The sequence below is a fragment of the Xyrauchen texanus genome, chromosome 47 (genome assembly GCF_025860055.1).
Source record: "Xyrauchen texanus isolate HMW12.3.18 chromosome 47, RBS_HiC_50CHRs, whole genome shotgun sequence".
NCBI classification, from domain to species: domain Eukaryota; kingdom Metazoa; phylum Chordata; class Actinopteri; order Cypriniformes; family Catostomidae; genus Xyrauchen; species Xyrauchen texanus.
In genome coordinates this window covers 5,250,947-5,323,035 of record NC_068322.1, presented here as the reverse complement: position 1 = coordinate 5,323,035, position 72,089 = coordinate 5,250,947, and the positions used below count along the sequence as shown (strand labels likewise).

Here is a 72,089-nt window from a genome sequence, read left to right as displayed (position 1 = left end):
TCCCTTTGAGTAAAGTCTATTTGTCTGCCAATGCTATGTGTGGCCCTTAAAAACCCATGCACATGCAGAAATGCACCTCCCACTACAGCACCCCCAACTTAAATCATCTTCCCACGGCCCTGGATATAATGTAGGTGTTTATGAGGGAAGAATCGTCACAACCAGCATTACTGGATTTCCGATTCGTGACATCAACCCGCTAGTTTTTAAGTTAGTAACAGCAATAACAGTATCATTTGTTCACGCGACTATCGAATTGTAAAAAGAAATGGCTGTGTGCAAAACAATGCCACGGTCAATAAACGAGGTGCAGTCGGTCCTCTCGTTAGCGATGAGCGAAACGAAAAAGTCTCTCAGGAAGTGACTCAGCTGTTGGCCGCACATGGCTGCCACCGGACCAACCAACAGTGTAAGGAAAAGTAAAAAAAACGTACGTGTCTACAGAACCATCAAGGAAAAGTGGAAGTGGTTCGGCCAAATGGACGCTATCTAAACCGGTGAACAATGGGAGGGAGAGTGCCCTGGACACAGCCATGATGGAGGATGGTATGTTAACTTTATACTCTGCTTGAAAGCTTCACTTTACTTAGTTGACCAGCTACTGGAAACTAAAACACTTGTGTAAATTCACCATGCAACAACTGCTTTATGCAGCAAATTGAGCTAGTAGCTAACAGCTAGAGGTTGTGTTATTGTTTTGGTCAGTTTGTGTCTTAATGATGTCACGGCAGTAGAGGCGGCGCAACTATGACGATCAGCCTAAAATCCTACCCACATTGAGGAGGCACTAAACTGCATTGGAAATGCAAGCTCAGAAAAATAAAGCGAGTAAGTTGAGGTGAGTCGAACCGTAACATGCAGTGGAAAAGTGCCATTAGTGTTAATACAGTAGCAGCTAGTGCTATTTTCACATATTTTTTTCTTTTGACTTCACAGTGAAACAAGACCTACACATTTCTTCAAGAGATTCTCCCATCTAGGTGAATGCATGGCTGAGCACATACATAAAAATGTTTACAGTGATTTCATGGATTTAGTATTGTGAAATGTGCTTTTGTCATCCTGTAGTACCTGTAATTGATTGGAAGATTTACTTATACATATTGACACAGCTCACCTATGGCTTGTGGCAGTGTATAATAATGTAGATTTTCACTTTCTTTCACTGTGAACTTTCTCGCATTAGCTTTGTTTAGGGGCTGAACTGCTCTACTGGATTTTCCTGTCATGCATACATTTTATACAGCCACATTAGTTATCAACCTGAATGCATTATTGACAACCGAGTGCTACATATCACAAAAATAACATGGCAGTGTTTTAGAGAATGCGTATCAATAGCAATTTCCATGTTAGTTGAATTACTCTGGTGATGATTTTGTGTGTGATGTTTTCAAGAGAAGCTTATCTGAGAGGACATCAGTTATGTAGCATCGGGTTTGTGTAAATTCAGTTTGAATGACAGCTTGTCGGACTGGTGTGATTACAGCGACGTGTTCACGAGCCACATCAGTGGTAATCCACTACTGCGAATTTGAATATCTATAAATGCACAATGTCCAGCTTCTAATGTTGATTTTTGACACTTATTTTAAATAAAATATCTACATAAATCCATACAGATGTTTAAATAAAAGGGCAAGATATGACTGAAATTGGCTTTATTTTTTTGTTTGACTAAGTGAATGTTTAAAACATCTTCATTGACCACATGCTTTTCTACATACAAATGAATACAGATGAAGAAAAAAAATGAAATACATTTTTCTCTGATGTGGAGGGCCTGAGGGCCAACTCAAACCTGGATGATGCCTACTTCAACAAGAGCAATGTTACTCAGAAGTTCCTGTCAAATTGATTCTGAGATATGAAACTGGGCACACGGCCTTACTGATGTATGGCAGCCATTTTGCTTTAGGGCTGTAGTACGCAGCAGGGTTTTTTAACATGAGTTTTTGAAATGGCTCGTGCAAGGAAATAAATCGGTTCTGATAGTGTTTGCCTTTGATCAAGTGCTTTAGTCATTTCTATTCGCTTCGTATCACCATATATAAAGTATTCATGTCTAGTTTCACATGATGAAAAGAGAAAAGTAATGAAAGTTGTATTTGGAGACTGCTCATGGGAGGTAAACCCCTCTGAGTTTGACGCAACTGCTGTTACGTTCAAACAGTCTTTTGGGAATTCACTAAGAATGAATTGCACACAGTGTCTGTGTTGTTTTAACACCCACTTTAGGTAACGTGGCAAACACACCAACATTTTTTTGTGTTGAACGCCATTTGTACGTTGCAATTCAGTGAAAATAGCACAATGTTAATTGCGGCTTGCAAAATGTGCAGAGATTTGTCAATAAGTATGTCTATAAAAAGCCCATATTTAAATAGAAAAGATAAATGTTTGTGCTTTCAAGAATGTGCCGGGTTCAATAAGAGTTAAGCTCAATCAACAGCATTTGTGGCATAATGTTGATTACCACGAAAATAAATTTTTACTCATTCCACTTTCTTTAAAAAAATAAAATAAAAAAATTGAGGTTACAGTGAGGCACTTACAATGAAAGTGAATGTGGCTAATTTTTAGAGGGTTTAAACTATTTAATTAAATTTGAATTTTTACCGTTGACATTACATCGTCATGGTAACTAAGTGTACAATTGGCTATAAATTTACACAGAAAAGGTTTGCAAGTGATTTCATTGTATGTTTTATAGAGTTTAACAAACCAAAACATTACTACATGATGTTCAGTGAGACTGCATTAATACTTGGACTACACATACTGGACAGAAATATATAGTTAAACATCTTAAAATGGAAAAAAAAAAGGAATGCAAACATTGTTTTTAGGCCTAGCATGTGGATTTACCTTCATTTCTGACTTCATTTCATTCGTTTTCTATTCCAGGAACACAAACCATTTAGTTCCTGCTAATATGGAATGAAACTTTAAAGGCTATTTCTCAGTCACAGGACTCATTCAATTATAATGTGAATGGTGATTTTCCATTGAATATAGCTTTAAGGCCAGAGCTTAAAAACTGACAAAAAAGGAAAATATAAGAAATCCTAGAAAAGGACCTTGAGGAACACCTGCAGGTCTGTATGAGTCTGTGAATTCAGTGTCATTGAGAAGTTCTCTGATGTCCAGCCCAATAACAGGAAGCTCGCTTACAAATGGGAAACAACCAATACAATGCTGTGCATTAAAGGAATGTTCCAGATTCAATACAAGTTAAGGAATATTCCGGTATTCAATACAAATGAAAGCTCAGTAGAAAGCATTTGTGACATAATCTTGATTAAAAATAAAATAATAATTTTGACTCATCCTTACTTTTCTTATAAAAATAAATAAATAAATAAATAAAGCACAAATGGAGGTTACATTGAGACATTTACATTTTTTGAGGGTTTAAAGGCAGAAATGTGAAGCTTATAATTTTATAAACCAAATACCATATTCTTCTGTTAAAACTCTTATATTTGTGTATTATTAGAGCTGTAAAAGTTGTTAAATGGACATTTTTAAAGTAATTTTTGGGGTATTAGGTTTAGGACATTAGGTCGTCATAGCAACAAAGTTGTAAAATTGGGATATTGCTCATGTCTTTGGCTATACTTTTGAAAAAGTGAATATTTTAACATAAAAAAATTATACCATTCACTTCCATTGTAAGTGCCTCACTGTAACCTTGATTTTTGCTTCTTAATTTTTTTAAAGGAGGAACAAGTCAAAATATTTTTTTTGTGATAATCAACAGTATGCCACAAATGTTGGCGATTGAGCTTTACCTGTATTGAACCCAGAACATTCCTTTAAAAGCTCATTACACAGTGCTATTTCAGTGCAATTAGCATCTCATAAAAAAACGGTTCTTTGAAACTTCTTTACACGTATGGAGGCATTTCTGAAGTGAAATGTCACCTGTGGCGCTAAAAGCAAATGAACAGTTTACAGATTACATTTTAATAGCTAATTCTCTAGCGAGATTTAAATCAACAAAACCGACCTCCCTACCCTAAACCTTAACCCTAATCCTAACCTATAATGTCATAAAAGCAAATACGAGATGGAGAATGCAATTGCTGAAGCAACCACGTCATTTTGTGGTGCTTCTATGAAGCTTTCGGCTCATGTGTAAACTTACATGCATTTCAGGACTCCTACACTGTTCCTTTGCATTCCAAGTGCTATACGAGCTTTAAACACATCAGCCATTATGATGCCATTGTATGCTCTGGCATTTGTTGTTGTTCACTTTGAGGACAATAAATGATCTATCTATCTTTTCATTCCAAGTGCTACACTCTATCAGTTACATCACAATTTGAAATCATCCAAAAAATCTTATAAATGTCGTTTATTATGTACTGTAACCCAAACGTTAAAATGCATCGCCTCATGCCGAGTTTACACTACACGATTTTAAGCCCGATTTTCGCTCGCCGACAGTTTTGTGGAGATCGCCGAAAAAAGCTCGAAATCATAGGCAAATCAAAGCACACTCCTGTGAGCGACGAACGCAATTTATGAATTATCAAAGACGCGATCTGAGAGAAGCGTTGCCGATGTCAGCGAGATATCTAGAATGTTAAATATCTGGACCTGTCTGCGATTCCAAATCGCACAATGTGAAATATGTTTTGACTGAATACAACTACAGTGTTGACCTACAGCCAATGAGAGAGCAAGAAACGTGGCACGGGAAGTTTCAATGGGAGGATGTACCTGCAACAGAACATCAACTAGCATGGCTGCAGTATCAAGAAAGTCTCATTGGACCAAAGAAATGGAGGAAAAGAGTGAAACATTGGCAGGAGCACCAGTGCCTATTTGATGATTCATCTGAACTGTACCACAACCGGGTGGAGAAAGAGAAGAGTTGGAGAGAAATTGCCAATTCTCTTGGACAGTCAGGTAAGCAAATGGGTAGATTTTAGAGTAGGAGGTACTTTTTCATATTGTAACCAATAAAATATATGATTCCTTGAGGCGATTAAAAACATACACATCATATTCTGCAATGCACAACGTATGATCATGCATTTGTTTTCATATCTCGTATCACTTCTCACGTGTACTCTGTTGTGAAATGTAATTTGGAGTCCAGACAGAGTCGTCGGGGATTCGTCAATAGTGAAATGTTTTGTAATATATTCACCCCTGTCGCTGATTTGTTGCGTAATTTGAAAAGGGCACGCCTTCCATGACAAGACAGACAGATAGAGAAAATTGTCAGATGCAGTGCCACACGCCGCTAGAGATCCAAGGTCTTGGTTGTTGATGTACAAGGATATGTTGCCAGGGAAGCAGAGTTGGGAGAGAAGATAGATGAAAGGTTCATCCCTACATGACGGCAAGTGCATGGGGAAGATAAGTGTAAGACACAAGACATTCTCACCCTGTAGAAACACACTGGGCAGGGAGAGAGACGGGATGCAGGAACATGCAGGTGTTGCCCCATTCATTAGCACCACATGAAACAACGTGCACTCTTTTGAAGGCTCATGGGATTGTAAGAAAAAGATCAATACAATACACTGCATTGTGGCGGCTTGTTTGTACAGACGCAGAGAAGATTATGAACTAACACAGGCAGAATGCAGGTCTAACACAGTGTTTAGCACCACCATCACCACCAAAACAAAAGTGCATTCACTATGCAAGAAATCATATTCTTAATCAGTATTTTTGTCTTGTTTTCTTGAAAAATATCTGAACATTATTAAAACAAGGTAATTTACTTGGGAAGCAAAACTATGCAAAAATATATATTGAATTTAAAGTGAAATTTTCTTACTCTATTGGCTAGCAAGTAATATATATATATATTTTTTTCTTTTAAGTGTAAAACTAAAAATTTAAAATGCCAATGGGGTAAGAAAAATATAATTCAAGATATATTCTCTGAAAACTAGTCTTGTTATCTTAAAACAATTTTGTTTCCCAAGAAAATTTACTTCCATCAGCAAGACTCGCAGACTTGAGTAAATTTAAGATGACATTTATTTGATGAATATAAAACAGAAAAGTAATGTCTCTCTTTGGCGTAGGCCCTTTCTGGCGGTCCGAAGTTGTACTCAGAATGTCATATCCTGCCGGAGATAGGAGGCAGGGGCAAGGAGCCTACCCCCGTGCAGGAAGGTACTCAACTGGTGGTGGTGGGGTGGTGGAGGTTGCTGTGTTAGCACACTGAAACAGCAATGTGATAGATTGTGAGCAGACTTATAAAGCAACGGCTTACATGTGATTGGCTGGGAATTACCCAGCTAACGGTGCAATGATGTACAGCTGCTAGTCTTCCCGCTAGAATTATGCTGTGCTTACATTTCCATTTAGATATGGAAAATAAGACAAAAATATGGCTTTTTTTATACAGCGCATAAACATTACGGATATTTATTTATTTTAAAGCATTCTAGCCCAAAGAATAAACAATATATTAACACAAGATCATTTACTTTAAATGCAAATTTGGAAAAGATCATTATTGTTTATAGTGAGTATATCTGGGATTTAAAGTAATTTTTTCTTACCCGATTGGCAAATAATAATATATTTTTTCTTGTTTTAAGCTTAAAACTCTCAAAACATTTTTGTTAGGTTTATCCTTATGAGAAAATAAATATTTAAGAAAAAATATATAGTTTAAGACACACATTCAGAAAACAAGTCTTATTATCTTACATAATTTTGCTTCCCTTGTTTTAACAATGTTTATATATTCTTACTAGAAAACTAGACAAAAATACTGATAAATTTAATTATTATATCTTATTATTTTGATTACTGCAGTGCATAAATGTGGATACAGAAGTTTTTTCCTTCAAATGTTTTTTAGCCCAGAGAGTAAAAGAAAAATGAATTTAAAATGGGTTTCTTTCCCTCGCACAAAGGATCATTTCCTTTTGAAACATTAGTTCATGTAGAGATGCATATTTATGTTTCGCTAAAGGGTTTTATCTGCACGTACCTGCTTACCCGACATGTGTGCACCCCCAAACAGTGTTGACCTATGCCCGCAGTTTCTACAACACCTCTCTATTGAATTAGACTTTGGGTCTTGGCCAAGACGAGGAGCAACAAAGACGCAAATCTTTAATTTATGAATTGCAAATAATTGATATATGCCAGCTGTGATGCTTTGAAAGCTCTTAGGAGTCCACCTTGAATTATTCTGTTTCTTGTTTGTAGGATTCTGTGTAAATAAACCTCAAAACCTTGATGGACTGGCATGTGTCTTTTTGTCTCTTCAAGTAAAAGACTTTTGTTGTTTGTTCCCCATTCTTTTCAGCAGTTTTCTTTTGTAATGAATGTACAGGCTTTTGACAGCAAATCTCTTTGGATAGCATAACTAGGTTTCAGATTTTGCTTTTGTGTCACTCTGGGCTCTTTCCAGGTGGGTTATTGTGGTATTGATCCTTCTAGGGTTTCACCGCGTTCATGCTGTATCCCAAAACCCGTTGATTTTTAAGACTGCTCTTGTAAGAATTGGTTGAATCTTATTGGATTTGTTGGTGGAGAAATCTCAAATCTTGGAACTGAAAATGGAGGGGGTGTTTAAGGCTCCAAGCTAGTATTTTGCCTTGTCTGTCAAAAGATCAATATTATGTTCACGGACGAAGACAGCTTTGTTTAGACGGAGAATTAATTTGCTGCTTTCAGAATGCTTCCCAAGATGCTTTCAAGGCCGAAGATTTTTGTTTGGTTTGTTTTGGTTTCAAAGTTTGGTACAAGCAGCGTAATTAGCCACTTTGTCTGATGTTTCCATATTGTTGGAGGCCTGTTTGTGAAGTTTCTTCTCTGCCTGTGGTCTATAAGAGCAATTGGGATTTATAAAAACAAGCTGCATCCTTCAAGCAAAGCCACCACATCAGTTTTAATTAGGGCCTCTACTCGTTTCCCCGGTTGAATAAATGAAGCTCTGTGTGGAAGCCAAGGGGTTACAACGTGCCGTTAAGGGACAACGTGCCGTTAAGGGAAGCAGTGATTTGGAGAGTTCTCTATTGACTCGAAATCTCAGATTTTCTCAGATTTTATTGTTCAGGTTGATTTAAAGTTGCACTCAGTAATAGTATAGAAGAGAAGTAATTTTTTTTTATGATTAAAATGATGTACACACTAGAAATCTCTAGTCATATCAGTCAAAAAACTACATGTGGACGCATATGCATGAGAGCCATGTCCATTCAAACATTACTCGCTTTATCTCAATAGAGCAGAACATCCAGGTTCCCTAAGTAGAAATCCCATTATTTTCTTCATTGGCAAAGTGATTCTTAATATAGATTCTGTATCTTAGAAACTTACTACTGTAAGCTCCAAAGTTGTTAACCGATGGTATATGCTTCTATTGCAGCAATCAGTCCATGTTATTTTAACTTTTTTTTGTGTGAATTATGTTTTAGTCAAATGTCTGGCTACACGAGACTAACCTTACCTTTACTTTAACCATAACCCTAATGTTTGTTTTCACAACATTTCCCAAAGTTTTAAAGTGTGTTATGGTGACTGAAGCAAATGCCAAAGGTTCAAAATGTACATAATGGAGGCAATGTGCAATATACTGTAGGTCTATAATACAAATACATTGCAGAGTGGCCATATGTTTAATTGATGCAGTAAAAATGTGCATAAAATTTGTTATTGCACCTTTAAAAGCTGTTCCCAACAAATCTGTATGGCCCAGAGTGTTCAGTTTGTGGCCCATGGCTTCATTTGGTCTCCTGAAGGACCCCAGTGCTTCTGAGATGGCCTGACAGTCATGTGGAGCCCACCCAGAATCAATACCACAAAGGTAATTTGCTATTCCAGTCATCGCCAGCTTCATTCCCACTGAACTGTATTTGATGCATACCAAAGATGCACACAATGACCGCTCTCCTCTGTCATTATGTGAGTGAGATGGAGCATTTACTCATCAGAGGATAATGTGATTTAGTTATCTGTCGACTTGAACTCCAGTTTAAGAAGCAGGGAATAAACACGCTGTTTATGTGTGTATAAGATAATGCCATTGCTGATTCCAGGAGACTGGTGTCAATACAGAACAAAAATGGGCGATTCCCAATCAGTGGGTGTTTTGACAATTTTTCCAACGCATTTTTGTCACGACCCCCATTGAAGTTTGGGGGGGGGGGGACTAACAAGGAAATTATTATACATTTTGGTAACACTTAAAAATAAGGTTGTATCTGCTGAAATTAGTTTATTACATTAGTTAACCTGAATTAGAAATTAACACATTTTATTTCGGTTATCATCTTTTCCTTCCCCATCAAATTTGCACATTTATTTTACATGCAAGACTCAACACTATAGAAGGACAAGGAGAATAAAGTGCACACAAACTTTATTGGCTGTCACGTGTATCATCAATGTGACCAATTTAAATGTCCAAACATAAACAAGATTTGAGAACTAGACCAGTCTTCCATGAAAACTAGTCTTCCATGCCCCCTACTTGAAAACCATTGCTTTTATGGAACATAGCAGTTTGTTGTGTTGTTGAAAGTTTGATTACATGACAGTTCCCGCCTAAACTTCCTTGTCTCTTGCTGTTGCGAGCAGGTGTGTACAATCCTTGTTTCTCTAATTTACTCCGACGACTTCATTCAGGCGTTGAATGAAAAGTAAAGGCGACTGGGAAGCTGCAGGAAGGCGAGGCTCTCACCATCTGTGCGGGTGACCTGCCAAACACAGACTCATCATCATCATCATCATTCACAGAGCTACTGATAGCACCTGACCACTAATTTTTCCATCTGCCAGTGCTGGACTGGCCATGTTGTTGCACCATCTGATTCATAGCAGCCAATAGGCAGTGCAACAGTGAAATATAACATTGTCGCTTGACTTGTTTCATAGTATGATATGCTGCTGGCAGGTCAGCTTGCATCTAATAGTATACAGGTGAAACTCGAAAAATTAGAATATCGTGCAAAAGTTAATTAATTTCAGTAATTCAACTTAAAAGGTGAAACTAATATATTATATAGACTCATTACAAGCAAAGTAAGATATTTCAAGCCTTTATTTGATATAATTTTGATGATTATGGCTTACAGCTTATGAAAACCCCAAATTCAGAATCTCAGAAAATTAGAATATTACATGAAATCAATAAAAAAAAGGATTTTAAATACAGAAATGTCGGCCCTCTGAAAAGTATAATCATGCATATGTACTCAGTACTTGGTTTGGGCCCCTTTTGCATTAATTACTGCCTCAGTGCGGCGTGGCATGGATGCTATCAGCCTGTGGCACTGCTGAGGTGTTATGGAAGACCAAGATGCTTCAATAGCGGCCTTCAGCTCTTCTACATTGTTTGGTCTCATGTCTGTCATCTTTCTCTTGGCAATGCCCCATAGATTCTCTATGGGGTTCAGGTCAGGCGAGTTTGCTGGCCAATCAAGCACAGTAATACCATGGTCACTGAACCAGGTTTTGGTACTTTTGGCAGTGTGGGCAGGTGCCAAGTCCTGCTGGAAAATGAAGTCAGCATCTCCATAAAGCTTGTCTGCTGAAGGAAGCATGAAGTGCTCTACAATGTCCCGGTAGATGGCTGCGTTGACTCTGGACTTAATAAAGCACAGTGGACCAACACCAGCCGATGACATGGCTCCCCAAACCAACACAGACTGTGGAAACTTCACACTGGACTTCAAGCATCTTGGATTGTGTGCCTCTCCATTCTTCCTCCAGACTCTGGGACCTTGGTTTCCAAATGAGATGCAAAATTTGCTCTCATCAGAAAAGAGGACTTTGGACCACTGAGCAACAGACCAGTTCTTTTTTCTTTAGCCCAGGTAAGACGTTTGACATTTGAAGCCCATGTCCAGGACCCGTCTGTGTGTGGTGGCTCTTGATGCAGTAACTCCAGCCTCAGTCCACTCCTTGTGAAGCTCCCCACACATTTGAATGGCCTTTTCCTGACAATCCTCTCCAGGCTACGGTCATCCCTGCTACTTGTGCACCTTTTTCTTCCACACTTTTCCCTTCCACTTAACTTTCTATTAATGTGCTTTGATACAGCACTTTGAGAACCTCCAACTTCTTTTGCAATTACCTTTTGAGGCTTTCCCTCCTTGTGGAGGGTGTCAATGATGGTTTTCTGCACAACTGTCAGGTCAGCAGTCTTCCCCATGATTGTGAATTCAACTGAACCAGACTGAGAGACCATTTAAAGGCTCAGGAACCCTTTGCAGGTGTTTAGCTGATTAGAGTGTGACACTTTGAGCCTACAATACTGAACCTTTTCACAATATTCTAATTTTCTGAGATTCTGAATTTGGGGTTTTCATAAGCTGTAAGCCATAATCATCAAAATTATATCAAATAAAGGCTTGAAATATCTTACTTTGCTTGTAATGAATCTATATAATATATTAGTTTCACCTTTTAAGTTGAATTACTGAAATTAATGAACTTTTGCACGATATTCTAATTTTTCGAGTTTCATCTATATCTGTGTAGATATGCAATACTTAGTTAGGGTGGACAACATATTTCATTTGTAAAGAATGAAAATTTGGCTGTGATGGATAGAAGGACAGCCTGTTCAGTATATTAAAGGAATATTCCCGGTTCGATACAAGTTAAGCTTAATCGACAGCATTTGTGGCATAATGCTGATTACTATAAAAGGTTGCAGTGAATCACTTACACAAGAAGTGAAAGGGGCCAGCTTTTTGAGGTTTTAAAGGCAGAAATGTGAAGTGTATAATTGTATAAAAGCACTTACATTAAGCACTTACACCCCCTGTCAGCTTTTGTATTATTTGAGCATTAAAGATGTTTAAATTGTCGTTTTAGATTTAAAAAAAAATAAAAAATAAATAAATTTATGCATTTGGCAGACGCTTTTATCCAAAGCGACTTACAGTGCACTTACTACAGGGACAATCCCCCCGGAGCAACCTGGAGTTAAGTGCCTTGCTCAAGGACACAATGGTGTCTTTTAGGTTACAGCATTACGCTTTTTTTAGGTTACAGCATTACGTTGTCATGACAACGAAGTTGCAAAATTAGACATAACTTTACACACACACACACACACGGTTTTATCACCCTAAAATCACACATTGTGAACATACCTTTGAAACGTTTTAACGTATTTTAACGTTTACGGATTGGCCCCATTCACTTCCATTGAGTGCCTCGCTGTAACCCAGGTTTTATTGAGACAAGTCCAAATTAGTTTTGGTGGCACTATATTTTACAGTACTTTTCTGCATTTAAGTTCTATATAATTACAACAACTTAGGAACTGTACCAAGGAAATACTTGGTATTAACCCTAAACCTAACCCCAACCCTATCCTTAACAAGTTTAAGGGTTAGTTCACCCAAAAATGTAAATATTATATGATTTATGATTTATTTACCTATAAGCCATCCCAGTTGTGTATGACTTTCATTCTTCAGAAGAACTGAAGTGAAGATTTTTATAAGCACATTTCAACTGTTTTTGTCCATACAATGCAAGTAAACTTGTGCCATCAGGCTGCTGGCTGTTTGAAAATGGTGCGTTCCCACGAGAGTTCAGAAGCACGTGCTTTGTTTGCAACAGAGGAATAAACGTGCCAAGACTGTAAGATCATTTCAAACAGCAATCCAGCGCTGGCCGGAAGCAATGATTTAAAGTTAAAAGATTTTTAATTATCAATTTATTTCTTACCCAAACCTATCGATTTGCTTCAGAAGACTAATTGATCAACTGGAGTCGTCTGGATTACTTGTATGTTGCCTAAATATGCCTTTTAAACCACCAAACCCGTTTACTTGCGTTGCATAAAATTCTTAATATCGGTTCTGCTGAAGTAGGAAAGTCTAATACATTTGGGATAGCTTAAAGGTGAGTAAATCATAATAGAATATTAATTTTTGGGTGAACTAACCCTTTAGGTAAATGTAGTTACCTAATATTACTCAGTACATTCTTGGGTAAGAACACTGTAAGTATACTGTATAATAAAGTGCAACCTTATTTTTTTGGTAGTCAACATTATGCCTCAAATGCTGTGGATTGAGCTTAACTGTTATTAAACCTGTAATATTCCTTTAAGGGGTCTCATTCACTACAGATTGTCACTCTCTGGAATTGTATTTGGATACTTTCTAAAGATGTGCCTCAGAACATGCACAGCAAGATCTTCCAGTTAAGCCAAGTTTTACTTTCTTAGTTGAAACACAATAGACACCTCAACTAAAGGTGATCGGCTACATATTTCTGGAAAATGTATCTGTTAGAAATAAAAGTCTTCTAAACGATAGCAGTGCCTTTTTCTCCGTCGTTTATTGAGTCGTGAATCAAATCAATACAAAGCATCCAACGTTGGGAAGCAAAGTAAAGAATAGAAAAGCTCGCCCTTCTAAAGTCTTGCATTCAAGGATATAGTGCGAAACTAAGAGGGAGGTTTACAGTATTATCCAATGAGAACACGCATTACATCATACAGATATCACAGATAACGATTCCATATGACAAAGGCTCCTTTGAATCCTAAGGTCCTTCGGACCTCTGTCATACACATTCATACAATATACACAAACATACAGAAAGAAAGAAATAAGGAGAGGAGGGGGCTCTTACACTCCAAGTTAATATGAAACAGATGTTTGATAATGTTTTTTGAATGGAATGTCCCAACACAGCATTTTCTATCTTGGACAGACCTGAGATATACCTATTTCTGACAGTATCCCAGATCAATCAATAATACACATCGTCTTTATTACTCTGAAATAAGAACCATTGGACTCACTTTATATTAGGGTACTTAACTACAGGGTACTTAACCATTTTATACAGTGTACTTATTATGTACATACATGTTGTTACATTGCAATTACATTTAAAATACTTGCATTTAATTACATTTGTAGTTACACTTATAACTTTACCCCTAACCCAATCCTTACCATAAAACCTAACTCTAACCCATAATTCTGACCCTAACCCTATCCTTACTCCTAAACCTACCCTGTACCGCAACCTCAGTAGCAGCAAATGTGGGCATAGTCATTTCACAGTAAATGCGTAGACTTGTATGCATTTAATGTTAGTATATAGTAGTTAAGGCCACTTAATATAAAGTGTGACTGAAACATTTATTTACACCAAGATAAACAACAGTACAACCTATTGAATGGACTGTACTTCTATTCTTCTCAGCCTTGCTTTCTTTCATGTCATATTACAGATGGCGTCAATCCTGACTAGAGTACCTATATTAGTGCAGATAACACCCATTAAATGCTTTTATGGTAAGAGCTAAATATATGGATATTCATTAAAAGGAGCATGCACAGTTTCACCAGTATTTAGAAACTGAGTTGTTTTTGCGCAGGATTAAGTAATGGATAACTAACTTACTTACATGGTCCATGCTGGGATGTATAATTATCCAATATGGTTATTGAATACAGGGCTAATTTACCGTGACATGGTACATGAAATATGGCTCACTACCTTGTTCAATTCTATTTAAGTATGTAGTTGCTCAGGGCTGTTTTGATAAAGGCTAGCCTGTATGAATAATTCCCTTAGAGAAGAAAAATAACATACTGCTTGTTCAGAATAAGATTTAGATTGATTAACTGCCATTGCTGCAGAAGAGGGTTGATATTCTTTCAAAATCATTGTGTTCTGCACTGGGAAGATTATCACAGGGTCATAGGGTAGCGCTCTAAAAGGTTTACGCTCAAGTTCGTTTGGCTTCTGGGAAGCATCATTAAGTAAGCAAGGGCACAGGGGTGCAGAGTGCTGCAGTACGTCAGAGACCTCATCATCCTCTGGACGTTTAATTTTTGTAATTTGTCACTCTCTTCCCTCTCTTCTTCTGTTGAACAGACCAGCTTTGCTGGTGTATATTGTGTATGGGATGCTGGCTGGTGTACCAGGGTTCTTAACTAGCTTAACCAGCGAAATTTCCTTGGTCAACCAGCTTTACCAGAAAGACCTGCCTGGCATGATTTGGTCACTGGTAAAATGTCTGTTATAATGTATTTATATATTTCCTAGTTATATGTGGCTTTCAAAATGTTTAGTCTTATTTTTATTTATTTAGTTTTATCTAAAATACATTACTACCTTTAAATGGCCATACATTGAGAACTAGTTGTTGGCTTGACAAAGCCTTGTCTTAAAGTTGAAAAACGTCACTTATTTTTATGCTTATTTTCCCAGGATAATGGTGCAGTTACAGCATCTGCCAGAAGGGTATTTTGGTGGTAACAGAAAACGACAGTGAGGAAAAGATTATGAGGAAGAAAGAGAGGAAAATGTAGTTGTAATGTATGCCACTACACAAAGTGCTGCCAACAGAGAAGCCCCTTGTAATGTCTCACAGTCAATCATGTCTGTATTTGCCGTAATATTGCGATGATGAAGACAGTATTATGCGCTGCATGGTGCAGGAAAACATGAAAAGCTACAGTATGTTACACCTTCAACTGAAGTGTGAAAATGAAAATGTCTTCAAAAGTTGAAAATTATTGAATCTGATGGGCAGATCTGATGGGCAGGTCTGATAAAACGCTATTTATTTATTTTTACTGTTTCAGCATCTATTGCTAGTTCAAATGTTGCCTTTGCTGTTTCCACACACAGGCATAGTAATGGGTTCTAATTTGATCATCCAAAATGCCCTGCCGGCCTGTCTAAATCTCTACAGAAGAAGAGGCTACTGTGTAATTCTTTAATTTGAATGAACTGTAACTCTATTTAGACATGTGCATGTATGTACAGGATTTTCCATTGTAATCTGTGGTATTCATGGCATACACAAGGATCGGCAAGCATAGGCATGTGATCATTGGCTAGCGTGCCTTAAGAGCATTAATATTAAATGTATTTATTTCATTATGTGGTTTATTTCAGGAATGTTGAATTCTCTTGCATTTGCATGCCATTCTACTGTACCTCCTACAATTATCCATTCTCATTGTCACAAAGGCCATTTTATTTACTGTAGTTATAATCTGTATGGAAGCCAAGTGCTCCAGCTGAGCAATGTAGCATAGAAAAATTATATTTTGAAATGTTTAAAATTGCATTTCATGTCAAAAATTTGCTGACCCCTGGCACACACTAACAAAAAAATACCATGGTGTTTTGGATATAGTTTCATTTGAAAATGTTCCATGGTAGCACTGCAGTATTCTTTAAAGTTCCATTGGGTACTATGTAAATACAATCCTGTGCTCGTGAAGTCAAAATAATAGTACAAGAAATTGCAAGAGTACAAGTTGGCTCAAACTGCACATAAAGGTACTACGAAAAATGACATGATGATTTTTCCTAAGTTTAACCACTAACCCGAATCTGAACCACTTACCAACCCCTAAATCTAACCATGATTGTAATAGGAAGATAATGTTTGTTTATTACGGAATAAAGAAACATCAGGATTTGGTATGAGACGAGCAAATCATATTATATAGGTCATTGACATGTGTCATTTGTACTGTATCAATAAATATGTAACCAAATTTATTCACTGACTTTTTTTTTTTTAGGCTTTTGATTAACGCGTTAATTCAGAGCAAAACACATTATCTTTTATATAAAAGATAATGTGTTAAAAAAAATGGACACAATAAATCATATTCCCGGAAAGTAATAAGGAATATTTCTACCTTTGGAGCCATTCAAGATTTAAGTACTAACTGTTTTCTCAAGGGGGCAGTAAGTGAAACTCAAGCTGTTTAGGCAACACGCATCTTATACAGAGAACAAACCACACTTACCCACAGCACAAGATGTTAATGCGTTTTTGCCATTCAAACACCGCTTGATGGAGCAGATATCTGAGCATATCTATAATGCAGGGATCTCAAGACTTGTTTTTGTCTTGGCTTTCTCAGCACATATTTATATAGTGATTAATTTTGATTAATTAATCGGCATACCATGTAATTAATTCGATTAAATGTTTTAATAGATTCACAACCTTAGTTTCCTTTCTTAAAATAAAGGGTTGGATAGAAATGTTATATTGTGCTGATTTTAATATCTTTTTGTTGTTTGGGTAGTGTCTATGGGAATAAAAGTCAGACCTTCTCGTATGAGACAATTTATAGAATATCTTACAATTTTGCCATCTCCTACAAATTATTACAAGTTGTCATGAGACTATGTTGGTTAATACCATACAGAAATGTGGTATTTTTTTAGTTCCATGATATATAATTACCATCACTCTATGTTTTCTTCTCATGGGTGTTTTTGTGCAATTATCAACCCTCAGATGCAAGACAAATTTGTTCCAAATCTGACTTAAAACAATTTGTCATTCCATTATTGCTTATTTTTTATTTATGCTTATGCAACTTCATTTGTGTTTGTGAACTTGCTGTTGACATGTTGTTGGAGCGACAACAAAGCTAATTTTCCCTCACGGTCATCAATATTTCTGCATGGCTCTCATAAAGGCCCACAAAAATAAAGCACTGGCTTTGTTCTGCTGAGAAAGCAGTGTGTCTAGTGACTTCACTCCCGAATGCTGGGATTGGTTTTGAAGTCCCTCAGTACTCCACTGGCTTGCGGCTTGCTTCAGCGTCATGTTTCAAAGCCTGTGCATATTTGTGACTTGAACTTTAGTGGCAAGTCATACATCTAATGCTAGTCATTGCATCAGTAGCATAGAATGTTTCTGGGTAGAAAAGTAGAAAAAGTAGGGCATGTACTTTTAATATGTGGGGTTTTGTCAAATTTGGAGCTGTGACTTGTTTCAGCACTATGATTGTTAGTGTTGGGGAAGCTACTTTGAAACTTGAAGGGTTCAAAACTACAGTCATACAACATATCATATATAATTTCATCCGACCAGGATTTATCTGGCACAAAAAAACGAGTTTTTCTGAGTGAAAGAACTTAGAGTAACAGTATTAAACTAACTTTTAGTTAGTTACTTACAAAACACTTATGGGGTGGCTGTGGCTCAGGTGGTAGAGCGGGTTGTCCACTAAACGCAGGGTTGGTGGTTCGATTCCTTGCCCATACGACTCCACATGCCGAAAGGTCCTTGGGCAAGACACTGAACCCCAAAGTTGCTCTCAATGGCAGGCTAGGGACATATTACAGACCAGGCCAATGGGGCCAGTGCCCAGGGGCCCTTGACTACCAGGCAGCACTTGACTGCCCGAGGGTGCCCTGGGATTTAAGGCTGCGCAATCTAGTTTGGTCCCCCTTTTTGGGCATGAATAACGAACCCCCCCTCAACAACTTTTGGCCATGAACAACGTTTTGTGACTGTGAGTGTCAGAACAAAACGGATCCAAAATCAGCAATTTGTGACAATGTCTCCCTAGAGCGAAAGTCTTTGGTTTCAGAGACGGCCATATTCCTGATTGATTTCCCTCAGTAGCTGCATTGAAACACTTTCACGCACTCCAGTTGCCCAGCATGTCTCACTTTTATCCTGTTAACCCACGCTGAAGGTTGTGCAGAGACACGTCTTCTATCTCTGTGGCTAACTGTGAGATTGCTTATATTAAAACGCTTCTGCCAAGGCTAGAAGGCTACAGACTTGTAGTCAGCTCAGGTCTGATATTAATGATTGTGTTGGGTAAAGCCCAAGGATTCATGTCTCATGAGCTGGGTCTGCTCTGTATCTCACTAATGGCCTGAAAGAATTCAGAGAGATCTGGACAGATCTCGTTATCACCAATGTTCTTCCAAAGGAAAAGTGAAGGGAGACAACAGGCTTCTCTTTCAGTGTAATTGAGACTGGCAAATGGCAGCGAATACCCATTCCCGGAATAAAGCAAGTGTTATGATTGTAAACAAAAACAAAAAAATTATAATTAAAAAAATTTCATGAAACAAATTTCAAAATTCAGTAAGGAACACAAAATCAATAAATACAAACCAAATATGAAATTGTGTTTTGCATTAACCTACATTTAGTAACATTAAGATTTTTTACATTGTCATTCTTTTCAGGAAACATTTTCACAGCAGATTTTACCCCATGTCTAATTAATATAACACGTCCAGATGTTTTACTATTACTGTTAACATTGTTTTTAATGATGATTCTCAGTACTGTAACACAGTCCTTTTTTATTGTATTACTGGACAATAATTCATATTATAATTTATATTAAAATCAGCAAAACTGAAAGGCAGAACCAAAGGAGTACTACAGTGATGTATAAATACTTATATGCATTGCATAACTGTAATTACATTTATTTTATTTATTTTTTTGCATAACTGTCATGTAAATAATGTTGCAGTTACTATGTACACATTTTAATGACCATAAAATAAGGTTTAATTTTCTATATGCACAAAATGACTATTATTATAACTAATATAACTTATTAGTTTCTTCTGATTTTGTGGTAAATTGGACCAAGGCATTTCCTTGACAGGCTTCATGAGAAGTACCAGCTTGGCCGTGATTGGCTATTTTGTCTAATATCCAGTCTAATAGTCATTTGATTGTGAATGAGTTTTTTTTTTTTTGAGTATTCAGCAACTTTTCACCAGATAGCTCTGCTAACTACCAACAAGTGTCAAAGGAATTGCAAAACAATCTAAACAGATAATGAATGTGAAATGCAATTATCGTCAATATGAAATTGCAGTACATTTTTTGAAGTGATCTGCTGTAATTTGGAATATTAATTTTATCTGGGATGAATGGAAGCAGCTTGAAAGACAGTGAGAGAGAAGAGAAATGGAGAAATCAACAGAAAGGATAATGAACATCAAATTTTTTTTTTCTTTTCCGGAGCACAGGCAATTGTTATTGTGGTTCTCAAGGAAGCGTGTAATGAACTGAGGGAATATGGCATTTCTAATCTTCTTGGTGTGCCACAAGGAGTAGGACTGTATGGAAAGCATACATATTGTTGTATAATGTGGATTACCCCAAAAATATTTCAGATTCGACTCTCGTTTATATATATATATATATATATATATATATATACACACAGTTAGGCACTTACAATGCAATATTCTCACACTAATAAATACATGTAGAATGTTTACATCTTGTGGCTATGCTTTTGAAAAATGTGTAATTTAACATTTATTGACTAGCCCAATTCCCTTCCATTGTAAGTGCATTACTGTAATCACAATTTACTTAAAAAGTACTTAAAAATGATGCGGGGCCCCAATGCAACAAACTAGTAACAAGTTCAGTATCAGCCAGTAATGGTAAAAGGCTCTGTATTGCTGAAATTGTTGCCGCTGTTATACTCTGTTGGCCATTTTCATTGGTGTTGCCTGGCAACAATACCTTAAAATCTGCCCTATGCATCGTCAGTTTATAAAAAGGGATTATTGTGTATATTTGCTGTGTACAAATGATAAAATCACAGGGGCCCCATTTAAACTCTCTTATTGTCCAGTTACCTTTATGCAGTCCTAGACAGTATTGTCTTAAATTGTGCCCTCTCCATTTTGTTATGATCACTCCAAATGTTTGGAGGTTGGCTCTTTATAAAGGAACATACAAAAAAGGAAGCTGGCATAAATTGGAAAAGGGTTACAACCCTCTTTATGTAGGATCTGTTCTAGTGCACACATGCCAGCTGGACATGTACGGGATCTCTCTTATTGCCCGTCTCTTTGTGTGCACATGCACAGGTGTGAATAGCTCATTAGTCTATCAATTGATTGGGCTTTCTCAGCTGCCTTTGTGAAATTCTTTTTTGCAAAGACATGAGCTGAAAGACAAAGCTATGGATCAATGATCATGAAAGCAATGATCCATGTAGCAATCAGACTGCCAAGTGGCTAAAAGGTTCCCTTAGGAATCAGATGTTGTCCTCATTTTCAATTTATGGCACTTTTGCACTGCACATTACGGTTTGAATCAACTCTACTCGCTTTATTATTCTGAGCTTGCTTTTCCACTGCTGTTTAGTGCCGCCTCAACGTGGGTGGGATTATAGGCTGATCGTCACAGTTGCGCCGCCTCTACTGCCGCAACATCATCTTAAACGCGACACAAACAATAAACAATAACACAACCGCTAGCTGTTAGCTACTAGCTAATTGTGCTGCATAAAGCAGTTGTTGCATGGTGATTTTACACAAGTGTAACAGTTAAATTGGCCTGATTGTTTTAGAAGCAAGCTTCCAGTAGCTGGTCAACTAAATAAAGTGAAGCTTTCAAGCAGAATATAGAGTTAATGTAACAAAACGTACCATCCTCCATCGTGGACTCCAACAAAGCCGTGGCTAAGTCAAGTGCACTCTCCCTCCCATTGTTCGCTGGTCTAGATAGCGTCCATTTGGTCAAACCACTTCCACATTTCCTTGATGGTTCTGTAGTCACTTTTAAGTTGTTTTTTTTTTTTACTTTTCCCTACACTGTTGGTAGGTTCGGTGGTAGCCGTGTGCGGCCAACAGCTGAGACACTTCCTGAAAGACTTTTTCTTTTCATTCGTTTCTAATGAGAGGAACGTCTGCACCTCGTTTATTGACAACTGCTTGGTTTTGCGCACATTCATATCTTTTTGCAATTCGAAAGTCGCTATTGCTGTAGCTAACTTTAAAACTAGCGGGTTGATATCCCGTGTCGATAATCCAGTGACGCTAGTATTGACGATTCTCTCTGACCAGTCGGTGATCTGCAGGGTTTTGACATCACATTTAGTATCGGCTTGGCTCGCTGGACACCTCGACCGAGGTGGTACAAAAAAAAGTACCAGGTACTATCCACAGTGGAAAACCCACAAAAAGCGAGCATATTCGAGTTGTACCATGCAGTGGAAATGCCCTATTAGAGGTCTTCTCTTAATAATTTATTTATGTAAAATATGTTAAAGATTTTTATTTTAAAGATGTTTATTTATTATATTTATTAGAATACACCTTTTAAGTGATTTACATCCAGGAGTGCCTGCAGGTGTTTATCTGAGGTTATGCACAGCAACCTGCCGAAGTAAAGAAGTGTAGGCCTTCCCTTATTTTTGCAAAAAAACACCAAAAATTTAAATTCTGGTGACATTGAGAGAAGCATTTTTTTTTCTTGAGTATGTGTATAGCATTCATGTAACTATTGGCTGAAGTGTTTCTAAAAGACTTCAGACTAAACGAGTTCTTGTGCCAAACAAGCAAGATGTAGCCGACCGCTATACCTGAGCAGAACACAAGTGTCTTAAGACATGTTTTAAACACTGAAGTTATTTTGTGCTAAAGACACAGTGAATGCTGCACAGTAGTCAACAACATCCTAACACGTTCTGGGTGAACGGCTCCTTATTCACATGGCACAGCACTAGTGGGTTTTTCTCAAATTTAGCTCTAAAAAAAATAGACTTTTGTTTCAGTTCATCCATCGCTCTGTTTTCTGTATTGTTAATTATCCCCATGCTGTTTTTGGAGTGAGAAACCACTCCAAATCTTTCAGTGAATGAGCAGCCGGAAAACGAATCAGACTAAATCACAAATCGATTTAGACCACTGTGCAAATACGTTTCACTGAAAATAACCGATTCAATTGAGTGATCAATCATGACTCGGGCATAACTAGCTCTGAATTTTAACAGCCGACAGAAATATGGGACACATGATTGCTGAAATACACACAGAGAAAATGTTTCTCGGGTCAGTCGGAGCACTCATGGTGCGTACAGTCTACTGAAAAGAGCGTGCACACGAAGAGAGAACATATAGTGTTATAGGCCTTTTATTTTTGGTGGTGTTATTATTGCTTTTTGTTGCCACTGTTAGACAATTGTTGTGTGGTGATGTAAGCAGTTAGGGCTTTAATTTCGTGGGTGCACAAAGCGCAGTGCTACACTCATCGACTGTGAGCAACGTCTTATCCAATATTTGTGAGAGTGCTAAATCTAATTGCAATTTCCTTGCCAGCGCAAAGTGCAGGTGGCCGTGATTGGGAGTGTTTGCACAATTGTGGGTGTATGAACGCAAACTGTGTGTGTACTGTATGGTAATGAAGTGGTGCAAAGCACTATTTGCTATTTTCCTGAGAAATAGGTTGTTGCGCTAAGACGTTTGAAAACCACGTGTCACCTCAGCGCAAAGTTTAAACCCATTTCCTGCATTTGCAGTGTGGAGATTCCACCTGCAGGTGATAATAACGTTAATGTCCAAACTCTGACATAATACTGGAACATCAAATTATGTCACTTATGATCAGAGCTGTAGTCATTTTATATGCAACAAAAATTTATGAAATTTGTGTTAAACTGTCTATAGGTTATGGTTTACTTTTCAATTATTTTCAATATGTATAAATTTACAATTGTATTTACGGTCTAATTTGTAGGCCTTACTGGTATTTTTCCACCTGTTGTCATAGTGATTTTGAAATCACTGCAAATGGGCCTGTGGAAGAAGTTGGAGAGAGTTAAATGTTTGGAATTGGTTGTTGACTTTGTAATTTTTATTATATTTGAATTTCATTTGAACTATAGTTTTAATTTCGAAGTATTTCATTTTTACATGTTTCAATAATGTTCAAAATCAACCGGTAGAAGTGCGTGCCGATACAATCACTGTTAATTCTATAGCCATGATTTGTGCCAGTAGATTTTAATTATTAATAATACTTACATTCTCTGTCATTTAATGGAGCCTAGCCTTACTGCCAGAGACAGATGAAAAGCAAGGAGCCAGTGATGTATATTAACAAGGCTATCCAGATTTTGAAGAAGCAGACCGAACAGTGATATAGAAATGCATCTGGGGGCTGTAGCTCTCTGATGGGGGGAAACCTATTTATTCTGACATTTTGTCTCTTCTTTTCAGGAAATGCATTCAGTGTAGTCACAACTCAGATATAATGGTTTAATGTAGAATTGTCATAAGAGAAAAAACTAGTATGGACAGAAACTGTGTTTTGTAAAAATAATAAAATAATAATAAAAATCTACATTGTGTAGTATTTGTTGTTTTTATTTCAGATACTTCACCCCTGTACGAAAACAGGAAACTAGTTAGCAAATATATAATGAATGTTTTTTAATTATTCGGTATTTTAATTGAGGTTGAGGTGACGCCATATTTGGCAGTCCAAATTGCAGCAGAGTGAGCTAACAGAGCCTTTAAGTGCTATAATTATCCAAACCCTGGGGTGCTTGTGAAAGAATTATAAATGATTGTCATTTTGCTTTTTATTGCCATTGTGGCCTGTAGCATGAAGTCCTAAGTGCAAATATGTAGTTTTTAATAGGGCAATAAATCAGGTGTCCAGCTGGGTTCAGCTCATAAACAAACAGGAGAACAGATTTCATTTATATTTAGTGAGGCTTCCTTCATGAAAACACAGCAGCAGTAGTGCTGAGAATCTTTTTGTGATATCAACCACATTTTCAGGCATATTGGAATTACATTTTGTTGGTAATTACAAACAACAACAGCTTTTGCAGTATCAATGAATTATGTAATTCATATGTAATGAATTATGTAGTAATGCTTTTCTCACTCATTTCTTAATAAAAGTAAAAAAAAAAAAATAGCTTAATATGCTCTTAAATATGTTTGAAGGTTCATCACATATCTTATATTATTTATTTCTGTCCTCTTTAAGCATTAAACTGACATCTTGCAGGATGCATCTTTTATGAAGGTGTGATAAGAAGGAGGGCGTAGCTGGGCTGTGAGGGTGCAAAATCACCTAATCAGCGGGAGAGAGAGATAAAGGGGAGCCGGAGATACCAGTGAAAGAAAGAAAGAGAGAGAGACTGAGTTTTTGTGACTTTTATTTTATGTTGACGTTAATTTGTATCATTAAAACTTTATGTTGACTTCTCAGCCAGGTCCCAGCTTCCTCCTTTCCCGACCTAACAGAGGACTTTTACATTTGGTGCCGAAAACCAGGAAGGAGGAAGAGCATGCTGTCTGGGATAACTTGCCGCTGTCGTCCGCCAGGAGACAGATGAGCTGCTGCCATCTGCCAGAGGAGCTCTTGCCGTCCACCAGGGGATGGACGGATTGCTGCCATCTGCCAGGTGACGGAGGGGTCACTGCTGTCTGCCAGGAAGCGGAGGAACCATTACCGGCCACCAGGGGACGGAGGACCCATTGCCGTCTGCCGGATCGTGGGAGAACCGCTGCCATCCGCCAAGGGGCAGAACCGCTGAGGACCACTGGACAGTGTGTTCCGGACCAGCAAGCCAGTTTCTCTCTCTCTCTCCCCCTCGCTCTTTCCCCCTCCTCCCCTCATCTCTCTCAGGGCCCAAAGAGGTGGGGAAGATCTGCCACAAAAAGGACAGCCGAAAAGGCAACACCTCCCCTCCAGGAAGGGAGGGTAGTACATCAAGCCGGAGGTTTCCCTGGCCTGAATCGGTTGGCGGAGTGTGACAAGGAGGAGGGTGTGGCCAGGCCAGCGCCGAGTCACCTCATCAGTGGGAGAGAGATAAAAGGGAGCAGGAGACACCAGTGAGGGAGAGAGAAACACAGAGTTATGTTTGTGTGTGTCTTTTATGCTATGTTGTATTTCATTTGTATCATTACAACTTTATGTTGCCTGATTAGCCGGGTCCCATCTTCATTTCCCGACTGAACAGAGGTCTTTTACAGCAGGAAGTAATTTTTAAGTTTAATATGTACATTTGTAAAACGGCTACCACAGAACACTGAAGCACATGGGAACAATGTAATCTGACTACAAACTAAACACCATTTTGTATTTTTCAGCTCTTACTATGCTCCGCAATCTTGATATTTATCTGCTCTTCAAAATCCATTTTGGTTGAATAACACAATTTTAATGCAGTGCAGATACACAGTGACCTTGTCTGTGAGCTTTAGAAACACCTCAACCTAATATGTGACTGTAAAGTGAAGGCAAACGCAGGTGGACTCCTGCCTGCCCGAACATTGCTGGCATAGAGTTTGAGTTATAATTTAGCTCTCCTTGTGTTTGACTGATAGCCAGCCTCTAAAAGGCCTGTCTGAACTGCTGAAAGTCTCACTGATGTACGAGCATGTCCGTCTGACAAATCCTCCATGTCACTCAGTGGCTGACAAGCATTCATCATGTTTGTAGTTTTTGGAGTTGCGAGTCTGTGCTGGATCTTAAATAGAGCTAATAATGTGATTCTGTGCAGCTGCTTTGGTTGTCATAGACTGGAACCACACAATCCCCTCTGAATACATTTGAAGTCAAAAATACTTTTGCAACCCATTTTACTTCTGTAATGTGACATATTGATTTTTATCAAGTTCCAATTGAGTAGATCGTGAAGAGGAGGTGTTCAATAAAAGAATGGAGACAGGTGGTTGGTGGGGAGAGGTTAAAAAATAAGATGGATTTCAGACAATGAATATAAATCATGATGAATTGTTGCATAAGTAGACAAGGAATGTGTAGTAAAAATGTAAATAATTTCATTTATGTATCCATGTTGTCAAGACACTATGTAGCTTCTTTTGATGATGGTCAATTTTCTTCGATATGAATTTTTCAAAAATCACATGTTTTTTTTAAATTCACCAGAAGAAAAAAAACTGGAGCAGTAAGCATCCTGATTCCAAAAGGATGCTGACATTTATATTTTTTTTACATTACCTTAAGCTCATTAGTCTCATTGACAAATTAACAGCACAGTCAATATAAAAATGGCTTTTAACTTTTCACACCCAAAGCATGGGCACTATGCTTTTAAATTATGTTAATGCTCAAAGTACTGAGATTGTATTTCCACAAATTTGCATGTGAGACTGGACTCATGCCTCTATTCTCCAGGGATCTCTCAAAAACCATTACAAATAACATTCAAAAGTTTTCTGGTGTAAGATTCAGGAGTAGGCACTTACCCTGTCATGGTCAACCTTGCGCAATTTATGTCAGAGATATTTTTAAAGTGTCTGCATTCAACAACATCCAGTCCTAATAGTAATATAACCAAATATAATATATATATATATTTTGTTTTATTCAGCAAATGTGTGGACTTGTTTCTTAAGTTGTATCTTTCATACTGTAAGTAATTCACACTTGTTTACAGCCTGGCTACTGCACAGAAGATACCTGTTACATTTCTGGATAGAATATATAACAATTTTAGCCATGAAAAGACAGATCTGCTATTAAATAGAAAAACAACATATTTCATCAAAAGTTCACATCATAATCACCGTAACCTTCTATTCTATGAGATTTCCCTCTTAACAAACAGTCGGTCTCCTTACTCGCCTATTGTTGTTGTACAGCACAGGCGGTATTGCTTGGACCACATTAACTGTTCCACTACTCTTTACACATTTAACAGTCAGGTATGAGAAACAACACCTTCCCATGTCTTAATAGCATCTGTTCTTAGTGAATGACCTGGAAATATCACACTGCATATTTTAGCAGCAACTCTCTCCAGCTACCTCTGGGTAGTTGCCATCATTTCACTGACACTTGCCATGTCTGACAGCTCATGACGAGGGGCTATATAGCTAATTAAACGTGCAGACATCCCTTCCAACTGAATTTGATGTCTGTGTCCAGGCAAAAAGATAAACGGCAAGTTGGAACAGTAAGTTTTCCACTCTCGCATTTGTGGTCCTCCGCATGGGCAGCTTAAAAGTCGTTTTCCAACACATTTATGACCGTGGCTTTCACCTCAACTGCATCTGGCATCCCTTTCCCAGAAATCCAAAGCCTTGTAAAGGGAGATTGCTGGCTGGTCTCAGAGATCAGAGCCATTTTGGATGGGTATCGCCTCAAATCTTCATAAAAGCAGTGGTTCCTCATGAAGACATACATTAGAAAGCAAGCCATTGACATCAAAATAAAAAGCACACCAAAAGCAGCATCCAACGCAACATCCCACCTTTCAGAGTATTTTATGGCTTGTTCTAATTCTTTAGTTATAACACTGACACACTTGGTGTCATGTTTATGGTGGATGCTATGAATGTCCACGCACACTTTGTACTGTGTAGCAGGGCTTAGATGAGTGAGATTATACACGGTCATGTCGGATGGCACCCTAGCAGTGAATGCCACAGTTGGATGGTTTGCACTGGGCATTGTATACCATTTAATGTTTGGTGCCAAGCTACCATGAGTGGCTTTCCAGGATATCAATACAGAGTTGGTCTGCACAGATTGGATGTTGACATTGAGTGAGTCATTGACAGGCAGTGGGAAGTAGCCATTCACCTCAACCGAGACAGATTTAAGGTCTGCTCCAACAAGATTGTGTGCAACACATGTGTACAATCCAGCCTCATTTTCAGTGATGTCATAAATATCAAGTGTGCCTTCGGCATGCATGTAGAATTTATCAGACACAGCATTTAGAAGGACCCTTTTCCCAGATGGAGTCACCCAGTATATGTCTGGCTCGGGTTCAGCGAAGGCGCGGCAGTGCAGAGACAAAGATCTGCCACTGTCAATGCTGATTTGTGTGGGGAAGCTCTCTGAAGAGATGAGGGGGAGACAGATCTCCATCATCTCTCTGAAGTGAACCTGACGCACATGCTGACCTTCATACTCAGGGGGTTCCACACAGAACAGGGAGTCAGGCTCCATGAAGCGGATGTTTGTCTTGTTCATATTCATCCATCGCATGACGCAGTCACAGCGAATAGGGTTAGAGTGCATGCTAACCTCCCTGAGGTTTGGAAGGGACTCCACTGTGATCCTGTGCAGGGCACTTAAAGCATTACCATTCAACATTAGAGTTTCCAGCCTTGGCAACCTATAGAAAGCATTTGGATGGATGTAGGAAAGTTTATGGTTATTGGTGGCTTCGATTTTAGTCAGCTCTGGGAGGTTGTTTAGGGCAAAACTATCAATAGACACCAACTCAGGCATGCTGTTAATGCCCAGCTCTTTAAGATGGAGCATGTCCACAAAGTCGCCCCTCTGAATTCGCCCGATGGGATTCTTATTAAGGTCTAAAAACTTGAGGCTCTTAAGATGCCTGAGAGCACCATGGGGTACCTTGGGGAATACATTGTCATAGAATGAGATACTCTCCAGATTGTCAAGGCCCAGAAGTGCATCGTCTGGTATATGTGACAGGTTCATCCTTGTTAGGACCAGGCTCCGCAGGTTTCTCAGAGGCTTGAAGTTCATATCCTGAAAAGAGAGGACAGGATTTTCCCCAATCATTAAGATCTCCAAATTTGGTAAGGGCTCAAACCATTCGCTGCTGATACTCTGAAGCCAATTGGAGTTGAGATGCAATCTCAGCAAGCTCTGAAGACCACGGAAAGCCTCTGGAGAAATGAAGGAGATGTTGTTGTGGTTCAGGTAGAGCTCCTGAAGGTTGGTCAGTTGAGAAAGGCTGTTGTCTGGTAGTGCGCATATCCAGTTTTCCTCCATGTGTAGGGACAAAAGTTGGGGGAGGTATCCCAAGTTGACGTCACTTATTAAGGATAGGTTGTTTTGAGAGAGATCAATCTCTGTGATGTTGGGCAGGTAATCCAAAGGTTTTTCAATTTTAGCAATGTTGTTGGTCTGCAGTAAAACGACTTGTGTATCCACTGGCAATCTCATGGGTACGTAAAAAAGTCCCAAGTCATTACAGTCAACAGTAGGAGCCTCCATATAGACAGAGCTAGGAGAAAACCAGGGTCTAACCTCACATACACAAAGCTTAGGACAGTCGACTCTCTCTTCTGCAGCAAGAACAAAGGTAGTCACTGTAAGCCCCACTAGCAAATAATCCACAAATGATATGTCCTTCATGTTGGCACAATTCCCACCAGTAAGTTGTTGCTTCTTAAAGATTGTATGGCAAAAGCACTTTACTTCAAAAATAATTAACCATTTATGGCTGTAGTGATCACTTTTGAATCCAATAGTAAGCCTCCCCTAGGCTCTAACTGATGTGCTGTCGACGGATACAATGTCCCGATGCCAAGTCTCCTTTTATTTAGATTGAAGTTGGTGTATGAAATTCTACAGGTTAGACAGACAAAGGTCGAAGGTTGATTAGAGACAAGCAAGGCCATTCATTTCTTGTAATACAACAGATGAGCATGCTCTCTGAGCATCATGTGCTGCCATCATTGGTCTAATCCACTTCGACCTGTGGAAAATAAATAGAAAGACATGAAAAATATTAGCATGTAATGACCGGGAAAATGCAAGGGCATCACTAAGGCAAGACAGATATTTAGAAAAGCTACATTAAAGCACTGATGTCTGCTGACATTTTATTTTGCAGTACCTTGCACGCTAACCCTTGGATCTGGATGTGCTTCACCCAAGATATTATTTTGGGATTCTGAAGCAGTAGTTCCCTAAAATCTAGGAATTACAAGGCTTAGTGTGTTTGACTTGTGGTAGGCATTAATATTGCTGCTTACTTCTTAAAAGGGTAGATTCCCCAGGTGCAATTCACCATGATGAAATGTTTTAACTGTGTACATAACACATTCTCTCTTTATGTACTGTACAAAGCAGTTTATATTGATGAAAATATTTTGGAATTTTACTATAACATCTATCATAGCCTTACATTTAGAACATTAGATATTTTAACTGCAAATTGCTTTGGTTTGCACAGGAAGTAGCAGTCGACAAAATGTGTGTGTGACAGTAGTAAGGAGAGAATTTCTTCAAACCTCCTTTCAATTTCAATGCCCAGGGAAGACAATGAGGAAGTCATGATACCACAGAAAGCCTGCAGTAAGCTTTAAAGAAATACAGACGCTCATCACTCAAGGCTCTGTTGAGGAAAGGGGGTGTTTTTGGTTGAGTAATGGAGGGGCGAGATGTGCAATTTTCCAAGGCAACAAGACTTCTCTTTCTTTTCTGCCATCATTACAGAGACCTTCATGGCAGCAAATCTTTGAGGAAGGTAAAACTGTTTATATATGGGCTAGGCGATAAGGCAAAATACCCGGTCTATACCAGTATTTTTCAGCCTTTTAATGATATCTGACATATAATGAGATGAGGAATGTCATAAAATATTGTTACATTAATTACTGATGGGCACATTAATTTCTTGATACATTTTCGAGGCCTCAATATATTTACATTAGCGACAATTACATTTGAAGCCTAATTTGTGTGCTTTCACTAAGCCTTACATTTATATTCTGGTGTAATAGCTTTGGGAAACCACAAGGGGGTGATATCAAATTTACTGTACTTAATACTAAGTTGATGATGTTATAACCTAATGCGGATATACTAATTGGAAGCAAAGTTTGAAATCATTTCGGATTCTGGGTTGATGGAGCAGGCCAATATCCCATATATGAACAGAAATCATGGCGAATGGCAGAAATGTGCTGCGAAATAGGCATATTTGTCAATTATTGCCCTTGATATTGTAATCGTGATTAATAATTTAGATTAAAATATTAAATGGCTCTTTATTAACATGACAAAACTAAACTGTTTTTAAAATTTTTATCAATTGAAAACAGAAATCGAGCAAAGAGACCGACTCTCCCATAAAATAGAATGCTGTCACTCACTGCAGGTTTTGTACTGTTTGAGCCCTGGAGTTCAGTACGAGATCACTAATGCTCTGCACAGGGTTTTGCACTCTTATGAATGCTCTCATTAAAACAAAGCTATCTAATCAACATAATAAATAAATTATTTACACAGTGAATAATTTTATTTATGCCCTGATTAGAACGTGAGCATTTTAGTTTTGTCGTGTTGCTTTCTTTGCAGTACAGTACCATTAGTAAGCCTGTCGCTTACATCTGATCATGGTTATTTGATCTAACCGTGGTTATTTCAGAGAACTGCGATGATTGGGCATTCTAATTCCAATCACACTTTAATGCCCAAAAAGGGGAATGTGAAGTGAATATACTGTATAAATGCCATGAACGGCACGTTTGTGTGTCATTAAGTGGAACTCCGAGTCTGAGTGTCACAGAGCCGCACCGCGGACGTCAACCAGTTCCTGCCAGAGAAGAGCATGAATCGCTTCTCAAGTGCTCTGATGCACACACCAAACTCCCGCAAAAATATAAACAGGCAACCATAAACTGTGATAGTGAATGCAAAGCACTCTGGTTTCACTTCCAAGCGCTTCCTGGTTCATACAGGCAGTGTTAATGACACCAAGTGACACAGGAGATGTACACTTGCTCTATTTCTGTGAAGTGATGAAATGAAGAAACAAATTCTCAAAGGTTTTGCTTCACGACAAATAAGAGCTTGTTGATTTAATCAGAGCATAAAATAAAATGTGAAAATTAAGAAATTAGCACAGAAATATTTAACAATTGTATAATATAATAAAATATATTTAGAAATTAAAATAATAAAAATTACAAATACTGTATGCGTTAAAATGTGTAAATGTAAGATTTACAATACTAACACTGACCAGAAAGAGAGACATATTTTAAGTATTTAGAAATATTTTGATATTTAAAACATTATTTTACATGTCATACATAAGTTTCTAAAGCCTTAAATATAAATCATATATCCCTCATTTATTATTTTATGTATATATTTCATGTTAAATAAAAATGACTTCTTAAGGTGTATGAAGCACACATGCAGAAAAAGGACACCTTCAAAAATATGACAATTTATATGACAATAAATAGTGAAAGCCCTTAAAGAGACTTAAAGAATCATCATAGCCCTAAACAGACAATTAATCATCATAATCGCAATTATTTGTCACAATTAATCATCAGATAAATTTCACAATCGTGACAGCCTCACCATTAGTGTCTGTTGTACAGAAATGTTTTTTTGTCATCTTGCCCTTTAGGCAAGGCTATGTTTGTTTAATGCATGGCCAGAGTTGCACTCTTTAGTGATTTAACATAGTGAATAAATTGGACAATTTACCAATGCACAATAAAGGCATAGCTCAATAGGGTATGAATAATTTGGCACTGCTGTCAGTTTTACATCAGGGTTCCACAGTCTACAACAATTGCTACGGTTTGTCTACATTATTTCAGGGAATCTTGGCCTGCTAAAACATACTTTGAGTCAATTATTTAGATTCACATTCAACTCAAGCTAAAAAAGAAAAGGCTACTACTAGGACTGGGTAAAAATATTCTTTTTCAGATGCACTGCAATCCTTATTTAAACAATCTCAATAACGATTCTTAAATCTCAAGATCGATCTTTAGCTAAATGCACAACTCTCAACAATGCACTCACCTACGAGACCAAATTTCAATCTATGCGACTAAAAATGTGTGTGATTAGCTACTGGCTGGTAAATGTTCGGATTTCACTCACCAGTAATTGATTAGTATATTCGCAAAGAAGTTCAGCATCCTTTTCACACGTAATCAATTTGTCAATAAATGTCTCTTTTAAAATAAGTCACAAGTTGTTCCTGGCAGGCTACTCAGACTTAAAGGATCCAAATAGGGTCTGGGCAGGTTTAGGGCATCTGCTGCCTGCCAGGAACAAACCCAGGCACCTTTGTACAATGTTTTCCCCCATTTTCTGTGGCTATATATATCCAGGAGGTACACACTCAACTCAACTGCACATCATCGCACAAACTGATTGTGTGGAGCAGTGCATGCTTATTCATTACGTGCAACAGATTTCCAGGCATAATTAATATGGGAGCGTATATACTGTACGGAGAATGGAGACTTCACCCACAATCGGTGAACCGGTTGTGCGAGAATATGGGAAGCTGCAGTATCTCTTGCATCATGCGAAAACGCTACCTTACTTTCATCTGAACCAGTGTCAAAAACGAAACCACCCGAGTGAGACCCAGCATTTGTGCAATTGAGACTGAGAAGCACCTGGCCGTTCAGCAAGCTGCAGTCGGGAATTCTTGTAGAGACTGAACGGCAGCCAGAGAAAATAATAGTTTTGAGATTTTAAATTTCATCAAACTAAACTTCAGCATTCAATATGTTTTATATCTGTATTAATAGTGTTTAATAATGCATTGGCAATATACACTCAAAGTTTCTCATGCCAATAAAGTTTGATATGAATTGAATCTGCCTATTTCAGAATCAGAATTAGTTTTATTGCCAAGTATGCTTTCACATACAAGGAATTTGTCTTGGTGACAGCAGCTTCCAGTGCACAAACAATACAGCAACAAGACAGAGATAATAATAAACAAATACAAAGTGATTAGTGAATAATAAAAATAAAAAGTGAACTATAAGTATATATAGAAATACACAATAAGACTATATATACACACACACACACACACACACGTATATATATATATATATATATATATATATATATATATATATGTATATGTACAATGCATGTACAATCTACAAAACATTCTGTTTTATACAGATACAAGGGTTCTGGTGCTCAGTGCTCTGTATTGTCGTCCAGAAGGCAACAGTTCAAAAAGGCAGTGGGCTGGGTGAGTGGGGTCTAGAGTGATTTGTCCATACTCTGGAAGTGTACAGTTCTTGAAGGGAGGGCAGGGGGCAACCAATGATCCTCTCAGCAGTCCGAACTGCCCTTTGCAATCTTCTGATGTCCGATATTGTAGCTGGACCAAACCAGACAGTTACTGAAGTGCAGAGGACAGACTCAATGACTGCTGAGTAGAACTGTATCAGCAGTGCCAGTGGCAGGTTGAACTTCCTCAGCTGGCGAAGGAAGTACAACCTCTGCTGAGCCTTTTTCAATGTGGGTCTCCCACTTCAGGTCCTATGAGATGGTAGAGCCAAGGAACCTGAATGACTTTACTGCTACCACAGTAAAAGCTGTTTAGAATGGTGAGCGGGTCACTGTTGGGGTGTTCCTCCTAAAGTCTACAATCATCTCCACTGTTTTGAGTGTGTTCAGCTCCAGGTTGTTTTGACTACACCAGTGAACCAGCCGTTCAAACCTCCCTTCTGCATAGACTCATCATCATCTTGGATGAGGCCGATGACAGTAGTATCATCTGCAAACTTCAGCAGCTTGACAGAGGGGTCCTTAGAGGTGCAGTCATTGATATACATGGAGAAGTGTAGTGGGAAAATACACATCCCTGGGGGGCACCAGTGCTGGTTGTACATGTGCTGGAAGTGAAAGCTGGTGATCCACTGACAGACAGATGTGGGAACAGAGTTGGTGTAATTTAGTCCGGCGAATAGCTGGGATGATGGTGTTGAACGCCGAGCTGAAGATCACAAAAATAATCTTTGAATATGTCCCTGGTCTTTCCAGGTGTTGCAGGATATGATGCAATCCCATATTGACTGCAACATCCACAGACCTGATTGCTCAATAAGCAAATTGAAGGTGATCTAGAAAGGGTCCAGTGATTTGATCCTATTATTTTTTTTAATTCCAATGGAAAATGGCAAAAGATTTTGCCCAACTTTTTAATTTTAATTACAGCATGTTCAATGATTTTATTGCATATAAACATTTACTTGTATCAAAGATTTAAATCTGAAAAATGTCTAGTTAACTCTATCGAGGATGTTTATATATACACTCACCTAAAAGATTATTAGGAACACCATACTAATACTGTGTTTGACCCCCTTTCGCCTTCAGAACTGCCTTAATTCTACGTGGCATTGATTCAACAAGGTGCTGAAAGCATTCTTTAGAAATGTTGGCCCATATTGATAGGATAGCATCTTGCAGTTGATGGAGATTTGTGGGATGCACATCCAGGGCACGAAGCTCCCATTCCACCACATCCCAAAGATGCTCTATTGGGTTGAGATCTGATGACTGTGGGGGCCATTTTAGTACAGTGAACTCATTGTCATGTTCAAGAAACCAATTTGAAATGATTCGAGCTTTGTGACATGGTGCATTATCCTGCTGGAAGTAGCCATCAGAGGATGGGTACATGGTGGCCATAAAGGGATGGACATGGTCAGAAACAATACTCAGGTAGGCCGTGGCATTTAAACGATGCCCAATTGGCACTAAGGGGCCTAAAGTGTGCCAAGAAAACATCCCCCACACCATTACACCACCACCAGCAGCCTGCACAGTGGTAACAAGGCATGATGGATCCATGTTCTCATTCTGTTTACGCCAAATTCTGACTCTACCATCTGAATGTCTCAACAGAAATCGAGACTCATCAGACCAGGCAACATTTTTCCAGTCTTCAACTGTCCAATTTTGGTGAGCTCTTGCAAATTGTAGCCTCTTTTTCCTATTTGTAGTGGAGATGAGTGGTACCCGGTGGGGTCTTCTGCTGTTGTAGCCCATCCGCCTCAAGGTTGTGCGTGTTGTGGCTTCACAAATGCTTTGCTGCATACCTCGGTTGTAACGAGTGTTTATTTCAGGCAAAGTTGCTCTTCTATCAGCTTGAATCAGTCGGCCCATTCTCCTCTGACCTCTAGCATCAACAAGGCATTTTCGCCCATAGGACTGCCGCATACTGGATGTGTTTCCCTTTTCACACCATTCTTTGTAAACCCTAGAAATGGTTGTGCGTGAAAATCCCAGTAACTGAGCAGATTGTGAAATACTCAGACCGGCCCGTCTGGCACCAACAACAATGCCATGCTCAAAATTGCTTAAATCACCTTTCTTTCCCATTCTGACATTCAGTTTGGAGTTCAGGAGATTGTCTTAACCAGGACCACACCCCTAAATGCACTGAAGCAACTGCCATGTGATTGGTTGATTAGATAATTGTTAATGAGAAATTGAACAGGTGTTCCTAATAATCATTTAGGTGAGTATATATATATATATATATATATATATATATATATATATATATATATATATATATTTGTAAATAATTAAAATAAATGATGACTAAGCAATTTCTTGCAAGTTATTGGAGACGAAGTATAAAGTAAATATATTTTATGATGATTTTTTTACATTTGTTGTAATGTATCTATCATATACCATCATTTAATGACGATTAATCACAGAAAACTGTGCGATTAGTTAGTTCATTTTTATTTGTATTCACAGCCCTAGTAAAAAGATACCCATAACAATGTAACCCAGATGCAGACCTTATTTTCATATTTTGTGAAGTGAGAAGAAATCGGAGAAATTTCTAGTCATTGTAAGATTACAATCAACATACAGTGTCCCAGGAAAATAATCCTGTTAGATCCATTGATACTATAATGGTAACTAATGCCTTTTTGCATGTAATGGCTGTCTAATATTCTTGCTCTGGAGGCTGTTTCTATTAGAGAATCCATAAAAAAATACAAAAAACACTCCCAGGAGAGCAGACACACTAATACAACAAAACCTGTACCTCCACTGACTCTGTTATAGCAATAAAGGTATGGCTTATCCATTAAAAACTCCAGTCAAAGACAAATGAAGGAAATTAGCCTTAACCCAGTTAAGTGTAGGTGAGAACGTACAAACATAAGGCCTTGGAACAACACTGCAGCTCATCGAGCTTAAGTGGCAATAACTTGCATAGTGCAGCGTGCTTTCAGAGACAGAGAAAAATGCAACTAATACTAAAGAAAATGGAATTTCAAGATGGATTCCTCTAATCACTGTTCTGATGTACTGCAGAGTCATTCAATGAAATTGGAGGAAAGGGGAGTTGGAGAATCAGGCCCATTCATTATTTACCAGACCTGATATCACAGAGCTAGCGTTGTCTTGATTGGGCCTGTAAAATATTGGGCCATGTTTGAATAAATGTGTTCTGAGGGTAGAAGGCCTGCCGACCCTGGGAAGTAACTCAGGCTGAACGGTGGCAGCCTGGCTTCTGTGTTTGCTTTGGGCCAAGTCACTTGAGAGGGGCTGTAAATCCCATGCCAGGACTGATTACTTCAGTTTCTCTTAAAGCCAAAGTGGGAGTCTCTGAGGAATTAAAACAGAGCTGTAGCAACTTGATAAGCATCAGTTAAATAGATTAAATGAAATCACACTGAATCACATCACATCATATCACTTAACAGATTATTTGAGTTTGATGAGACAAAAAAATTGCATGTGCCACAAAATAATGCAAAATCAACATTGTCCTTGCCCGGACAGAAAGTCATGTTGTGCTGTGTTGGAACTAGTTGCTGTGATGCTTCAAACCACAAGGTACTGCCGAAATTCATGACATAAGTCTCAAAGTAAAAATAAGGCCCGTCTTTGTCATTTTGTGTATGTTTTACAATGCAAATACAGGACGCTTGAGCATTTTGAGCACTTCAATATGGAACAGAGTCCCCCTCGACATCTCACCACTAAAATACGTGACACCTTAATTTCAGCCAAAATCCAGGATGCCACAGCAAATACAGGACAGTTGGCAACCAAAATTTTGGATTTTGTCAAGTCATGTCACGCATGCTCATAATCAATCATCGTTTTCATGATTGATCATTGATGTCACCTAGTACTCTTTCACACCCCTAATTTTAATCCAGAGCGATTTACAACCCACTTATTACAAGGACAACCAGCCTCCAGTGACCTGTGGTTAGTTGACTTGGGCACAATGATTGGTTCATTGATGACTGGGCATGGCATGTTCCTTACGGGGCTTGAAACAGCAACCTTCAATTTTCTATCCCTTTATTAGCCACTACACTACACCACACAACTTCCAGGTATTTACTGGCTAATTGTCACAAGCAGAAAATACGTACAAAATAATCTGCCAAGAACCTAAAAGTCCAATATAAATTATAAGCTTATATGGATGACTGAAAAAATATATATTGTTTATAGATATTTCCAGTTGTAGCTGTAGGCTTTCATCTCTAGTTAAATTTGTTCCATACAGATCACATGTAACTATAAAGCAGGGCAGCGTAGGAATTGCTTCCTGTACCTCAAGTCCTTTGTGTATAGAGGTGGTTCAGAGGAAATTATGTTCAAATGGTTGTGAAGACTCGAGAATCTTTCTCGCTGTCTTTACAGAGAAACACCCCTATTCATACACCCATGCTCTTTCTCCCTCTCTTTGTATTTCACTGCAGCTCTCTTTCCTTTTCATTCTCTCTCATGTGCTTGGTATAAGCTGTTCTATCTGGCCTGGAAAAGACGCACAGGTTCTTGCTGTAAGTCCGTTTGCATAAGCCTCTCTGTGGGTGGCGTAGTCCGATTCTACTCTGCTCCTCCCCCTGCCCTTTACTTTATTGATTTGCCATAACACTATTTCCAAGGTAAGGGAAGAGTCCATTAAACAGGCTTTGCTATGCAGTGTGTGTGCATAATGAAGCTTCCTGTGCAGCACTCGGGGTTGTTTCCCATTGCACCTGCTCCTGTATGTTTGCAAATCAGTAGTGAGCCAATGTTTAATGCAGAATCAATGTTCCAAATTAACCAACGGACCCTACAGGTTGAAACTTTCCGGCCATCGTCCTGTGCTTCCATCAAATCATGTAACTGTACAGTTTTTTAAAATGCAGTAACTCACTGGTTAATAATAGGGGTGAGTGGTATTATGAAAATGAATTATTACAGTATTTGTAATTCTATTTAATGAAGATTATATGTATTATGATATAGTTATTTTTGCTCAAAATTCAATGAACCTGCGCAAAAGCAGATTATTTTTTATTTAACAATTAATGTATGGCAACACCAAAATTAAAGACTCAAAACAGTAAAACTAATGTTATGAAACGGATAGGTATTCACCACTGTAAAAGTCAATTTATGAACACGTGTGACTGCACATCAGTTGAATGTTTTAGATTAATACAACAAGTCATGTTGCCAACTTTTTGCAACGTAAGTTCAGGACACTTGAGCATTTTGTCACTTCAATATGGGATGTTTTGCCATCTAACCGAGGTGGGGTTGGAAAAATAGGCTTCTCATAGACACTTAAATACAGAACAATTGGCATCTTCTGCAGGACATTTCAGTCAAAATACACAACCCTCGAGACAAGTTGCAACCCTGCTTTGCAACTTCATACAAGACACAATGTGAGGCTTAGCATCTTAAATTTTTAGCACTTTCTTCTTTTAACTTGTTGGGACATGTCCCTCTCTGTATTTTTGCATTACTCCACGTTTCTTCGTCATTAAAGCAGTTATGTGCACTGATAGCATAAATTGGCTAAATCTACCACAGTGTAAACCTCCCTACAGTTTGACACATTTCTAACGTCACATACAACGTACTACCGCTCAGCCCTATTTGATGCTGATTTGCTCCTTAAAAGAATAGTATAAAAGATATCTAAATCTTTTTCCTCGTTCTTGTTAAATTCGGACAACTATTTGTGAACCCAACTATTTAGCTAATACATTTTCCTCCAAGGATCAATAAAGTACCTCTTATCTCTCTCTCTTATTTCTATTATTATTGAGCCCTCCTTAAGGAAGTTAAAAAAAAATAAGTCTGGGCTAAATTGAATCTCCAGGTGCAAATGTGGAATGGAGCTGTGTCCTTCACACACCACTATCAACATGAATTTAAAGTGCCAGTGGTTAACAGGCCAGTAGCCAGCAAGGAATTCACTTGCTTTGCAGACAGAATTTTTAGATGCCAAATAAATAATACATTTTCTTTGATGTCACTATAATGCTTTCAACACCAGCTAGACATATTATATAATTTTTTTATAAATCTAATTGTACTTTTAATTATCATAATTTAGTTTTCAAGAATTTTCCACTACATATGCAAGCATGAATACTACAAGAACATTGTGACTCATAAAACCGATCCACACAGTTACTGTACATCGATACAACAACATAAATCGCTCATCCAAAGACATGCATGCAGAGTTGCTGTTTGCTCCAACATGCATAACTTGGCCTGAGGTAATAATACTATGTACTATGAGCAAGACGATTAAAGTGCATCACTAACAAGTAGAGGTCAACTGATATATCACAGAGCCGTTAAATCTTCCCGTATGTCCGATTTGTTTCTTGAGGGCACAGAGAATCGCCTGCTTGCATGTGAAGCGACTGAGACATGTAAATGTCCAGTCACAATTCGTTTTGTTGTTACGTGCCATCTTGCTACTACAATAATAGACTGGTGTGCAACACAGTGCCATTTAAACAGTCTGCGTATCAGTGTCGTGGTAGACGCGTTTGAGCTCATAATGTTAAAGTGCTCGCCTGTTTCATTCTCCCGCACTCTCCTCAACAGTTTCTTGTAATATTTAACTATCTTGTCTAATTATAAAAATGCAAATATCAATAAAAATAATATCATATACCATCTGCAACTATACGCATATTAAACAGATATAAACAGATGTAATAACAAAACCTCACACAACTTCAGCAGATCCAGCATCCTGTGGACTGCTCATAAATCTTCCTCTGATGCACGTATTCTAACAGTCTCTCCACAACAGTTCTCTGTCCCCTTTAACTTTCTTTTCTAATGATAAAAGGCAAATATCAATAAAACTTGTATTATATACCATTTGCAAATATGCATCCTTAAAACACAAACCTCACGAAAATCCAGCGTTTTCTTCCCATCGAGAGCTCATCTAATATCTTCCTCTGAAGTGCGTTCCATCAGACAGAATCAAAAACTTCAGGATCAGGATCAAAAGTTCCTCTGATTCACAAATCATGGCGGTCAATCCATGTCAATCCAAGTAGGCATAGCAGACTGTTTAAACTGTCAGGAGATTGCTGCTCGAGCTGGATGTGCACAAGCACATGAGTACAACTTCAAATCTGTGTCCGAAACCAAGAAAATGCTGCATCCGAAGGCTGTATACGGAGGTAGGATGAAAATAAGTGCTTTTCAAACTGTTCAGAGACCAGTTTCCTTAAGAGTTTCATTCATTCAAAACTGCTGTCAGTTCAGCCGTTAACTGATTAGGCAGGAAGGTAGCAAGTCAGCTGCCTATGTTTTTGGATGCAGCCCAAGGTAAATGTGCTTCACGTGTGCCATTAGTAAATGTCTAATTCACTATGCACTGTATGTACAATTGGTTTGATTCTGTATTTTTTGAGTAGCGATTGCTAAAGTGGACATGCCATCCATGGTTGCTGGACTACTGTGTGTACTGTTATTTCCCTATTCCAATATATTAACAATTTCTTGTTCATGCAAATAAAATACAAAATTGTATGACTAAACTGAAATCTGATGAAACCACTATCTACCATTTAAAACACAATATTAATTTTATTTTGTGTGAGTAAATATACTGTTAAATAATAATTTATATATATATATATATATATATATATATATATATATATATATATATATATATATATTTAAGCAATATCACAAGAGCAAGAGTGCGATATGTCCCTACATCAGAACTGCTGTGATTCGGCCGCAGGCACGAAGCCGCAGGCCGAGTGCCATAGGCACGATTGCGAGTGTGATATTGCTTACATCATTTCAATGAACAAGTACATTTTAAGAAAATTAGGAAAAACCTAAGTAAAGTATTTACATGCAGTAAATATCAAATATTCCTCAAAAACTTATCGTGGATTTTCTTTATCATGATATACCTGTATATCAATATCGTTTTATCGCCCAGCCCTACGTGACGAATCAGAATCTGCCATTGCTGGTTCAAACCAAATGATGCGTCCAAGCCTCCATTAGTAATTAAAAAATAAAAATAAAATATATATATATATATATATATATATATATATATATATATATATATATATATGTATATCGGTTTAGGATAGACTAGATTGACAAATACTTATTAATAAAACTCTTGTGGCTAAAAATGTTTACACTGTTCAGAGACTAAAATGTCAATATGTCGAAATGTTAATAAAATGACTAAAATGTCAACAGTTTTCATTGAATAAAACTACATTAAAATGCCCAGACTTTGTCTACTAAAACTTGACTAAAAAGAAAATAGGATAAGGTTGACTAAATATGATAAAAACTAAAAAGGACATTTGACACAGGACTAAGACTAAATTAAAACACAGATGACAAAATTAACACTATTATTCAGTTGCCAGGTCATTAGGGGTGTATTAATGCAAAGCCAACGTTTACGTGTTCTTAACATAAAGTTTTTGATTAGTATGGTACCACCTCTGCCTCATTTTGAGCCAGGAAAAACCTTGCCCCCTCTCTGGATATCGGCACCGGCCATTAAAAAACCTATATCGGTCGACCACTCCAAACAAGCCAAAGTTACTACTACACTATATATGAAGAACCTAATTATGAAAACCAATAACATCCCCCCAGGGGATGCGTACAGCATTTCGCAGTAATTGGGACTGATTGATTGAAGTCTTGTTCCCTGGGGTAAGTGTCAGTCGATCTATCGGTCTAACAGTACATGATTTATTGCGTTCTAAACATCTCTACCTTGACTGTTTTTACAATGAGTTCCCACTTCTTCCAGTATGGGCTATACACAGGACTGGATGCCTCTACTAGGTATCAGCCTAATCGAAGAACAGATGGGCTGCACAGCAGTGCTCCTCAGATGGTTCTGCTCTGTTTACTCCTGAAAGCACAGATAGCATATGCTGCTATCCTATTCTCTTATTAAAGTCTATATTTTGAAACAGAACAAGTCAAGGCTTTTCATAAGACTGCGAATAGGGAGAAGTCATTGAAGATGGTTTCTTGTAGGTATTTGAATATAATGCATAGTAAGTGTTGGGTGTAATCTCAATACAATGTAATTACTGTCATTTAATTTCCTTTAAGTACAAAATTAAATGTAGTGCATTACATTGTACTACATGCAAATACTTGTAATTGGATTATAGGTACTGAATTTCAGGTAAGTTTTCTTTTATTTTTAAATCTTTACATGGGTTACACATATTTCTATAGTAGGTAATCATGCTAATATTAGTGTTACCACGATACCAAAATTTCAGTAATCATAACGATACCAGTGAAATTTCACGGTTCTTGATACCAATTTAGATACCACCACAACAATATGCTAATCTGGTAATATGGTATTGAACACACTCATTTAGCCTATTTTATGTTCAATTTGAAAGAAAATGAAGAGAATTTCATGAGAATTTAAAAGCAGTCATGTGTCAGTCAGACAGCGTGCGGGTATCAAATTGAATCGAATCGGGTCTTGGTACTACTGGTTCTGCAGAAACACTGATAATGTGACATCTTTTTTATTTTAGTATTGACCTGGTACCGAAGTACTGGTACTTTTGACAACACTTTTTACAATTTTTGACAGCTCAAGTGTACGACGCAAAATTTTGAGAGGAAACAGACATTATTTTGAATTTGTTGAGTGGAAAAACAAAACCTTTTCTGTGAAAAGAGTTTTAGGAAGTAACTTATTACATTTCCTATGCAGTAAGTCAGTAATCTGATTACAATTTTAGAGTGGTAATTAGCTATTTATAGTGTATTACTTACATAGTAAGTGCAACTACGCAAAAAAGAACTTTAAAAGTGCCTCTTTTTTTTCACCTCTTTTTATAAATATTTGTGCATGTCTTTAAGATATCATGATGAAACCAAATTATGATCTTGCATATATTATTGTGTTAAGGGATAGTTCCAAACCCGCATGACTTTCTTTAGTCTGTCTGTTAAGGAGCAGTCATACTAGGCTTTGAGAACATTAATTTTTCAGACAATGCTACAAACCAGGATATGATGTCACATGGGAGGGCCTCTGGTGTAGTAAGTAAACAATGAATCACAAATAACACATAATATTTTATTAACATTTTTTAAATGTTTATTAATATTGTCTACTCACTTTCCTGGAAAAGTAAATCTCGTAGCTTGAAATAAGTATCCTTTGAATTGAGTCAAGAGGTCAGCGTGTGAAGTTTCGGTCTCCTACAGGTCACCATCCTCTTGTCGTACGAATTCAGAGTTCACCAAGCTTGAACTTTGGTACGCAGCATAGTATGATTTTTTTTCATATGAGCTTGCGTTTCCGCTGTGCTGCATTCGGATGTGTTTGAATGGGAGTGAATGGAGCGTAAAGTATAGTGTGACCGCCCCTTAAGACAATATGAGATATAAGGCAGAATGTTAGGGACTGACAGCCTCGGTTGCCATGCACTTTCATTGAATGGAAGAAAAGATGCAATTAAAGTGAATGGTAACTCAGGCTAGCATTCTGCCAAATAAAAATCTCCTTTTGTGTTCCATGGATGAAAAAAAGTCATATGGGTTTGGAACAACATAAAGGTTGGTAAATAATGACAACATTTTCATTTAATCAAGTTAATGAAATGCTGACCTTCCTATGACATCCACATCTTGATGTTTTGTTGTGAAGCCCACGCAGTCTTGCATTGGCAGTGCAGGCCTGCATAAATCTGCCTTTTAAGCCACATCCACCATTGATTTGTGCTACAAGCTGTTTGGTACGAAGAAGCAATGTGAGAAAGCAATTTCCCGGCACCTCCTCATACAAAGACGAATTGAAATCAGTTAAACACTCCAGTGTGCTCACAGAAGCGGCATCTGAGAGCTCCTTAATATGGAGGGGTTTACTTATTGTCTGTTAATTAGCGGTGCAATCAAATGGCCCATGTGATTACATCTGTGATTAAGAATTGTCCACTCAAGTCTGAATTTGGAGAGTTTGTCATGAAAGGGACTCCGAGGACACCAATTGACGGGGGCGGTTCTCAATATTTTCGCTTTGTAATGAGTCAGTGAAGTCTTTATTGCTATCTTCTTACTGATCCATATGGAATGAAAAGTGCACGCACATTGATATCCAGGTATAAAACTTTAATGCATAACATTACAACTGCTACAGCAATAATGCATGCAAATTCAAACACTTGTGTTGCAGAAAGTAAGATGCAGTCTGCCATGGATTCTCACCACCTCTTGTCTAAAAAGAGATGTGGGAGGACAAACTCACTGGTTGTGTGATTAACAACTGGGGTAAAAATGTCACCCTCTGCATAATGTTGTGCTGTGGATGGTATTAATTAGGCTGAAGCAATGGAAGCAGAACAGACGACTAGATCAGAATCACAATGCCTCTATTTAAGGCAATAATAATTTAACAATACTTACAGTTGAAGCTCAAGGCGACTGCATTTGAAATGCATGTGCTAAAGGGGTGCTGTAGGATATCTTGGACGGCAACAGGGTGATTGAGAACAGCCCGATGCAAGACTGCCTGTGGCTATCCGTCCAGGACGTGCCTTGTGTCCAAAATTGTTTTTTACTGATGCCAAGCTGGAGCACAGATTTCCTGTTGCTGTTGCTAACATGTGTTCGTCCTCCGACCGCAGCATCAGCAACAGGACGTTTTCTGTTCTAGCCATGTATGATTATTTTAACTAGCTAAATTCAATAATACCTTATTACCTCAACTTGAATGTGCAGTTAACTGTCTTAAATAAACGTTCACGACTAAATTATGTAAGAAAGATTTAAAGAAAGCTTCAACTTACCGTTTTAACGCAAGTCATTCCGCTGTACAACAGTACATTCCTTTCATCTATAGCGCAGTGATCCAGAGAGCGGGAAGCGCGCGACGCGCAAATGGAAATAACCCGCGCGTGTTCCTCTTATAGCGAAGATACGTATAGAATATCAACAGACACCGCGCGTTACGTCAAGATTTTGCCATTCGAATGAGGCAAATTTCACCAGGTGAGAGCATTAAGAAAGCTTTCTAAGAGTCCCCCGCGCTGACAACCTCCTCTTTCCTCCGCGTTCAGAGGCGCATCTGCAACTGCTCGCTCGGTCTGTTGTCACATTGACATGCTGTTGTCTGACCAGCGCTTATTAATATAGGACCAACCCCCGAGTCGCCAGAGAACAGCCAATGGCGGTGAAGCGGGAAGACACTCTTGCACCTTATTGGCTAAGCAGCAGCGTCAGTCATAAAATAACCGTTGGAAAAATAGCTAGGGGAGGTGAATATGTCCTTTTATATTAGTTATAAAATGTAATATACACCTTTAATATACAATAATATAATGTTATATAAATATAACCTGGCGGTCAAAACTTTGGAATAATGTAGAAATTTTGCTCTTATGGAAAGAAATTGGTACTTGTATTCACCAAAGTGGCATTCAACTGATCACAATGTATAGCCAGGATATTAATAACGTGGATAATTACTATTACAATTTGACATATTTTTTTCAGAACTTCTTAAACTACTTAAAATAGTTCTCATCAAAAAATACTCAATGTGCAACAATGTCAGCTTTACAGATTCTTGGCATTCTAGCTGTCATTTTATCCAGATACTCATGAGACATTTCACCCCACACTTCCTGTAGCACTTGCCATAGATGTGGCTGTCTTGTCGGGCACTTCTCACACAACTTACAGTCTAGCTGATCCCACAAAAGCTCAATGGGGTTAAGACCCAATTATCTTTTTTCCAATGTCCGTTTCTTTGCCCACTCTTTTTCTTTTTCTGTTTCAAAAGTGGCTTTTTCTTTGCAGTTTTTCCATAATGCCTGCACCCCTGAGTCTTCTCTTTACTGTTGTACATGAAACTGGTGTTAAGTGGGTAGAATTCAATGAAGCTGTCAGCTGAGGACATGTGAGGCATCAATTTCTCAAACTAGAGACTCTGATGTACTTATCCTCTTGTTTAGTTGTAAATCTGGCCTTCCCCATCTCTTTATGTCCTTGTTAGAGCCAGTGGTTCTTTGTCTTTGAAGAAATGCCCATGACTAAATCCGCCACTGCATCAAGACGTTGGTTGAGAAAATGCCAAGAGTACAATTCTTTTGAAAGGTAGTGTGTGTATATATATATATACCGTATTTTTTACTATGAATTTCTTTTTTTTAAATCCTGTTAAATTCACCGCAAAAAAATACGATAACCACGTTTCAGGCTTTACAGGATGTAATTTTGATGACTATATTTTACGTTGCATTACCATTGTTTACATTATTAAATGATAAACTTGATATATTAACCTTCGGAAACTATAAGAATATGCTTTTCACTTTTATAATGTATTTTTAATCACTGTTGTAATTACAGAAGAGCACATGATGGCATGAAGTTCATCAATAGTGGCCCTTCCTTGAGCAAAGACCAATAAACTTGTTGAGTGTGCTCAGTGTGACTGTTACCATCAGGGTAACACATGTGAAATTTAAATAATGCTATAAACATTAACTAAACTACATCAAATATATCACAGAACACCCCAAAGTACATAACTGATATTAAAAAAAGAAGATGCATAACAAATTTTCTCTTCTTTCTGTCTTTCAGTCATGAATTAGATACATAACTATTCTCATAAAATATAACAAAATGTAATAGGTCACACTGGGAATTAGATTATTGTTTTTACTGTAATTTTAACAATAATATACAGTAAAAAGTACATGTTCTCTCTTGTTAAACATAATATAACATTTTACCATTAATTATAGGGGAAATTCATACTTTTTACATCATTTTTTTTTTTTTATAACAGTTTACTGTAAAACTACTTGTATTGTCTTTTTTTATATTTAAAAAAAATTTACAGTATATTTTAAGGTAACTACCCGTTAACCCGTTATTTTACTGTAGCATTTTTACAGTCTTTTACCATTAAAATGACTGACATTTGTACAGTGTGTATGTATATTTACTGTATATATAAAAAATATATCATAAAATATAATAAATAATATAATATAAAATTATAATATATAATAAAATAGAAAACTCATTACTCGTTATTTTTTTTGGATCAGTTCAGATGAGGTATAGTATTCTTATGTACAAGAACTACTCAATCCCAGTCACACAACCTAGTGTAGCAAAAGCCATATTTCCCTACATCTAATCCAATTGGATCTTGCTCAAAGGTACTCTTTTTTTGAAGTTCATCCTCTTGGCTTCACTGTGATGGTGCGTTCCTCAAACAGGCCTGTGCATTTATAGCCTATGACCAGGCCCTTCACATATTCACCCCTGGGATTGCACACACCTTTAGAAAACAAGAATATAACTCATATTAAATCCCCCAACAGGTTTGGGCACTGGTCCACATTTTCACATATGGCATTAGGAGACTGCATTACCAAGAAAAATGTGCATTGACTATAAAAGCATAAATCTGGGGTTTAGTTGATTTCAGCAGGTGCTGGGTTTATCATCAGCCATACCTCATTTATGACAAACGTTGAAGAATATTCTGAGGTTGTTGGCTGATTTCAGGGTGGCATTTCACAGCATCTGTTTTGTGAAACACAAGGCCTTAGAGTGCAATACAATTTATTGACTGTTGTTCCACAGTTATAAACATTTTCACAAGAAGATGATCCTCTAGACTGTGACAGGACATTTAAAAATCTGTAAAGCCTTCTAAAGAGTTTAAAACTGCATGCTGATTGCAGTGACGTGCGGTGATGTCTTAAAGAGGCTAGGCACTGAGTTATGAAAGCCAGATTACCTGATTTATTGTTTAAGCTAATAATACGTAATAACAGTGAACATTACGCACAAGCGCGGCATATCAAGAAATGTCCAAATCAGGATGTATATCGTGTACACTCACTCACTCTCTCTCACACACACACAAGCGCACAGCCACATAGCCAATCTTTTCTTACATACCAATCAGTTTGAAATGATCGGATAAGTTGTGGGCCCTTTTGCTGTACTAGTCCATCTAAGGCTGGCGTAGACCTCCCTCTTGCAATTAACTCATATTTGGAATTAAAATCGAGCTTGGAAAAATTTCTTAATTCCGTGATTACAGCCGGTGCTGTCATTTTGATTTTGATTTTGGCTAGCTGTGGTGTAATGACGTTAGCTACGCAAATGTCCAGGAATATCTCGATTTTAATTGGTCCATGTCTGATACGTAACGGAGATGATTACGGGCATAACATATTTACGTCAAAAGGCACAGCAGATTTGTGCTTTTTGCCGTACATGTTAAAGAATACAGGATCGAAGTGCGCATGCACAACATGGGTTTTCCTCGTGTCGTCTGCAATGAATGGACCGTAAAAGCACTGCTTATTCTACCATTTGTTTTTAGTTGATTATGCGTAACTGCTACATTTGTCATCATAACGTCTAAACAATTGGAATAACACACATATTGCATATATAAAAATCACAAGAATAAAAAGTAAAAATATAAATACAAGTTTATTATTTAATAAACATTTTATTTTTGAATTTTGGCAGGGTAGGCAGTGCCTAGTTTGCCTACCCAGACCGCACGTCAGTGGCTGATTGGCAGTGATGGAAAGAGTACAGATTTCTTTACTTAAGTAAAAGTACTGCTCCTGAAGAAATAATTCACTTGAGTACAAGTAGAAGTACTGAGAAATATTATGACTAAGAGTAAATAAGTAGTTTGCCAAAAAACTACTCAAGTAATGTAGGGGTATTTTGTATGCTATATTTAGAAGGAAACCGTTAATGTGCCTTCATTCTCACACCATTATATGTAAGGGTATTTTGTACTGATGAATTTAGATGGGAACTGTTAAAGTGCATGAATCTGGTTCCGAAGAGATCCAGAGAAGACCACCAGGGGAGAGACATAGCAGAGAGTGCAGAAGGGAAGAGACAAGAGAGGAAGAGAAACTTCCTGTTTGGAAACATTTGAACTGAAATTGGCCGCATCCCCAAAGGTGTCTGTGCCAATCAGAAGTGACTTTGAGCCACATGGTCAACTGGGCTATCTTTTTCGACAGTTTACAGTTTCAGATTCTTACAAATCTCCAACTCAAAAATAGTGCATATTTAATCATTAACTTTTATATCTTGAATATGGTACAAGAGACATGATATTCGTTGTCATTAGCTATGTAACCAAGTGAGCATTTGCATACTAAACTTGACATTCTTTCATGAATATTATTCATATAGGTAACAAAATGTGAAAATCCTTGGTTACAAATCATACTGGTTAATTCCTTGGTTATACAACATGGATAAAATATTACACACATTTTAAAGAGGTACACCAGGCTCTAATCAATTAATTATTTTGACTGTATTTTTTTTATATATGTAATGCATCCTTGGTGAATTGCAACCTTTTTATTCAAGAACAAAAATGTCTTTGTGTTCTAAAAATGGAAGCGTATATACTATATATACATTTCATAATGTAAATTGTAACGTAATTACTGTAGTATTATACATGCAGAAGAATTGAAACAACATGATTTGAATCTAGGAAAAACCCAAACTTTTTAATCCTGGAATTCCTCAACATCATAAATTAGCAGACCAAGCATCAACAGTCCCACTGAAGGCCTGACTTTGGACAATAAAATGGTCAAAACACTCTAAACACCATAATTCAAAGCAAAAAGGGTCATTGGTCAGCAAGGCCCCCTCAGCTTTTTCTGAACTTCCACACAGAGTTAGAGCAGACTTTTCCTTGAAAGATTTCCAAAAGACCATCAGATTGGCATGACTCTAATACTAACACATTTCATCTTAATCCAGGAACATTCTACACAAAGTCACAGTACTTTTCAGATTTAACCTTCTAAAATGTACAGAATGCATTAAATCCACGATTTATACAATACCCAGTCTTGCTAGGTAATTTTGACAATTTCTTTGAACTGTGGTAACTTGTATAACTGACAAATTAAGTGCTAACATGATTTTAGTTTGATAAAATCGTGACCTAAACTGTTACGGTGTCAGCATTTACTAATATGCGTCATGCGCTTCAATGTGAAAGCAGTGCATGTCCCTGGTAAATGTTTGGTGGTGACGGATACACTTTCTTGGAATCTTCTTAAAGGACACTGCCACACAGATGTGGAGGATGAGGTGAAGGCATATGTTGAAGCAGTTGTTACATCTAAAGAGGTGTCACAATCAAAGCTAGATGCCATTAGAGAGGCCACAGAAATGCAGATCTCCAGGTAGTGATAAGCTTTCGCAGCAAGGGTTGGCCAAAGCATCTACCCTTCCAGCTGAGTGGCTATCACACTGCTAGTGCTTCCTTGTCTGTTGTCAATGGGATGCTCCTGTATGAGGACGGTGTTGTCATTTCAGAGTCTATGAGGGAGGAGGTGTTCAGCCGAATTCATGAAGAGCCTCAAGGTCTATCCAAGTGCTGTCAGAGGGCAAAGATGTCAGTTTGGTGGCCTGCAATAGGTAATTACATTACCAGGAGGGTCTTAATGTGCACCTTTTGTAGGGCCCACAAACCCACGCAAAGGAAATAACCTTCATTCACTCCCCCTTGCCTGCTGGTCCCTGGTGCAAAATTGCAGCAGATTTATATGCGTTGAATGGTAAAACATACTTAATAGTTGTGGACTACTACTCATGTGACATCAAAATAGCCAATCTTCAGACACCATTCAGCTTCCATGTTATCAGCAGACTGAAGTGCATATTTGTAAGATGGGGAATTCCCAGGAAGCTTGTATCTGACAATGGCACACAGTTCACCTTGGCTGAATGTCAGCAGTTCAGAACAGACTACGATTTTCACCATAAAACCTCAAGTCCTCATTTCCCCCAAGCCAATGGAGCTACAGAGAGAGCAGTTCAAACTGCAGAGAGAGCAGTTCAAACTGCAAAACGGATTCACCCCAACCCGATCCTCATATGGAACTGATGTGCCACTGGGCGACACACATGGCTGCAACTGGTCTAAGCCTTGCCATATAATGACAGGATGACAGATCAGAACAAACCTGCCAATGCTTTTGGAAAAACACCAGCCTCAACCCATTGATTACAAAGCCGTGGAGTGGAAGGATAAGGCTGCAAAGGAATCCTATAAGTTCTTCTATGATCGGAGACACTCTGCTCATGTTTTACCTGATCTTCAGCCTGAGGAGAAAGTTCTTCTTAAACTGGACAGTGAGAAAGGCTGGAAAAAACCAGCTGTGGTGCTGAATAAAACATCTAAACCAAGATTTTACATGGTGCAAACACAGAATGGAGCTGTCCTCTGCAGGAACCATAAAACTCTGCAAGCGATGCAATTGCAAGCAGATGCTACTGGGTATGGTGAACTTCAAGGAGGGAAGAATTCAAGCCCACCTGGTGCAGGAACTGTACGAGTAAGAGTTGTGAAAACACCAAAACGTTACTTAGACTAAAATCAGTTTACAGAGACTGATTGGGGTGTTCTATTCTATTGTTCTTATTTGGAAAAACAGAGATATAAGAGAATGTTATATCATATTGTTCTTTAATGTCTTTTGACCTATTTGAATTGGCCATTCAAATTGTACCTGTACTGGCAGGGACTCCAACCATATATATATTTGGAGCCCAGGGAAATGGGCAGTAGGGAGTTATGTGGTTCAATGAAATGTGTAGCTCATGCAGTATGTTCAAAAAATGCATAGTTGTTAAATAACATCATAGTTCCCTCTCGTGACAAGAACAAAAGTAACAGCTGACCTACCTGCTCTGACAATGTAGTTCAGTTTTCTACTAAGGAAGGCAAAGTCTTTACCGGACAAATTATTTCCTCCTATGTAGTCCTGTACATCTCTTATAGGTTTTGTGCACGGAAAACAAGCCTACAGCCTCGGGCTTCAGGGATGCACTGTGGCAGGTTACCATGTTACCACTGCAACTGAAAACCCTTTCAGAAGGGGAACTTGTGGCTTGTACCAAAAGATACTTCTTTGCCAGATGACTCAGTGCTGGAAATAAAATGTCATGTTCCTTCCACCATTTGAGAGGATCTGTATCACTCTCTACATTATCTAACTGCAAGTAGCTTGAAAGTTCATAAAAGTTTTAATTGCCTACCTCAGTGCATGCTGGTTGCTGTGCTCTGATTGAAGAAGCTTTCCAGTGACTTCTTAGCTGTTGGTGGCACTTCTGCTTCTTTGTCAGCAGGCTTGTGCACAGTGGGCACATCTGGGTCAGGCTGACAGCTGCCCTGGTCAGCCAGCAGAGACTCTTTGTGTCTCAATGCATCGGGGGATATATTTGACCCTGAATTGTGGATCCACAAGTGAGGCCATGTCCAACAAGTCACTAGTGGCTCGGTCAGCATACCTGGCATTGAGGTAATCCACAGTGCAAGTCTTGATCGAATCGCACAGCTGTGTACCAGGAAACTTGCCTTGAAAAGGTGTAGCATAGGTCTGACATATGAGAGATTGACATACTCCTCACCTGACAGAGCATCGGTGAAGTCCTGAAGGAGTTTCAGAGCTTTCTGGACTGCCTGCAGGACCTCTATGTCCTGCCATGTAAGGGACAAGATGCCTGGACTTTTGTGAATGCTCCCTCCTTCTCCAAGAACCTCTTGATCATTTGCTGCCTTGATCCACAGCTTGTGGCTGCCTCTGTGATGAGATGGTGAGCCGGCAGACCCAGCTGAATCTGGACTTCAGCCAGCTCTCTTCTTTTCCCCCTGCTACAGGAGAAGCTGCTGACAATTCTCTTACACAGAGAAATGGTCCGGGTGATGCGGTTGTCATCCACGCCATGTCCTATCAAAATCAGAATCAACTGTATTGGCCAAGTGTGCTTATGCATTCAAGGAATTTTAATCAGTAACTTCTAGTTCTTAAATTCTGTGTTTCACTCAAAAACAAAAGAGAAAGTCAACAAAAAAGAAAAAGAAAATAAATAAATAAATAAATAGAAATTATAAATAGAATACTGGAGGTATGTATGTATGCACAACAAGGTATGTCACAACTATACAGAGTGTTGTTATGGCTGAATAATTTATAACAGTATACAGCAGTTGTATATGCTGTGGCATGGGGGTGTGGTCATGTGTCTGTCTGCGGAGAGAGAGAGAGAGAGAGAGAGAGAGAGAGGGTGGTAAGGCTTGTCACTTGGTTCATAATTACCTCTAACACCTGTATGTCATTATAGTGATGGCGGAGGGAGACTTAAGAGGCACACCAGAGAATCAGAGAGGTCAGAGTGTCTGGGAGTGTGCCATATTTACGTCTTTCTCATTTAGAAATATCAATAATGTAAGTACACACTCCCCATCTCTGCAAATTATTAAATAGAACACATTTGATCAGACTTTTTACTACGCAAAGTAATTTCTAACTGAAAATGTTGACTATATCGAGACAAACTAAAATGTACTATGTATCAGGGACATTTAAACTAATATGATAGATGAAAGGACCCTGATGGAAATTGTAAAACTCTGTCCATTACATATTTGTAGCGCAACCTCTGTGTGTGTTACATGTAAAGCTGGCACTTGTGTTTCAATGGCAAAAAAAGTCAGAAAATACAATGAAGAACACAAGTGAGGGGAGAAGTGTCTATTGACCTATTATCCATACTAAATATAATGTGAAAAGAATGAAACACCAGCCCATTCTAATTCAGATTCACGAGTAGATTAATTCAGAATCAGACTCGACTCGGCCTGTTATGGATTCTGTCTTTAGTCCGACTCGCCCCCTCGACTAAGATGGACTCAAACCCAAAGCTACATGAAAGGCCTGGCTTAGATATTTTTTTTCCTGAATCAAATCCTTAAACATTGTGCTCACCAATGGCCAGATGAAGTCAGTGACCAAGGTACTGCATCCTCAGTCACTTCTTCAGTTCCACTGCTTTGACAACGTTGCTCCCATTGTCAGTTGTTATAGCAACCAGTCCCTTTTCGATGAGCTTCCAGTTTGTAAGGGCAACCTGCAGGGCTTCAGCTATATGGTCTCCGGAGTGATCTTAGGGAAAATAGATGGTTTGGAGACACAGTTTTCATTTCCCTGTCTTCAATTAAATGTACTGTCAAACTAATATATGGCTTGCATGTCCTGCTTGACCACATATCGGTTGTCAGCACGAAATTAGTCACTTTTGTGAGCTGGTCGTTAAGGGTCTGTCTGACCTCAGTGTACATTTCTGGCTGTCCTTCTCTTGCAAAGTAGTTTTAACAGAACATTTTAACAGCTATTTAAAGCCTTCTTGTTCCACTATTGCAACAGGGACCATATCTTTAGCAATGTAGTAGGCCACCGCCTTAGTTATATTGTGCCACTTGGCACTGTTCTTTTTATAAGGCACACCACGGGTAAATGTATCTTGCAACGCGCTTTCTTTCTGGGCAGAAGACTTTTCGGGCTGCAAAGGTTTCATGGCAGGGGTTGCAGTGGCAGCATGAAGTTCAACACACCCTTCGTACTGCAGTTTATGGCGCTGTTGTAAATGGTGGAAGAGATTTGAAGTGCTTCCACTTTTGGATGCAACCTGTTTATGGCATTCTCTACAGATGACATGATTTTGCTGCTCATCTGATCTTTTAAATCTGAACCATCTCAAAATAATTGAACCAGTGTTTGTATTTTTACTAACCAGGTCTTCTTCGGCATTGTGGATCGACGCTGTCTCTCCCTCCATGTTGCAGGTGAACTTGTGGGGCCGGGTTTGCTCGCAGACATAGATGGAGAGTGGGGCAACATCAAACTATATCGATATAAACGGTATTGTCTCATCCTATTTCTCGTTGAAAATATATCGATATACCGCCCAGCCCTAATAACATTCTGTTATGAGCTGTTTAGTTCATTATTTTTATATGTATTTAAAGTTTCAGTTCAAAAGAAATGCTGCTAGGAGCTCCCTCCACTTTATTTGAAAATCAGTATTCACTCGTCCAGCGTCAGTAAGTTCCTCTATAAAACAGCATTTGGTGCATTAGGTCGTGTTAAGAATTTGAATTTGTGTTGTGTCTGCAAACATTAAATAAATCTAGTTTTATAGTTGTATGTTAGTATTCTAGTTTTGATGAAACACCAAGGGACCCTGAAGGGACATTATTTTGGCATTATGGGGGTTCCTTTTCTCCATTAACCAACATCTTATGTTCTTATGAGTTTTGTGTTCCTTGCCATACTTCAGCATGCTCACAGTGGTTCTAAATCAATTATTATTTATTTTTTATACACAATTTAAAATCATATTTAATCAAACAACACAATGATCACTCTAAGACTATAGATATTACAGTTTCATTTTTTTGTTAATGCATGATTTCCTGTAAAGCTGCTTTGAAACGATGTGTGTTGTGAAAATGCTATACAAATAAACATGACTTGACTTGAATATTAGTGCATTTTATCATATTGCTGATGCCAGAATTGCACAAAATACTTTGCATCATGATTACACACTTTTCCTGTGGTAAAATCACTTTATCGGATGGCCTCTCTTGGCTTATTACTTTATTATGTTTGCGTGATTCCACACGTATCTGTAAGACAAGTCTCCATGATTCAAAGAAATGTTATCTGATGGATCATAGCAATACATGCACCAAGTACATAAACAGACCCGTTTCTCAATATCCTCTGCAACACCACATTGCTTTTCAGTTTGGTGAAATTGCATGTAACCTGTAGATGAATCAGTGAAGCCCTGTAACGGAATATGACAATGGCATGCCTGTGGAGGAACATGAGTTGCTTGGGAATATGCCTCACAAACTCTTGCAGTTTTTGCAGTGGGAGCTATCTTTGCCTATACTGCAGCTAACAGGCTGCCCAGGTTGGGGGTTGTTTTGTTAATCCATCCGTCCATCTATCCATCCATCCATCTTAGAAGCTAGTCATATGCTCAAGTGCATTGCACTTATCTTACCTATTAAAGACTGCATAATTTGTAAAAGAGTTAGAAAGGGGACATTTATTAGCTGGCTATTAGAATGCAATGAAAAAAAAACACAGCGAAAGCTTGTGTCAGCACACTGGCTAGCCCTGCAGTTTATGCATCTCCAATCGGACATTCAGTGCTCTTTAAAAGTCCTTGTTAAAAGCACAAACGACCTGAGAGGCACTTCTCACATACATCCAGCTTTCCAGTGTTCCAAAAGTTGACTTGATAAAATGACTGATTTCGTTTTTGTTCTGTGCGAAAGAGAGGAGCAATTCTGCAGATTTTATGCAGAGGATGTTAAAGAGCCTCTCAGAGGAGTTCTGTTGTCGTCTCAGTTCCCCCTGGTTGTCTTGACTGAGTTCTTAGTAAAAGTGCTGGGGCTACCCTCTTTCTTCTAAGCCCATCATGGGGCCGCTCTCCAGGAAAAAGGGGCAGCACACTCCGGAGATTTCGTGGCAGTGAAATGTGACTTATATTTTGAAAAGAAACTGTTATTCCTAAGAGAATGAAAGAAAGGAATGTGAGAAGCCACTGCACTGAAAGTGTTGGCATCCTAGGTTAGTGGAAATGGAAGAGTTTGGGGACTGATCCAGCATATTAGAGCTCTAGATTGGTCTGGCTTGGTCTCAGATCTCATTTCATACACAAACGCCAATAGCTCAGCAATAGATTTGTGGCAGACTTTAGGCTTGCATTGTTGAAAACATTTTTTGCATGTGTGGGATGGCTGGAAACAAAGATTTTTTTTAATTGAATTTTTGTAAATCTGTTAGATTATTTCTCCTATAATCTATGTAGTTCGACCTTTTCACCTCAAGCACTCTCCGTTGTCCTCTCATTCAGGAAAATGCTTGCAAGGGAAGAGACTCTGACACAAAATTGCTATCAAAGCATCTTCAAAGGTTTATTTACAATCAAATATATTTATTCCAGAAATGTGCATCAAGGAAAATCATCATGCGTCAATAACAGACATCTCTATCAGTGTGCCAGTCTAAGCAGCGCTCACCACTGTCGGTAGACCAGTTTAAACAATTTGTACTAAAAGACGAGCTTGAGAAATCCTTGAGTTTCAGATAAGGGAGTGCAGAAGGAACAGAAAAACAGGTGCTACGTGTCAGTAAAGACTAGTGAAAATGGAGGCCCAAAATGAAAACGTAGGCCTGAAACTGAGAGCAAATCTATATTTCTCACAATATCCAACACCAAAACGAATCTGGGACAATTATTTATCCAATTTGTAATACGTTGAATAATTGATTAGTGCTAACTGGTAGTGGGTGGTATGATAATTTTTATTAGGAATGTTATATCCAAGTATAATACTGTATATCCAAATATAGTTATTTTTGCTTTTGGGAATTTAACCCAAGCTTGTTGTATGTATTGAATAACCATGTAGAAATGTCAATTTAGTCATTATTTGATAGATTTAGTCAATATAGGGAACTACATTATTTACAATATACAATATCTTATAGATCACCTAGACCACTGCTGAAGCAGGCAGCGCATAGTTACTTTTGACACCTGTTACTTTTGGCGGCGCTGTTCAAAATGGGCCAATCACAATCAAGTGTTACTGGAGGTTTTAAAAAATATATTTTATAGATACTGCTGTTGCGGATTTAACAAGTATGAATCCTTGCAACTGTCAGTTTTAATTACAATTTAATCTCCAGAGTGAAAAAATGATATGAGATATAAAACGTTTGGAATGATTTGATTGCAGATCAATGGAGGATTCATTTTGTTGAGCCGTCTAGGTCCCCCTTCTGTAAAATAAAAAAGCTTTGTGTCTCACAAAAACGGTTACTTCATATATATTGTAATATAATATCAAAATATAGTGGTAAACATGTCCCCTGACTTTTTTAGTCTTGCAAATGTCTATGAAATATCAATGAAAAAATATATTATAATTTTATAACCTAACCATTAATGGCTTGAATTTTTAGAAAATATATTGCCTGAAATAAATCCTTGTTCCCTTCATCTGGATATGTAAAGTTATTTGTGCATTTATTTTGTTCTTAATCTTTAATAGAAGCATTAGTGCAAGGCCGAACATTTGTGCAAAAATGCTAAACTAAATTATTAATAATAATTAAAATAATAAAATTAATGTTTGTCCCTTGATTTCATGTTATTGGTTTTATCAATATTAAAACCAATGTAAATGGTTTTTTTTATGTTTTAACATTTTTTAAATACAAAATTTGTAGAAAATAATTTTTAAGGTTTAAGTTCAGAGGTTGCTTAAATATGCATATTGTATATATTTTGTAAGTTGGAAAGTCCAAAAATTTTGACAACGACCCATTTGCAATTTCGGTCAGTTCCTCATATAAATCTGTTGTGTGAGTTTAGAAAACATGGATCACGGCACATGAGTCATATGGACTACAGTTTACAGACACAGTTATTCACTTTTTTTGGAAAGAAAAGTGCGTTTTAAGGGAGCACACTACAATTGCACATGAATTTCATCGTGAATGAATCAAGAATTGTTACTGTGAGAATATGTTGTTAAAGATGCTCATTGATGTAATTGTAATAAGTGGTGTCTTATAAAAATCAATTTAATGAATGATTATAATATTTTTATTTACAATTAACAAAAATTATTTGTTTTAAAGACATCTCGAGCATAGTCCTTGAAAACTGTGTTTGAAAAGTTCTTGAAAGTTAAAGAAATTTAACTTTCTGCTTTTTGATGCCATGAGTGTAGCGTTCAGTGCAGAACTTTTATAAACAAAAGAAATGTCAGTTCACTCAACAGACACATAAGAGTGGGGGCATATATTGTGTATAACACTTATAGGACAGATGTTGAAAGGCTGTTGATCACAGATCTCTCCATTCCATTTGATGTGGTTTAAACAGTAAATATTTAATTTTTTCGATGGGCGAAAACTCTGAAGGACGGTTTGTTTATAACACTTCAGTTTGGATTGTGCTGGAAAGGTGCCACTCAAACTGTCCATTGTAACTTACAAAAAACAATGAAAAAATCGAATAAAAAATTGAATAAAACTGTTGAACATGTGTGGGTTGGAACATACCAAATTTTGCATGAATGCCATTGTGAATTTGTTGAAATGTTTTTGATGTTGGAACTATAAGAACAAATGAATACAGAGATGTGGCAGCATTGTGCAGGCATCTGAAATCTCTCTTGTTACGCTTATGTCTCATTATATTCTTTTGTGCCATCACAGTGAATGACTGGTGCTGATTATGCAAATGAGGCATAGGAAAGAAACATGGGTAATTATCACAGTTGTGGATAGGCTTTGGAGAAAAAAAACCTGCCTCGCTATTCCATTGAGAGGCTGCAAGAAAAAATTGCTCACAGCTTTGCAGCAGTTACAGTTTTAGTGTGCTGGAAGCAGTATAGGGTCCCTTTTATGTATTGAAATATTCAGCCCATATCCTCTCCAGTCAAACTAATCAATAAAAAGCCATTCTCTCATTTAAAATGACGTGTTGCTATCTGTTTTTCCTGCCTGCTTAATTTATTTTTCTCTGAAAGCTATGCATTTTATTTAACATCCTGATATTTAGGTTTGAAATAATGCTGTTGGTTACAATGATTTTACCATGGGTAAGGGGTGTTCATGGGCACAATGCAAGTAGGTACCCCCCCTTTTATGAAATGTCAGGAACAACAATATAAATAAATATACCACTGTTAAATACATTTTAACGCTTAATAATGATATAAAACAATAAACATTACTCCCACTATGTAATATAGTTCATAAGCCTAACTGTAGGCTGTTTAAAGTTGCCAAGCAACATAGCAAATTGGCACATTAATATGTCTCAAACTGATGTGCAGTCACAGGTGTCTAATTAGTGATGTTACAATGGCTTCTAACATGGCTTATTCAATCAGAAATTAGGGTAAGAACTGACTGTTTTATAACATTCTAAAGGGCTGTTCATACAGGGCACATTAAAAAACTGCACAACACTGCATAGTGGAATGGATTAGAATGCTGGTGTCTAAAAAAGTCATCTCTCATTGCACAAGATGCTGAAAAAAAAAAGTGAAATATGAATTTAATTTCTGGTCCAAGCTCGTTTATGCAATTTGCAGGGCTGGACTGATAATCTGGCATACCGGCATTTCCCTGGTGGGCCGACGCAATTTGGGGCCGATCAGGAGTGGAATGGCCATCGGGAGAACCGAGCGGGCCGGTGGGTCGGCCACGAAACGTGCTGAATGGGCCGCGATAAGATAAAATGATCCATATCTTTATGCAGAACGGACCACAAAACGCTCCCGCGATATGCAGAAAAGGACAGCGACCCCCCCCCCCCCAAACAACATTTGTGACGGTTGCCATGTAAAATCCTGGGTAGGTGCTGATTTGATGCTGGTGTAGCTGGTGGATGTTGTTCACCACTAAAATATGCTGGACATTTCTGGGTTGCTAATTATTACATATACCAACTATTAAAAAATAGGGCAGATTGACACAGAACGAACTTTGTGAAATTTAAATGGTAGTGAACTGACCACTCTGAACGAAATGTCATAAAATGCACACAACTCGTGCTTAAAGCATTGTGAGAGAGACATTGTGAGTCCTGACAAATTTTCCATGTATGTTTAGTGTTAGGCTAAAGAACTAGATATATTAGGTTAAGGTGAGATATCTAGTTTGAGTGTTGATGGAAATACTATCGACTTACAGTAGATCATTATGTACTGAGTCACTAGGAGGTCAGGCTGCTAACACAGAAAAGCAACACTTCCACTGCGATGCTAGTGTTGAGAGTTAGAACAAAGCCGACAGAAACTGGAAACAGCGAGCCAAACAGCTCTGACTGTGTTAACTCGGGGCCAGTGCACGGCTCTTTCTTTGAAGATGTAATGAGTCAATCTGTAAGAGTCAGTTTGTCTCCTGGTCTTACAGTGTATAAACTGCCGTAATGCAGGTCAATACAACGAGCAGCTACGCTGACACAAATTTGGAACCTCTTGAAATTGGCTTGTGCCCCCTTTATTTAGCTCTGACTCTTCTCTGTTCTAACACTGCACATCTAACCGATCATTGGCTGTTGAGTTCACCATGTTGGGGAAGTTTCCATGCTCTTTTGTACAGCACTTTATTTGGTGAAAAATAACACCAATGCTGCATTTTGGATGTGGTGAGGATCTGTAAGGAAGCACTTTATCTGACAAAAATTATGTAATGTTATGTTTGCATTAAAATTATTTGTGCTATTTTCATTTGATTTAATTTTATTAATGAATTTGATTAGACAGCCTTTTAATAATAACAATTTTATCAAACTTTAAAACTGATTAAAAAATTATTCAAAACTGGCCCTATATAAGTTTGCTTTATTATAAGCTAAATACCGCAAGTAACACTACTGAAAATGTAGTTATGTAACTACTTTAATTAATTAACCTTGCAACCCCACATCCAAATGCATGGACATTGTATTTTGGCTTCGCTATACGCAACGTAATTTAAATGAATTAAAACCGACTGAATATTGTTCACAAGACTCTACTATGTCATTTAAGGGTTAAACTATGAGCACAGCACCATCAAAAGTGCCTCTGGTAAGAAACCCCTTAAAGGTTTTTGGTTGAAATCTGTTTGGTTGTAAAGAGTAGCATCTCTTGTTTCGTTTGATATGCGGCTTTAAAAAAATTATAAATATTTCTAGTGTCAACGCGCTTATAAACATGAAGCCCACATATGTGGAAAATGTTGCGCTAAGAGGCTTTATATGGAGTTAGGTTGAAAATAAGGTGCATTTTGAACTGTTCTGAGACCAGTGCAGACAGACAGCACACTGGAGGTTAAGTCACTCACTAAATAGGGAACAAGGGTGTAAGGGTGCATCCTATAGCTTTCTGTGCATTCACTCGCAGATGATTTTTGGACCACTCAACATTTATTGTTTGGCAGACATGGGACAATGATATTCAGTACATAAATTGAGAATTTTATAATGCAAATTTTATTTTAACTAACGGTCAACCAATAAAATGACAAGGCCGATAAATCGGCCTATATTCAGAATTGTTTTAATTATCAGTATTGGCTGATATATTTTGGCCGTTTGGTTTCTTAAGGCCATGAGAGCGAATTGCCTTCAGAGCATCAGAGACATGGGCCAGTGGTGGCTCAGCAGTTAAGGCTCTGGGTTACTGGGTTATTGACCAAAAAGTCGGGGGTTAAAGCCCCAGCACCGCCAAGATACCACCATTGGGCCCCTTGAGCAAGACCCTTGACCCTATCTGCTCCAGGGGTGCTGTTTCATGTCTGACCCTGTACTCTGTCCCCAGCTTAGTTGGGATATGTGAAAACAACTGCATTTCATTGGCCCTGTACTCTGCACAATGACAATAAAGTTGAATCTTAATGTAAATGACCAATCACAGTTTTTTTGTGTGTTATGTGCCATTGTGTTACTGTCACAGTCTCTTTTAAACAATCCGCATATCAGAGCCACATTGCGTTAAAGTGCTCACGTGTTTCCTTCTCCATCTCTCTCCTCAACAGTTCCCTGTATATCTGTCTTGTCTAATGATAAAAAGGCAAAGATCAATAAAACTTCTATCACATACTATCTACAAATATGATACATTGTTTAAATAGATGTAATTCACGAACCTCACAAAAATCCAGTGTTTTCTTCCTGTCCAGCGCTCTTCTAATATTTTCCTCTAAAGCGTGTATTCCATCATCCAGAATCAAAAACTTCAGGATAAGGATCAATTGTTCCTCTAATAATTCACAAATCATGATGGTCAGTCAGTTATAATCCAAGCGGGCGATCCGCAGCGTTTAAACTCTCAGTAGATTGCTGCTGCTCTTGCTGGATCCCCACAAGTGCGTGAGTGCAACTTCAAAGTAAATGCGTTTCAAGTGCACGAGTAAATGCCATATTCACTGTGTACTGTATGTACAAACGGTTTGATTGGGTCTTTTATGAGAAAATGCAATTGGTAATGCGCAAATGTCATCCATTGTTGCTGGACTACTGTGTGTACTGTCATTTCCCTTCTTCCTAATATAGTAACAATTTCATTGTGTAGAAATAAATGTCATTTTATGACCAAACAGAAATCGGAAGAAACTACCATCTATCATTTATTAAATATAGTAAAAGGTTATTAATATAACTTATAAATATATTATTCATATTTAATATATATATATATATATATATATATATATATATATATATATATATATATATATATATATATATATATAAGTTTTTGTGAAATTGAGTAAATATTCATTTTTTATGTTTTTTACTATTAAATTGTGTGATATATCCGCATAGTATCAGCCTATTGGCCACCCTGCTCTCTGGATATCGGTATCAGCCATTAAAACACCCATATGTGCAGTGATTTGATGATTCTTGCCATTACTTTTAATCAGAATTATTTAGTCAACTTTATAGAAATTCAGCTGTAATATCTATAACATATCAAAAACATGAATAATCAACACTCCTGGAGACATAATAAACTATCTGATGAAAAAATACTTTCTATAGCTTGGTGTTACTTAAAATTCCACAAATTAGTCCCGCTGTGCACATATGTGGACATCAATTTTAATTTAGTTTTTGCTTATGATGTGGTATTAGTTACAAATGAAAAATGCATGCAGCAGTTACGTGGGGGTCTCAGGTGGTTAATTCCGCAGCACTGTGAGCTCAACTCCACGAATGCTGCCAGTAATTAAACACTTTTCCAGAGTAAAAGTTCAGTTTAAAAATGTCCCCATTGTTTGTGAAATCAATAGCCGTAGATTTGTGCTGGGTGACAAGAGACGACGGTGCAGCACTTCTGAAAAACACATATGCGAGTCTCTGTGAAAAACATGGCCACATAAATCATGTCCTGAAAGGCAGCTCCCTCAGGAAAATGAAAGTGCATTTGTCGAGGCAGTCAGCAGAGTTCATAGCTCACGGGCATGCGGCCAGAGTCTTGCGCTGCAGCTCCTGCATCTGATCACATATCAAATAGAATTATGACATTGTGCATTCCTCAGCCCTGAATTTTTAATTGGATTATATGCCCCACTTAATGCAATAATCTCCCAAACATCCACAGCATAATGTTCAAATCAATGACAATAAAATTAGGCAATTTTTTTTTTGTGAGTCTTGCGGGAGCAACTCAAGATTTCATGCAATTGTGAGGGATTGAGAATATGACATGGACTGTGACCCAGTTTACACCCGGTATCAACTATTTCAGGTGATCTGATCTGAAATGGAAAGCACTAAATACAGGTGTAAACGGGGTCCAAAACAAACCACATACTGCTGTGTGTTGTATTAATGCAAGCTTTATTCGCCTTTGGGTGCTTTGGAACTCACCTTGGGGTTTTGCTTCTGCCATTTCTACATAAATTATTTTATATGAAATAATTGAAAATTGTGCTTAAATCATCGCTTGTTTAGATCAAATGTGCACACAGGTTTTTATTAATGTCATCTTGGACTTACACTGACACCTAATGGTGTGGATGCATAATTATTCAAACACAATAGTATTTACTTATCGATACCATTTATAAAAATACAATATTCACAGTCAGCCACGATTACTTTAATACCTGAGTGAAAGTATTCAATAACAGGGCAGTCACTAAGCAAGTATTATTTGGCTGGTCATGTGATTCTAACATGTCAGCCCCCATGGGACCCTCTACATGTAGAATAAAATGGCTTTTAGAGTTGAGGTACTTGAGTTTGGACTCCAAGCAGGACCGGACTGGCAATCTGGCATACTGGGCATTTTCCCGTTGTGCCGGCACACTTTGGGGCCGATCTGTGGTGGACTGGCCATCGGGAGAAACTGAGCACCCCCCACAAACCACCCCACCCCGCTTAACAACTTTTGGACCAGTTGCCATGTACAATCCTGGGCCGATTTGTCTTCCAAGTCCAGCCCTGACTCCAAGTCACAAGTCCAATTTTAATGGACTTGAAATTGCCACTGACTCGGATGCCCTTTTAGTCCATGAAATTTGTGATAGGGTGACCATACATATCTTTTTCCCCAGACATGTCCTCTTTTTCAGACCTGAAAAAGGCATCTGTCTGGGATTTCAAAATTGCCTCTAAATGTCTGGGATTTGGCTTTGTCTTCATAATGATGTGCTCTCTACAGTTAGTACTATCATACATTCATTGTATTTGATACTGCGCATCAGTTTTCACACATATATGTCCTTATGTGTGATTATTCTGGCTGAGAGCAGCAGTGCGCACTCTTACAAAGTACTTTCTCTCTCGCCTGCACGCCCGTGCTGTATGTGTGTGCGGGAAAGAGATCGCCACACGTGCTCTGCCGCTCTCATCCATAAATATCAATAATGTAAGTACACTTTAAAAGGTACATTCCCCATCTCTGCAAATTATTAAATAGAAGACGTTTATCAGACTCACGTTACTATGCAAAGTCATTTTGGGTCTTTGAATAACGTATAACGTGCGAATAAGGGCAGCCGGTGGACTTTCTGGTGCCCTCATAGGGTAAGATGATGCCCCCCCTAGGGAGTTGGTGCCCTACGCAAACCTTCATAAGGTTACTTTTCTGAGTCTTTACCTCATGTAAGTGCTCATGATTTTATACATATGTTTGAAGAAATATTTGGAAGAAATGATGCACAGATTTTTTTGTACATTATACTTTTTGGCACTTTTCAACTTACAGTAATGCTGATGTAGTTGTGAAATCAGAAACCTGAAGTGGCCTCAAGAGTTGCCTGTTACTGGTAGGTGTAAATCACAATGTATCTCACCTAACCACAGAATATTAGGTATAAACAGAGCCAGTGAAACTTGCATTATGCCATGTGGAAAAGATGACACTCGCATAGCTGTTAAAGCGGTGGTTCTTCGTCTTTTGTCCATGTGACACTGTGGTGGCTGGTTTTTGTGAGGGGTCTGCTTCGTAGGGAACCTTTTACACCCTGACAGGCAAATAAAAGGCTGGCCGAGGCTCTTTGCCCATTAACGTCATCCCTGAAAGCAGATTGTGTTGCCGCGCTATTATGCCGCACTGATTCTCAAACAGCATGTTTAACTATCATTAATCCATCAGCTCGGAGATAGAGCGCAGTTGGACAGGAACGTTTACAGAAGCCATTGTGTTGGGAATCATGCAAACAGGCTTCCTTTTAGCTAATATTATCATGTTGTTTTCTTTATGTGTTATATTTTCTTAATTTATTTGTAACATGCATTGTTGAACGCTTTTTATTGTGCGAAGAGGAGGAAGTGTGAAAATGCAACTTAGATGGAATTTACTTTAAATACTGAATGTGTTAAAAAGGACTTTGCAGAAGGTGATAAAGCTGCAGTAAATTATCAAGAAGGTGATAAAGTCTGCACAGTTTTTTCAAGCTATAAATTAGATATAGATGCTGTTTGTTTATTCTAATGAAACCAGTTTTCTCTTTAGCGTTCTTTGAGTTTGACAAATAATTTGAGAAAGAATTAGTTTTTACATTTACAAGCAATTCCAAAGCTGATTTCCAACATGTTTACAGTATGTTGTCTAGCCAATCATTTATAAATAACCTGCTGAAAACTTTGGAATAGATATCCAATCATATATGTATCACTGTAGTGAGCTGACTCACTGTCTACCGCCTTCATGGGTAGCTGTCTTCATAGGCACAATCTTCATTGGCAAAACTCATGCACCACTAAAATAGTGCTTCTCATGTGAAACCCACATAACACTCACAACTGATTCTGACGTTAAAATGATGTCAACTAGCTAAAATAACACATACATTATTTTACAAAAATACATAGAAACATGATTATTGGGTGAAGTAACGCATCTGCTGTCTATGCAGGCAAATCTCTAGATTTGAGGCAAAGCAGTTAAAGTCAACATGAAATGTTTTTTACGTCTCAACTAATTTTAAATATGTGATATGGGGTTTTTCGGAGTTAAACTAACAAAATGTACTAATTAACCCTTGAGTGCTAGATGAGTATTCATATCAATTATATTTTTGTTACTGGAAGAGAGAGAAAGCAATTTATTAATGCTGATATATGCTGAACGGAAATTTGCCCTTTTTTTAAATGTACACCAGCATGGCCTCAAAACTAATAGACATGGACTACAAGCCACAAAACAATCTATATATATATAGATATATTTAATGGGGTCTCAAAAAATATTCTGGATTCAATACAAGTTAAGCTCAATTTTACAGCATTTGTGCCATAATGTTAATTACCAGAAACATTTATTTAGACCAGTCCCTGCTTTTTGAAAAAAAAAAAACAACACAATGTAAAAAATCTTACAATTCAAATGAATTGGGCTTATCTGTAAATGTTAAAATACTCACTGTTTCAAAAGTATAGACACAAGACATAAACAATATGCATGTTAATATGACTTTAGTGTGTTAAACCACTTAGCTTTTCTGTGTAAAGTCATATCCAATTTTATACCATATCCATTACATAATGTCAGTGACCAATATCTATAAGTTATTGCAGTACAGCAGCTCCGTATACGCATATTAAGCAGTCTATTTATTGCACCAACTCCATAGAGGGGAACCATCTTACCCTACCCTACTGGTAACTCCACCAGCTACCCTTCTTTGCATGTTATATGTTATTTAAGGACCCAATAGCAGTCACGGAACACAAACAATCTCCTTGTAGCGCGTAGTACCTCAGATTATCGCCTCGGATTCCCCATCACCCGTCCGCCTATCACGGAATTCTGCATCATTTTGGCCAGAGCCGGCCATGAGTTCATCCACCTAGAACAGTAGTCTGCCACAAAAACGACAATTAAAACAACTTTTAAGCTCAAATAATACACAATTGTTAACAGAAGGGTTAATGTAAATGCTTTTATAAAATTATAAACTTTACATGTCTGCCTTTAACCCCACCTCCTAAAATTAGCCCATACACTTCCATTATAACTGTAACGTCAGTATATATACTTCTTTTTTTTCTTTTCTTTTTTTTTAAAAGGAGAGGTCAAGTCAAAATAAATGTTTGTGTTAATCAACATTACGCCACCAATGCTGTCAATTGAGCTTAACTTGTATTGAACCCAGAATATCCCTTTAAGAAAGTAGCAAGGTAGTATATAATAGGCCCCATTTGTATTTTTTGTTGAATTAAAGCATCCCTCTCTGACGTTTATTAAGAATAATTTTCTAATGAGAGAACTCAAAAGACCCTATTTCCAGTGGATCTGTTTTTCTGACCTATTATCAGGCCTATTTGAGTGTGATTGTGCCTTATCGCTCAACAGCATACAAGAATATTTCTGCAAGATCAATAAGTGACTACAAATTTTGTAGCGCAGAAAAAAAAACGGCAACTCTGCTACTAAAGTTGAATACAAAATATGTGTGGCGAGTTTTTATCACTTAATTAAATTGGCTCTTAACAAGTTCCTCAACTTCTATTAAACTGTTTTTCAGTCTACAGAGAACAATGTGTGAATCTGCTGGAAACATCGACTGTGGCATGCTGCATTTTTATCATCTGGCCTGACTGTACAAATGGACCTCATTGTCTAAAGAGAAATTAAATTTTCTGCCATGCGCCAGCCCAACATAAACTCCTCTCTGTGGTCCGATGCCACCATGCTGAGGCTTATCAACAGCACTCAGGGTGTGAGATTGAGTTCTGGCGCATATTAAACCATGGGAGGACGAGGGACGCAAATCAGAAATATAGCATAATCCCTCTGGAGATCAACCTCTCGCTCAAAACCCATCTGCCTTCATCTCATGCTGACTCTATCCTCAGTTTGGGGTGGGAGGGGGGGGTTTAAAACTAAAAAACCTCATCCAGATGTGTGCTGTCTTGAGAGTGTGTAATTTGCTCCTTTATCTTCTGTTCAGAGTCGCTCCTAAAATGAAGTCATTATCATCGTTCCCAGCAAAGCCTAAGCACAGTGAGAAGATGTCCTTTGTGGAGCGCTGAAGATGGTGGATAAAGGAGCTCGGCAGCAGAGCTTTAGAGTGAGATGGCTAAAACCTCACATGAGTTGAATCCACCTCCCTGCTGCGGTGCTACTTAGCTGTTGCTAGGCATGTTGTGGAAAAAGTGCTATCTTCAGATTCTCGTATTGCTGCTGTCATTATTAGGTGAGATATAGGCAGTGTTCAGAAAGGAATGCTATTGTTCTGCTTACTGCACTGTATATACTATTCTGCCTGCAGTTCTTTTAAATAGTCTGTTAAAAAAGTATGCAGTATGCTATCATCACATGACCTCATTCAGTTGCATGTTTAGTTCAACGAGAGGTGTTTAGTAACAGTCTGACATTTTTCTTTGCATTTTATTTCTCCCCAATTTGAAATTCCCAATTCCCAATGTGCTCTATGTCCTCGTGGTGCCGTAGTGACGCGCCTCAATCCGGGTTGGCAGAGGACTGAGACCGCCAATCCTCACATCTTATCATGTGGCTTGTCGAGGCATCCATGCACAACTCACCACGTGCCCCACACCTTTCAGTCCTTCAAAGCTCTCACAATGGAAAGTCTTTGAAGGAAATAGGGTGTAGAGATTGTCACTTCTGAATGGAACGCACCCCATCATTCTGATGAGTTAGAAAAGATATAGCAGCGCAAGCCAGAACTGCCTGAATTCTTTGACAAATTTCGCCAAACCCTTGCCCCTGGCAAAAAGGATGCATTTTATGTGCTGGTTGTTTTTGACCAGATGACAGACAAATCACCTAATTAAAAAATGTAAAAAAAAAAAAAAAAAACAGATCATTGCTATAGTATTCTGTGTGTCCAGTATAACTAATAAGTATCCACACCATGTCAACTGGGCTAGCTTGTTTTATATAAGCATGGCATAACGTGATAAACATGTTTCCTTCGTACTAAGAAGAAAATACATTAATTTAATTACAGTAGTTCAGCAACAGCAGGACCCAAAGTAAGATACTCTGTAAAGAGGCAGCATGGCGCGTGGAGTGCTTCATTAACCACAATCCAAGAAAAGCCACATGATATGTATCAGCTGTGTTATACAACAAAAAGAATATGTTGTGTGTTTGCATTGGATTTGCATGTGACATTCTATGTGCACTCATCTGTGTAGATGGGACAGCATGAGTTTGATTTTTAATAAAGCAATGGCATAGTGGAATCCCATGAGGCTTACCTCATTTTACCTGTAAACACATAAATGTAAATAAGATTTTGTCGTGGGAAGTTCGGCGTGGGTGCGTGAGCGATGGCAGCAGTAGGTTGGAGATGGAGATTGACTGTTGTGCTGGAGGGAAACTCAGCATGGAGAAGAATAGAAAGCCAGGTGCGTGGTGATGAGACACATTTGGGTTGCTTGTGGATTTAAGGTAGGCAGCATGGGCCTCCACATTTGCTTGTGTTCCCTTGACGACGTGTATTGTTGACTTCATGTGGTTTGTAGGATTTCTTGCAGGTTTGCTGGAGAAAGTGCATAATTAGCGGGGTTGGGAACAGTTCAGGATTTAAGAATTGATTGGAAACACTTTAAAATAAAGTGCCATTTGTTAACATTGGTTAACAACATTAGTTAACATGAACTAACAATGAACAACACTTTTACAGCATTTAGTTGATAAAGTTTTAAATACAAGTTAATTATGAATAGAAAAACAGTGCAACTATAAAAGATTCAATTCTGATTAAAAGAAATGTGATCAAATTTAACTTTTTCAAATTGAAAAGCCATTGCCTAAGGTCACAATCATCAAGAGACATAATCATTTTCAGATTTTTATTTCTCCCATTTTCTCCCCAATTTGGAATGCCCAATT

At 38.0% G+C, this 72,089-nt stretch overlaps 1 protein-coding gene across 2 annotated transcripts; it reads right to left on the bottom strand.

Moving 5' to 3' along the window:
• Positions 1–24,870: 24,870 nt before the first annotated feature.
• LOC127639069 (leucine-rich repeat neuronal protein 3) lies at positions 24,871–46,443 on the bottom strand. Of its 2 annotated transcripts, none has more exons than XM_052120908.1 (2): positions 46,147–46,443; positions 24,871–29,978 (listed from the first exon to the last, which is right to left on the bottom strand). In XM_052120908.1, exon 2 carries the CDS (start codon positions 29,633–29,635, stop codon positions 27,515–27,517), a length of 2,121 nt encoding a protein of 706 aa, XP_051976868.1. In that variant the 5' UTR covers positions 29,636–29,978; positions 46,147–46,443; the 3' UTR covers positions 24,871–27,514. The 2 variants fall into 2 exon arrangements, with proteins under 2 accessions (XP_051976868.1, XP_051976869.1); XM_052120909.1 differs by lacking the exon at positions 46,147–46,443 and adding an exon at positions 44,970–45,091.
• Between the last annotated feature and the right edge of the window lie 25,646 nt (positions 46,444–72,089).

Coding starts and splice junctions, on each gene's coding strand:
- LOC127639069 (XM_052120908.1), bottom strand. CDS start 29,635: ATGAAGGACATATCATTTGTGGATTATTTGCTAGTGGGGCTTACAGTG.